At 46.2% G+C, this 58,001-nt stretch overlaps 2 protein-coding genes across 2 annotated transcripts; one reads left to right on the forward strand and one right to left on the reverse strand.

The window, feature by feature from the left end:
- Positions 1-14,817: 14,817 nt before the first annotated feature.
- LOC119388752 (diamine acetyltransferase 1) lies at positions 14,818-15,724 on the forward strand. Its single transcript, XM_037656168.2, has one exon. It carries the CDS (start codon positions 14,881-14,883, stop codon positions 15,391-15,393), a length of 513 nt encoding a protein of 170 aa, XP_037512096.1. The 5' UTR covers positions 14,818-14,880; the 3' UTR covers positions 15,394-15,724.
- Positions 15,725-44,173: 28,449 nt separating this feature from the next.
- On the reverse strand, positions 44,174-51,531 carry LOC119388753 (uncharacterized). Its single transcript, XM_037656169.2, has 3 exons — positions 50,936-51,531; positions 46,604-46,876; positions 44,174-44,865 (listed from the first exon to the last, which is right to left on the reverse strand). The coding sequence occupies exons 1-3, from the start codon at positions 51,409-51,411 to the stop codon at positions 44,400-44,402; spliced, it is 1,215 nt and encodes a 404-aa protein (XP_037512097.2). The 5' UTR covers positions 51,412-51,531; the 3' UTR covers positions 44,174-44,399.
- Between the last annotated feature and the right edge of the window lie 6,470 nt (positions 51,532-58,001).

Raw genomic sequence — 58,001 nt, forward strand, 5'->3', positions numbered from 1 at the left:
GGATGCAATTACTTTTGCGAGATTTCGCGAGACTAGTAGTGATGATGTGTGGCGTTTACGAATGAGTATGCTTAGCACCTTGCCGATCATGCTGTCGCCCGGATATATTGCGGGAAATCTCCGGGAAGTGACTGTTATTCTCGAAAGTGATTGACAAATAAGACCTCACCAGTGCACGTTGAAAGTGCATTTTTCAGGACCTTCCGAGTGGGATTCAAAAGGTGTGGGTTCGACTCCGACAGGCATCTAGTGGTCCTTCTATCGCTTCAATTTCTCTTTTTCCTGTTGTTTTGACAAGTCAGTGAAAACCGCAGTTAATTTCAGCTGTGCTTTCCTAATCTTGTGTTGTGCACCTAAACCAAAAAAAAATTAGTGCGCCTTGGTTCTAGCAACACGTTTCATGTGCCATGTAAGGAAGACATCACTCTGTCTTGCTTAATTTTGAGATAGAAAGATGAGATTAGGTTCTTAGCTCAGCGTTTCTGGCCTGTTTCGCTCAATGACGCTCACACCCGCTCTGCAAGGACACACTCACAACAAAAAGTGTGGTGCAGTCCTCACTATGTTGTCTAGTCAGCCAAGAGAGATGTGACATTCTCTCGGTTTATGTGTATGTCGCTGATTTCATAGTGTTGAACATCTTATTAGAAAATGTGAAGTGAACGCACTCCTTGCAGCAACTGAGCTCAAGAAATGTGGGTGGGCCAGACCGTGAGCAACACTGAGCTAAAACTGTCCATTGCCAAGTTCTTGTCTTAAGTATGATACCTGCCAATCATGATCTCTTATTTTTCATTGCACTGTGTGGATATAGGTGCATCGCTTTCCAAGCATTAGCAGCTCATTGCAAAATTTCATTTGGTAGCCATGTGTTCCTATGCATTATTGTGAGTTGCTGTGGGAATGTTGCTGATGAGTGTTTCAGGCTAATGCTGAAAAGAGTTGTTAGTTGACTGGTTGGCAATGTGCTTCCTGCAGTGGTTACGAGAGTCATGGCAAATATTTTATCAAGGTTGATGTGAATGAAAATTTGTGTAAAACTTATATTAACCATGGAATTAAAAAAAAACTTAATTTACGAGCAGTTCGAAACTAGCCCATAAGACCCTAAAATTGTATATCTTGTTCACATATATTCTCGTGAAGTGTGGAAGTTTATGCTTCTATGTAACCAGGCTGTGGAAGTTTGGCACTGAATGTAAAGATAGATTTATGGCAAAAAGGAGGCTTTGGAAAATTGGGAGGGCATATACTGCTAACTGCATCTGTTCATTAGGATTTTCATTATAACAAAAAAATCACAGCTGCTAAAACATGGGCTAGCTACGTCAGAATCTTTGGTTTTACTTAGTAGAAATACATGATAGATTAGAAAGGCATGCTTAATCACAAGGATGATAGCATGCAAAACTTCACACACAAATGTAGCATACACACTGTGTACAATGCAATGTGCAGCTTAATGCAGCCAGCAAGAACATGACCGTCCCTACTAAACTGGCAGAAGTGTTTGGTACATGTGAAGGGCAGTGTACTGACCATAGAGTGTATGCAAGAACAATCGTTTCAATGTTTGGGAGTCCATATTGCCCTCCTCCCCCTCTGCCTTCTCAATGTTGTCGTTACATATCACTTATATTTTCAACTGCTGATCATGAATGAATCGTATCAGGTATATTGTTCTGTAATTTCAGCGAAGTCTAATGCCATATCTCTACAGTTTACGCGAGATGAAGGAATCAAAAAAAGCAATTCTCGATATCAAATGTCGTGACACTGTTACTGAACGTTCATCTTTTTCTTTTTGGTGTGTGAAGGTAGCTGTTATGAAGCTGGAATTTACCACTCTGTTAGGAAATATGCTGTAAACTTCACCACTTACAAAATGCTACTCCAATGTTGGTGCATTAGTGTTGCCTTCGCACATCAGGTTTCATGGCACTGGAAGCTTCCACATCCTTCTGATTGTCATGAACCGCATTACTCAGATTACGGCTTCTTATTGTCACGAGCTGTTTGACCTTGGCGACTTGAAAGTGTGACAACCTGTACGCAGCCTGCGTATGCACAATCTTTCCCAGAGGCTGTTGTCTATCCCGCATACTCTTGTGACACAGTGTATAGATTTGGTGTGGTATACGTGTTACAGCTGCTTTGTGATGCAGCCGATTTGCCCAGTTGAGGTTATTTATTCGATGACTTACAACTTACTCTACTCTGGACACGTCCTTATCGTAACTGCAAGCCTTGTGCGCGACAATCATTTTTTGTGTGTTGAGGCGTGTGTCATGTTGCATTTACGCCGTAGCAACAAAGCCACCCAACCTTGTTGGTGGTAATACCTATGTAACATGTTGGTTACGGTGAGTGAAGCATTGTTATTGCTACGGGTAGAAAGTTGAAATTGGTGTCTGTGCATGTTGTCTGTTGTCGTGCATGGCATAGTGGACACGGTGTACTACCAGTTTGCAGTGTCTCCCTGTCAACGAAGTTGAGCTGTACTGAGACTGCTTTACACAAAACAGGAACGAAAGCAGTAGGCTCATAGAACATTCCTGTATTTCGTCCATGTTTGCTGTAAGGTCAGCTATTGCATTTCATTACTTGACAATGGGAACTGTTAGAAATGTCAGATTTCTTTAATGAGAGATTTCTTTGAAGCCCGTACAGTACAAGGCAGCAGTTTATGAGCGTACAACTCGTTGAGCATTGTGCGTTTGAGGGGACACAAGTGAAGCCTCACCTTTGCTTGGTCTGGTCATTCACCAAGCTCACACGGGAAGCTTGGGAGTTCAGATTTACTTGAGTTTCAGGTATTTTTTCAAAGTATAAGATCATAGCTAGTTAAGGTGCTTACAATAACCTAGAGCTATCCTGCCAAGAGCATTGGCAATTGGATGAATCTTCAGAAAGGTGAGAGGAAGGTTGTTAGTGTCCCGCAAGATGCATTGGTTGGACACGATAGGTTGCGTTGTCTAATGCAACAATTTTTTTTCACATCCGCCTAGTAGTTAATTGTGGTGCATTTTATTAGCGCTAAACGTGCAACATGTCAAAGTTCTCCCGCATACAGTTTGTCAATTTGTGTCGCAGCTTAGACATTATGGAATGATACAAGCTTGAAATCCCAGACTACTGAGTGATCTTAGCCATTACTGAAAGGCATTGCTTGTCATTTTTGTCCGTCATTACCTAGTGGCATTGTAGTAGCATTGTGACATGCAATTGTCGTGACACTCACGAAGTCATAGGACATGATATTGCTTATCACAGCTGTGTGTGTCATTACCATATCTTATCTTATCATGTGCATGCCAGTCCCTGGCGCACTTTCACTGCTGGACAGTGTAACTTAATACCGGGGAACAGAAAGTAAATTAAGAGTATTGCTACTCATAATCGAGTAGTTTTGTACAGTGTATGTGAATCTTGCATCAAGGCATAGTGTCAGGCTGCTCTGTGTATTCAAGCAAGAAATGAGATTTATAGTTGTTGAGCGCGTTTATGTAACATGTATCTTGTTAAGCGGACATTTTTTCTTGCTTCCAGTTTGAGGGTTCGTTACTTGAGTGTAGCGAAGGAAAACGCAACTGCTATGAAATGGTTGTTGCTCGACCATAGTACTTCCATCCACCTTAATGATTTTCAATGGAGCAGGAGGCGAAGCCATTACCTTGAACTTTGAACCGCCTTTGCATCTAGTAGCTGTTTCTTGTACGGTTGTATGATATGTCACTTTGAAAGGGGCACTAAAACAGACTGATAAGTTGTGCTTTATTAGAAATAATGCTTCTTAAATGTCGGGAGAGGCCGCTCTTACATAAACACCACATCCATCAGAAGCGCCTTGCTGCTTTTGTCTAGTACCACCAACCCTTGATGTGTGCCACTGTCCAGTTATGACAGTGGGAAAGATCACTGTGCAATTATATATATATATATATATATATATATATATATATATATATATCTATATATATATATATATATATATATATATATATATATATATAGATATATATATATATGCAGCAGTTATGCGATAACTGATAAGGATTTGCTAAGTTTTCTTGCAACATTAAAGAAAACAAGTGTGGCATTCATTTTCTTCACAACCCACCAACTTTTTGCCTCAAATGAACGTAAATTTTTAAAGAGTACCTTGTCAGTTTGAAACTGATTTAGTGTAGCTAGATTTTTAGTGCCCCTTTAATGTGTACGCATTGCTGAGTTAACGCAGCAGAAGGTGCAACGAAGGGTTTGTGGATGGGCGCATTTCCGGTCTGCATTTTGTAGTCACTTGGTGCATTTACTAGGGTCGAACACGGAACCATTTACTTCCCATTTTATTGTAAATAAGAAAGAAAGAAAAAGGCTGGGCAGCTTTATGAACTGGAAAAATGCCAAGTGGCAACATAGGCTGTTGGATGCCACCTGGAGGCATCATTCTAGGGTTATTCTCAAACTTGCAATTGAAAGCTTGGCACACTTGTTAGAATGCATTGTGTGTGTTGCATTCAGCAAAACACTACAGTATTTATAATTTTTGGCAATGTCAGCGTGCTCTCTTTGGTTCGGTGTTGTATAGGACCAGACATCGTGTTGCATGAACGCAAACGAATCGTTTTCAAGCAGTTCAGAAGACAAAAGCTACTGCAAGGAACAGGGATGATTGAGCTTAGTAGTTAGCTGCACTTACGGCGATGGAACCACCAGGCCTTGGACTATGTCGATTGCGTTTGTTCTGGTGGCTATGGTATATTGTATAGTAGTGGTGGTGCTTGCAGCGTTTTATCAGCCATGCTCCCTGTTTCGGTATGATCGTGAATGGGAAGCTGTCTTGTGCAACATTTTAGGACAACGGCGATTAAGAAAGCCACCTTTGACTTTGCACTGTCTAACATACGTTTAGAAAGAAGAACAGCCATTTTAACCACGCTGCACTTAACTAGCCACGATGTTGTAATGTTGTCTGCCCAAAATAGAACGTACTCTTACCGTAGTCAGACATGTAGAGTACAGCTGGTTACAAGCTTCAATCAAAGTAGACACTAACCGAAGTGTTGTCGTGCGTAGCGTAACAATGTGTGTTGTGTTGCTAGAGAGACTTGTGACAGCCAGGCATTTTCCGAGTGCCCTCGCTCGTGCGCATGCCCAACATTTTACACTAGGAGTGTGGAACTAGACTGGATGTTATGCAGAAGTAGGTGCTCCTGCTGTTGATGTTACAACGCCAATGGTAGTACAAAATAAATACGCGAGGGCCTGTGTTTTAGCGCTTGTTGTTGTGTTGCACGCATATCTAGAGATGCGAGAGAAGCTGCCCACAACCTTGCTTCCACATATCTTCCACTGTTTGCTCATCTCACATGGCGCATGGAAATTGGACCTCTAGATTGGGCACTTTTTTTTTTGGGGGGGGGGGGACACTTGCTGAAGGCCTTAACTAGTATTTGAGAAAAACACCTATTTTCATTATTAATTTTTGGTAAAACACCCCCGCCCCTCCGTCATAATTTTAGGGGGGAGGGGGAGGGGGGCAGGCTTTTGAACGTTAAAGCTTGTCCCCAAATTGTCAATCTGGTGGAGGCTTGGCATGTGGGCATGTTTCTCCCGCGTATGTCGGTGTACATGCATGTTGTACTAAGAAGGTTGTGCTGGGCATTCATATTAACTCCACCATGTGCGTTGCACACACGCAGTGCTTGCCACCCAGGCGAAAAAAAATGTGCTTAGTTTGCAGGCAGTTCCATTGCTTTTGCTTGTGGGTGCTTGTTTTGTACTGACGTAACTTATTTATTCAGGCTTCATACTGAGGCTTGGAACTTTGCTTGTCATATTTATAGCGCAGACGGAGGGAAAAAATAGAAGGCACGAACTGACAGCATCAAACGAAACGTCGTCGCAGTTGAAACCAGCAGTATTGTTCTTGCCTAAGAAGCTGTTATCTGAGAATAAGAAAGTGTTATCCAGAAAAAGTAAGAAGCACCTCACTTAGGTACTGTCCTTTCTTTAGGGATGCCCGAGAAGTGTGCTTGTGAAAACAAAGCATGTCATTCTTCCTTTTGTGGGGATTATAAAGTACTAATTAAAGAACAAAACCAGACTGGTCAGAATTAAGAGTTTGGTATAAACTTGTTAGTGCACATATGCAACTGCAGGTCATACAAAACAGCACATAGTAATTGCTAAATGTGCATTAGATTTTCAAGCTGTGTAGTTGATTGGCTCTAGTCTGTGTAAGTTGGGTGCTCTACACAAGAATGTATGTTTCATAAAAAAGAATTTGTGCAAAAATGTTCACTGTTTTGACATCGATCACGGAGCTTAATTCTAAACTAGCTCATGTCAAAGCAGCCACTTTGGCGGGCCTCGAAAATTTTCAGCGGTTAATTTAACTTGCTGTGCTGCTTGTAGACTGCGACGAGTTTGAGAAGGCGAAGTGTGTTACAAGGTACTAGCTAAGCTTGACTTTAATCAGGTATTTGCTCTCACTGAGCAGTTCTGTATCCTCATTCATTGTAGTACTGATTCCATGTACTCAGTGTTTGTCAAACAAAGAAACTGATACAAATACAGCGTAATGCATCTGATCTATCAGTTGCATAGCAAATGCTTACCCCCTCCCCCATTTTCAAAGCAGCATTTTGTGAAAATGTTTACCCCCCTCCCACCTTGACGTTTAAAATCAGAATTTTATGAACACAGTGGTCTGCATATTTCTTAGCAGAGCCGTCACTGTATCCACACTTTGCCAAAAAAAAAAAAAACGGCTTCCTCCAATTTCATCACGTGTATATTTACTAATGTGGTCTCCCTCTGAACATATCTGTATATGGTACCTGGTTGAAAACGTGTCACTCTTATCCACTTCTTTGTAACATTTACAAAAGGGGATGAAATAAATTGCAGCGAAGTGCCTCCTCGGTGAAAAACTGGCATTCTTTTGTCTAGCTTACAGGAAATGTTGCGTGCCGGGGTGGCGTCATGAGGCCGGTCTGCATGCACTCTAGACCGTTCGTGGACGTGCCAGGGAGAGCCTCTGATATACCCGGCATGCATGCTTGTGAGCTTTCGCTCTTGAGTGCGGTTACTGCGAGTGGAAGGGTGCGTGGCTTTGTGTTTGTACATTTCAGCTGTCTGTGCGCCATGTAATCATTTCACAATTTGCAGCACGATCGCTACAGAGTGACCGACATGTCACGGTTGTTTGTTGCCAGTGCCCTAAAGCTGGTGAGGGGTCCTTTGCCGAGCCTGGGCTGCACTCAAATTGGCTATTTGCAGCGTAATTTGCCAAAGATTCCCATCACGGTACAGCTGCTTCTGCTTTTCTTACGGGCATAGGCGTGCGCAGGGTTCCCCTTTAGAGGGGGCAAAGGTTCGTCGCAGCGCCCCCCCCCCCTCCCTATTATGTCAATGAGCGGGGCTGACATTGTGCCCCTGTTAGGTGAAGGGGGGGGGGGGCGCCCCCGCTGCCCCCCCCCCCCCCGTGCTTACGGGGACAATTAAGCTGCGCTCACAAATCAGCTCACATCGTACATTTTGCATTTGGACACACAGGATGGCAAATCGCGAGTCTGAGACTGACCTGACCCATTAGACTGAGAGAGAAAGAGATCTAACTTTCTTTCCCTGACCAGGCTGTTTACTTCTGGAGGTGGGCGGCTAGCTCAGTCCGAGACGGATTTTCCGCCACGCGGAACGCCTTCCTGCTTCATGGAAAGCCGTACATTGTCGAAACACAACGCATAAGTTCCCTAAAGTCCCTAAATTTTTTAAGAACAGAGAAAAATCTAGGGACTTTAGTTTCCTGCTCCTTCCCTCGTCCCAGTAAAAAAATCCTGGGGCCCTTGTGTCCTTGTCTTTTGCAAGTAGTGCAAGCGGTTGCACTAATTGTGCAACAGATTTCTTTCAGATCGGTCCAGCAGTGGCTGCACTAGCATAAATATCCGGCCGCAAGGTAAAATGGCGGCCAACGCGTCGGCGGTGATTTTTACAGGCGCGATCGCAAACAGCGCTGCTCGACAAAACTAACGGCCTCAACAAGGACGCTCTCCTCAAGCGTTGCGGAGAAGACTAGAATTAGCAGAAGCAGGCCCGTAGCCAGGAATTTTTTTTTCGGGGGGGGGGCACTTGCTGAAAGCCTTGACCATTTGAGAAAAACGCCTATTTTCATGGTTTATTTTCGATAAAACACCATGTGTCATCATGTGCCCCCCCCCCCCCTACCCCCCCTAGCTACGCCAGAGCAGAAAAGTGCAGCAGCAGCGAGTCGTTGTCACAGCGTGCCGCAATATGTCTCGCTTTTGCGCATTTGGGCGAATCCGCCGCCGCCGCTGCCGGCGTATCATATCTTCTGCTGGTGTATCACAAAAAACAGCTTGAAAAGGTGAAAACTATTTAAACATAGCTTGCACCTGACGTCACAACCGTCCCCCCATCAGCTGTTGCCACTGGTTAATTTGCTTCGCTTTGTGCAGCTCTGTTCATACATTCGTTGACTCGAAGTGTTCTTTTTTTTTTTTTTAGTTTTTGCGACATTCTGGGCGCTATATGCCGCACAACCCCGGTGGAGAGCCGCTTGGCGCGGCATCATATTACGCTAAGTTAAACGGGGCAACGCGCACACGATATGGGGGAAATGTGCGACGGTTTCGACCCGATGCACACTGCGGACGCCGACACGTCGACGTCAGTGCTCTGCCTGAATTGATGCACGGCGACACCGTCAACTACCCCGTCTACCCTTGAGATCGTGCCCTTGTAGGATATAAAAGCGTTCAAGACCCATGAAGCTACAAACCAGGCTCATTTGATATCGGGCAACTTTCGTCTTCTGGCGGGGACTGGTCTTCCGTTTGCTCGCCATGCCGATAGACTCCGCGACTGCCGCGACTGCCGCTCCTCAGCTTTCTGCAGGCGGTCTTTTTCACTCGCGTCGTGTAGCGTGCACGGTCTTCATGACGCGCTCTGTACCCGAGCAGAAGCGTCGCTGCCCAGCAATCGGGATTCGTCTCCTCGATCGCACAGCTTAGATGACCTGTTCTTTCGTCTTGACTCAGCATTTCAATCGCCGGAAAAAGGTTTCCGAGCTGATACTGTGACGCCGCATACCCGGACATGAGAACGGTTGCCATGGTGTCGAGATCGGCGTGCCTGATACGTGCCAGCCACAAACTGCACCGCTTCGCGGGCACGCGGAAGAGATTTGTGCCGACTACCGTATCTTCTTTCTGCTGCGGTTCGAGCACCCAAACTCAACGTACAGCACCTTGTCTACAGCGACCACACTCGCAGACACGCTTCCGCCGTCTTATGCCGGAATTCCTAGCGGACGTGACGTACGTGAGTGCAAGGCATGTATTTTCCGTGTTTTGCATGCATAACTTTTATTCGGTACGAAACAAAAAGCTCAGGAAACGGTGGAATTGGCGAAGGCGGCAGCGGCATGAATGTAGCAGCGGCAGAACAAATGTGAACGCGTTCGACACGCGCGAACACGGTTTTCCGCCCGCCCTGGCGTTTTCGCTCTCTTTCCGCTTCTCAAGTGTGAATGCGCCTGAACCACTGTCGCGCTCAGCTCCCACTGCTCGCAACATATGTGTGACGTGTACGACTTAACAGTCGCCGCAGACCGAAAATTTCTGGTTATAAATGTTTCACGGCGCTTTCCGCGTCACCATTCCGTGATTAGACACTCTGACCAGTAAGCTTTCCGTTACACTTACGAAAACAGCTGCCATAAAAATTGGTTGCCGGTACCTTAAAGTGGTCATGCAACACTTTTTGAACACGGTCAGAAAACGCTGCCGACCTGTAGTCAAGGCTCCTGTAAACATGTGTATCAAACGTTATAGTGCGCTGCGCGTGGCACGCGGTAGGAGATTTACGATTAAGTTTTAAAATCAACTAGAAATTGCTCGCTCTTCTCTCGACAAATTATGCCATAGTCTGGTCCGACTCATAAGCTGGCCGCCACGGGGCGAGGTTTGGGTGCATGTTAAAAGAACCAAATATGGTCAAAATTAATTCGGATCCCTCCATTACGACGTGCCTCATACTCATACGGTGTTCTTGGCACGTAAAACCCCCGAACATAATGAAAACGTACGGGATGGGGTTGTGTTAGAAATGCGACAAATGCTGCCAAATAGAATCAGCGGTGTACGTGTTGCCGCTTTTTCTGTTCCTCGTTTAATTGGACCCGCCGGATAAGTCGACCAGTTACGTTGGTTTTTAACAGCGTCAAATTAACGCAAGTCCAAGCTGTTGGCCAAGCTGTCTGCCCACTTCGCTCGACGAGAAATCGATGTGCAGACAGAAAAAAAAAGAGGAGCAGGGATAAAGAGTTGCAGCCAAATAAAGGTTCGCTTTACAATGTCTCCATCTAATTACGTTAATAGTTCGGAAATAGCTTTGCCTGTTCAACGCAACTTCTCTACCAAATGATTATGCTGCAGCTTGCTGCTCCTAGGAGCACTGCTGATTATTGTGAGTGTCGGAAGCTGTACGTGCTTCTGAATGAAAATTGGCAGTGGGCTAATAAGGATGACTCATTCTCTGCTCGCAGATTTCGGATGTAGACACGTTGGATTTCGTTAGCGTTTCATTCCCTAGCGTTCACGGTGCTCACGTACGTGTTTTCAACTGCGAACGAAGTAACCTATGCGCTATATGTAATTGTTAGCTCTTTATGTGACAAATACTGACAGTTCTATACAGGCTGCTTTTTTTTTACACAATACAGATTTTTAAAATAAAAAATGCTATGACAGGCTGCTGTCGTCTTCGCAAACGAACTCTACGTTGAGGCGGAAAAACTTTGCCTCACCTAAAGTTACATTAAAAGGAGTAATTAGCAAAAAATCTTTAGCTTTTTAATTATTAGCTTGAGGGCCGTTGTATATAGGTCGCGACAATTTATGACATGCCTATTTTAAGAGCGGAGCTCTTAATCGTTGCGCCGGGTAGTGCGAACAGAAGCTATCATCATCATGGATCGGCACGCGCTCTTTTCGTCCTTTTCTTCCTCTCAGTCTCCTTCTGTCCCAAAACAAGCGCGCCGATTTCTCTGTCACGGAATGGAATAACTGGTAGGTGAGATAACGGGTACAGAGGGAGAGAGAGAATGAAACAGAAAGAAACAGAGAGAAATTCTTGACGAGGCGGGATTCGAACCCGCGTACCCACGATCCGAAGGCGCGCGCCCTAACCACTCGCCTATCCAGGCACGCTAGCTGAGCATTGCATAGCCTTGTATAGTATAGCATAGCAGGGTGGCGGGAAAGGGAAGTGTGGGCGAGGAGGAGAGAAGAGAGTAAAGCGCAGCGTAGAAAGAAAGAGAGGAATAAAGGGAACCAAAGAAAGAAGCATATCATAGTAAGAGAGAGAGAGAAGTCAAGAGAGAAAGAAAGGGAAGAAAGAAATAGACAGTAGGAGAGAGAAAGAGATAGAAAGAAAGAGGAAGCAATAAATAGAGAAATGAGTAGAAATAAACAGACAAAAAAGACCGAGAGATGAGAGAAAAAGAAGGAAACAGAGGAAGAAAGAAAGAGAAAAATTAAGAGAGCTCCGCACTTCCTTCAGGCTTGGCACCCGTACTGCGAAGCTGCCTTCATTTCCACTTTTCTTTCGCTGTACAGCTTAAATCTAGGGGGCAGCCACTGAGGCACTGCTTCTCGCAGACAAGTGAACGAGTTCCTTGTACTTCTTTCGAGTTAAACAAACAAACAAACGTATAATTAAGCACTACACACCAAAGTCTAATTGCAAGGGCGTAGGAGAAACTTTTTTCGGTGGGGTGGGCGGGGGGGGGGGGGGAACCTACTTGATATGATGCTGGGTCTGGGCAATCAGATGTGGTCGAGTGTCATTGTGTGCTCTGTATGCCATGGAAAAAAAATGGAGGGGGGGGGGGAGGTCGGCACGGGTTCGGTGTGCCACTTCCTGGCTACGCCACTGTCCAATTGGGTATTTGAGACGGCTTGCTGTTTTTCCTGACCATATTCTGCTGCGACGCGCCTTTTTTTCAAACATTGTCACGTGAGCTTCCGGTCTGACGCAACAGGGCTGGCGGATTTTTTAAAGACGATAGTCTTTCTTAGGGAACTTAAACGCAGAAATTTCGGTCTGTCTTTCTGTTTGTCGGCACGTCCCTCGATTCAGCCACTCGGCCAAAGTTGAACCACTTGCCCAAGGGCCAGCCGTCTTGAACAGGTACGGCTGTTCATACTTGTGAACGTTGTCGATCAAAAAGTAAATATCATACATATCTGAGGTGCAACATCACTAGGTAAGTATTAGGTGGCGTGTTCCTTTAATAGAAAATGCATACATACGTAATTTTAAGGACCCTAGTTTCTTAAGCTGCGCTGAAAATGCATAAGAATGGAAGCTTGAGCGAGTTGGTATGCGTTCATCTTTGTTGAAACAGCGCTCACTAGACGACGATGAAGTAAAAGAAGGCACAGGACAGGCGCTGCCTGTCCTGTGCCTTCTTTTTACTTCGTCGTCGTCTAGTGAGCGCTGTTTCAACAAAGCTGAAAATGCGACTGCGCTGAAATTTGCCTTCCTCCGTGCCCTTCGCACGAGCACATTGTTGTGTTTCGGTTTCGGTTATGTATCGCACTGTACTAATGCCATGGGGTGGTGTTGAAAAACTTTAGTTTTGAGAAGGCCAAGAAGGTGAAAAAAATATTTAAAAAATGAAAAAGCAGCGTTGTGGGCGGCCTTCAGACTGCCGGTTGTGGGTGCCGCTCTGGCGTTCCTGTTTTACCCAGGCGACGTGTAAATAAAAGAGTGTGTGGAGAGTACTCGTTGAGTGCGGACGTTTCTCTGCTTCAGCGCTTCGCGCCAAACCGCGTTTTCGGGCTGGCTGGCGTCCCCGCCGGTCGTGTTGGTCACCGCCGGTCTTCGCCTGCTGCTGCGCCGGGACTACCAGCACGCAACACAGCACTCATGTTTCCCGACGTATTGCCAGATGGCGTCCATATCTCACACAGCGCCTCTTCTATCGTCTTTACACGACATTTGCAGCGAAGCACGCAGATACGCGGCCAATTTTTCTGCGCGCCCGGTGCGCTCATTATTGGTTTAGCCTAGATGGACGCCTCGAATTTCGATGATTATTATCTCAAATTACGTGCGTTTTTTTCGCGATTTTTACAAAATGGGCATTTTCATAAATTGTTACGTCCGACAACTCTTCCGTATATACAACGGCCCTGAAGCTAATAATTAAAACGTTAATTAACAATTGTTGTTAATTACTCATATGAATGTAACTTTAGGTGCGGCAATGTTTTTCCGCCTCGGCGTAGAGTTCGTATGCGAAGACGACGGGGGCCTGACTGTCATAGCATTTTTGATTAAAAAATCTGTATTGTCTAAAAACACAACTCTACGCGGGCATTTGTAGTAGCGGGCACTCTCTTTAATAGCGAAGCTGTTTAAGCTGGCCGTTATTTGTGCGGCCTATCAGAAAACTATGTTAGAAATTGGGCAAATATCCCACTACTCCCCGCTGGTACACTAAGAGTGAGAGGGAGAGAAAACTATAGAAAGAAAGGCAACGGCGGCTGCGAGAACTGCCCAAAGCGTTGGAAGCCCCTATACGCCAGCGGCGACATGCCCGCAGATCTGTGAGAGGTGCGAATGCTCAGTTCTGGAGTTTGGACATCCGTGTCGTGACTAACTTCGCTAAAGCCTAGCAACAACCTAGAAGCAACCAGATTAGTCTTCAGAATCTTCCGGTTTCGCTGTTTCAAGTATTGCGCAACTTAGTGCAAGCTTCGCCATGTTTTTTTTTTCCGTTTCAGTACAATCTTTGCCATATTAGCATATGAAACATGATGATTTAATCATGACATTTATAAGTTGCCCCGCTGCCCGAACTTCATATGTAGAGTAGTTGTTAGTGATAGCACATATTTCATTAACACTTAATTGCATATATGAAATCCTTTCCTCTGACATTTATTGATTCACATTTATTCAACTCGATATTTAAAGACCACCCCCCCCCTTTCTTCGCAAGTCCTTATTAAATTCAACATCTTCTTTCACAGTCTTTTACTTGAATGGGCGTAGCTTTTGTTGACGCCTACTCACTCTGAGAGAGAGCGAGAAGAAAAAAAATTCTTTGACTCTTTTTTGCGAATTCTGACTTGCCACATATAAAACTCTCTTTAAAGAGACACGTGAACTCTCTTTTGAGATATTATACTCTTCGAACTTTATTTTGGAGACACGCGCGTGCCAGGACTCTCCGAAGAGAGTGTAACGATCTCCAACGAGAGTTCGCGTGTCCCTTCAAAGAGAGTCATATGTCGCAAGTCCGGACTCGCATAAGAGAATTAAAGTACTCTTTTTTTCTTCTTCTTTGAACGTACGTCATATGTCTAAACGTTCTACGAGAGGGCGAGTCACTCGGGCCCCCTGCGCACAGATAGCTCCCGCTGTGACAGATAAGCGACTTCACCTTTATCTATTTTCGCAATCACTTGAAAAGCTTCGCCGGCTTTACCACTCTAGCCCGTTTTGTCGAGACGTTCGCTTTCTCTTTCCGAAATTCCGCGTGGCCGTAGAGAACCTGTGACTACAAGACAGAGTTCCCCAAAAGCGTACTCCACAGGCGCCGGAAGCTTCGTCAACGCTTTTCACAGAGCTCCACAACATCTCTGGCCGTCTGCCACATAGAGTTTCTCTGCCATACGAGAGGCGAGGACGCGTCAGTACAAGAAAGCGGCGGCGCTGCATACCGACGTCTGTCGACGCTTCCGCATACAACATACATCTATAACAAAGGCAGGCATCTCGCTTGCCGTCGCCGACTCCGTAGGGCGGAAACGCGAGGAAGGGCTATCGACGTCGTCGGCGAAGATGTCGCTCAAGGTGAGACCGGCCGTACGCGAGGACTGCGCCTTCATAATGGGCCTGATTCGCGAGTTGGCCGACTACGAGCGAATGCTGGATCAAGTCGAGGCGACCGCTGACGACCTCAAAGACCACCTCTTCTCCGACGACAAACTACGCTGGGCTTGCGCGAACGTGGCGACTACGACGGCGGGCGACGGCGAGTGTGACGGCGAGCGTGTGATCGGTTTCGTTCTCTACTTCTTCCTCTTCGACCCTCTGACTCTGGAGCGCGTGGCGTACATGGAAGACCTGTACGTGCAGCCCGCATACAGAGGTCGCGGCGTCGGCCTGGCCCTGTGGCGCTCGGTTGCGCAACACGGTATGGGGAGCTCGTGCGACGTGCTGAACTTCGAGGTGCTCGACTGGAACGTGCCGTCGCTGGAGTTCTACGCCAAGCGGGGTGCTACCAACATCACGCGCTCGCGAGGTTACCAGCACTTCAGGTTCTCCGCACGGCCCTGCGGTTCTTTTCTTTGAGGGTTGGTTATGATATAGTGCGCTTCGTGAAAGGATTCATTGCCGAACTTTTCTTCGTCGCTGTTTTAAATTGTGCTCTTAAGAGCACAATTGAGACTTCGAGCTTTATGCACCAGTGGCTTGCTGTGAATACTCGAGACATTGGTCTAACGGCCTCGTAGAATTCGAAGATGCGCAATTTCTTGATGCCCAATGCTCACATGTGACCAGGTGTCATTACACGTGTATCGTAATGCGAGAGGAAAACAAACAAAAGCATAAACCTGACACAATGCACGGTAAAGAAATATGCACTTGTCGCAGTAAACATGGACAACCAATCGCAGGTTTCTTACATAATAAGTTGCATTTATGTGGACGTCTAGAGATATATGTATATGTATATGCGCGCAACGTGTGTGTAATCGAACACACCCCAAGCAACATTTTATCCTAGGCAAAATGTCGGCCTGATGTCGCTGGCTAACTGCACTGTCGTTGGCCCAACCTTGGCAACCAATGTAGGGCCGGTCTTGGGGATTGACATTGGCCTCATGTGGGCCTGCGTCGGCACCCGATGTAGGCCCGTCCACCGTGGCCGACGATGCCGAGTGCATGCCGCTCGCGGGTTGACCAAGGCCTGACATCACATAAGCGTCGATTTACCGACGGCCGTGGGTCGGTTGCGGACGTTCCTCGCTAGTATTTCTCTGCTTTTTTTTTTCTTATTTTTTGTGCGTGTTCTAACAAAACGCATCATTGTTTTTCTGGTGTGTTGATGCGTGTCGTATTTAATGTGAACGGGCAGTTTATAGAGGCGTTTAACTCTATCTGAATTAATTACGGGCAGAGTGCACATGTAAGACGGAATTAAACGCCTCTAACGGTCTGCACTAACGTGTTAATACGTAACACACAGTAACAGAAAGACGTGAATATAAGTTTTCTCTCTTTATATGTTTATTTCGAAATTGTATAGATGTACTAATTTTACATATGCAACATTGTTCGCACGGAGCGTTTGCATCAGCCCTTGTGCAACGCAACCGTACAGTCCATGTGATCGCTGCATGATAGCGCTGACATATATATAAAACGGACGGCATTCTTGTTGGATCGGCTCCCTTCTTTCGGCCAGTTCTCGTGCTCTTGGCCCTGAACACGTACGCAGATGCGACGTTTTACCGTCGAGATGTGAGAGGGTAAATCGCCACCCTCATCAAGATGTGAGACTTGCATTGTTCTTCTGTCGGAAAAGACTGAAAGAAAGAACAATGAATAATACTCCGAGAAAGGTAGACTATTTACTTGACCAGTTGCACAGTCATGTCGCGTCTAGAAACTCTATTCACACAACTAAACAAAATTATTTTGTCACTGCACAAATAAGAAAAACACTGCACTTACAATAAATGCGAGTGTGCTGAAATTCTGAGAAGTGCTTCAAGCTCCACAGTGCACAAACTTGATATGTGGAGACAGGATGGATTGAGGTTTTCCTTGTTGGCTCGTAATGTCACTGCAAAACAAATGGTACAATAAATAGATTAATGAGGACACAATCTTACCTTCAAAGCGGCCGTGGGCCAGTCACATATTGTGTAGTCGGCATTTACAACACACTTGCGACCAAATTCAACGTGAAAAGCGATTGCGTGAAACTTTCGTAACCAAGCATGCGTCTTACCAGAATTCTTTTCAGTTGGCGAGACCAGCGCAGCACGCTATCCACACCAGTCCTTGTTGCAGTGTTCCTTGGAGAAAACGGCAAAATAGGTTACGGTCTTAAAATAAGATGCCACAAATAAAAAACAAGAAAATCTTACATATTTGCCCGTCAACGATGTCTTGGGTCCACGGACAAATATAACCACCGTTCGCCTGAACATTTCTGATCTGCCCGCTAGAAGAGACGACCAGATTGACGCATCAATTGCGCAAATAAAATTTGATTTTGTCGCTAGACAAAAGTCACCATACGATACACCGAGGAAATAGAATGTCACTTACGAGTTCGCGTCAAATCCTCGGCAGCGGGAGACGGCCGCGCGCCTCCAGGATCAAGGCAAACGAAATGCAGCACGTCCTCGCTCGAAAGAGCTACGATTTCGCGGGAAGGGAACTCCCGCACGCCTCGGAGCTCGCTTCCCTCCCCAGCGCGGTGACAAAGAAAAAAAAAACCGCGAGAGGTCCGAGGTTCGGCGCTCCGCTTGCACGCCCCGCCGCCCTCGGCACATTCCGTTCCTCCTTTCAGGACTTGTCATTCTTTCTAGGAGAGGGATGTGATGCATGCTGCGTGCGCTCTCTCTCCAAAGTAAGACCGCAAGACCCCATCTTACCACTTTTTTTTTTCGGGGGAACGCACGTGTGTCGGGTGAGAAAAAAAAAGGCGCGCGAAATTTCCACTCTAGGGCAGCGCTAATGCGTCCAAGAAGCGAATCGAATTTGAATTGAACCGTTTTCGTTGTTAACACAAAATATCGTTGGCACCCTAACATTAAAACAAATTAACATGAAAACCATAAACTGAGCGTCAAGTACAAATATTAAAACTCTTCAGAGTGTGCGGACTATCAAATTCTGGCTCTGCAAGCGACTTTTACGCTAATTTTGTGTTTATTTGGACATAGATGATATTTTGAAATATTCGTATTAACGCATATGGGCTATTCCCGAAGACCGAATCAAGTATGACGATATTCGATTCTATATTCCAAATGTTTTCATTATATCTGATGTCCTCCCTCTGTCATGCGGCTCGATCAGATCAATCATGTATTTATATTCACGACCGTGCTAAAGCGGTGGACAGTTCGGTGGACAGTTCAAAGTCATCGATATTTTAATAGAGCCTAGCGCGCTATAGTATCAGGATCACAATTAAATTTCTGCTCGGTATTCGCATTTATTCCCATTTATTGATGTTGCTCAACCAAATGCTTTGCGTCTAATGCATGCAAAGGCGGACATTTTCTTGACTTCGAGCAGAAACCGTAAACGCTCGGTACACTTGAAAAGCACTGATGTCGTACCACTGTACATTGAGCATATAAGTGCTTCATCATAACAGGTCATCACAAGGCTTGAAAGGTGCTCATGACAATGTGGCGGAGGATTCTCGGCGGCCCGATCGCTAAAGGTTCTGAAGTTTCTTGCGAAACAGGTGAAAAATTTCGACATTTAAATTCCGCATTCTAACCAACTCCGCAATTGTACCTTTTCTTATTCACATACTTAATGTGCACATCAGAAATATTCGGCTGGATTCGGGAAAACTGAGGCACAGCAAACATATAACTTTAGTGCTGGGGTTATTGATTGGAGCAGAACTGCAAATGCGACGTCATTCTTAGACAAATGGACGTGTAATAAGCTACAAGAACGCCAGATTTTAAGATCACTTCGCAATTCAGCTTTTCATGTAATCAGTTAGATCTTTCGCGCCCCTGAAACACGTATCTGAAATGTTCTATTAAAGTTGTGCAGTCCGCGAGAACTCTATTTCGCACAATTCGTGTGACGAAATTAATATTTTTTTTGGTCTCGCTATAAAGCAGCCAAAACCTTTCCGATGGGAGAAAGAATGATTTAATTCATTTTCAATAAAGTTTATTATTAATAGATGGTGTAATGTATATGGTCGGTTACAATCAACGTGCCATTTGCGAACTATTTCAGTCAATTCTATACCGCGGCACAATGGACCATTGTAAAGCCACATTAAACATAAATTCGCGTGATTGCACTTTCTTATCCGTTATGTACTTCCTGGTGGCAAATACATTGATCTCCAGAGTGTTCAAGTCTTGCGATTTCTCAAGGTTATAAAAATATTTTAACGATATTCTCCGATCGAATAATTCTTCACAACGCCGAAGAACTCCAACTTCCATATTGATGTCAATGCATGCGCTCATCATTATGGCCATCGCATGTCTAGTCAGCATCCGATTAATAGCTTAACTTCAGTCAGTTCAGAGCAAAACTCGATGTTATCCCTTAGCCGGAAGTTTCCCTTACGTCTGTGGTTGACGGTCATTACTGTTTTCCTTGTTTGACCAAAGGCCGTCATCGCGTTTGTAGCTACACTACATGACTTATTCTTCAACATACTGCCCAACGCGCTCGCGCTTGTTAGCTCGAAACCTAAATGTTGAACTTCAAAGTAAAATTGACCAGTGTTCAACTTGTCACTCGATCAGAGACGAATACTTTTCACCACGTCGCGTTATTTTGCTCTGCTTTCGATAACAACGGCGTTAGATTGATGAGCTCTGCTGACAAATCCTCATCACTCTATGCAGCCGATGTAAGGCTGGACAAATATATAAATCAATCTAACGGTGTCGAGCAGTGCACCTGGTCCCATGTGGTGCGTCAGCAAGGGACTTGATAATTAAGTTCTCATATGTGTAGAAACGTGCGGTACGCTTACGTTGCGCAGCCTCTATACAGTCAGCCACACATATCGTCAACGGCACGTGAAGCGTCTACTATTAGCAATGTAATTTTATTACTTGTTTTTCGTTTTGCATGCGAGGCACCGACGACGGCAGATTACCGCGAGGCACTAGCTATGCATTTGTCTAACGCGTCTTGAAATATAAAGCTACAGCGTCCATAGAATCATAGAAATATAAAGCTACAGCGTCCAGTTTTAAGCACGTGTTGCTCCCATTGATAATTATCATTATGTGAAATAACGGAACTAGTAAACATTTTATTAACATTCCAACAGAACAGCAGTGCGCGTTGCGCGTTACCCGCCGCAAATGCTCCGTTATGCGATTCTTTTATACGTATGAGTCAGAAGATCAGACAAATCCGCGGAATGTTTCTCATGCATTTCCATGCATCATATTCGCTTGCTTATCTTTTTGTTTAGTATTTTCAAGACGTATAAAATGATCACCATGCGATTTCTGACTGGCATTATTGCGTATCTTGAGGCAGTGCATCGTTGGGATTATTTTAACTTCTTTATAATGTAGGTTACGGTGTACCTGCTTTGTCTTTTATTAAAAACAGGGGTTCACATTTTCATTTGAAATGCTGTGCTAAAATGATGAATGTCACGAACATATGCAAGGCGACCTCTGACAAAGTGATGGGATAACAGAAACTTTTGAAATAGGCATATCGAGGAATATGAGCTTATTATCTGTAAGAGATAAAGGTGTAACTACATTGCACATTAAAGAAAAAGATAAATTCGCGTTAACTTAATTCAAACTTGTTACTACCTAGACGTACACGCGTAAATTTTGACAAACGCAAGTCTTTAGTGGTGCTGTTTCGGACATGTGTCCCATTTTCTTGGCGGCTTTGCGTGCCTGCAGATGTGCGGCTTCTTCGAAAGAGGAGGCGGCTCCACCATTCTGCCCTTGCGGCGCTAGAAAACGCTGTGAAAGAAAACCGGAGAACAGCGGAAAAAAAGAAGTTTCCCTCTCCCCACCGGGAGCTTCCGGGGCGCGGGCCGCAGTAGCGCATGTTATTTTGCTTCTTTTTTTAAGTGTGTTTTTCACTCCACGCTCCCTAGCTATACTGTAGACCTGCGCGCGGTTCCTCTTGGCTCTTTCCCGCACTTTTCCACCTTCTGCGTTTTATTTTCCACAGCACGAGTCTTCAGTGGATTGCCACTGCTGTGTGTTCGTTCTAACAATCTTGAAAGAATATTTCTTGTTTATATATTATTCGTGTATTGGTACTAAAATCTTACATTGCGGCCACGCCTTTTGATGAATTTTTTTCACATAGCATATATGGTATTTCCGTTTGCCTGACTTATCCGTCAGCGAAAGATGAGAACGTTTACTCATTCCATTGCGCAAATTACATAATAAAGGACTAGCTGTTAGAACAAAACATTGCGTCTCTCTATCCACAGGCTGTTTGGGTGCAGCGCTGCTCGGGCAGCACGCAAAAATTTTCATGCTTCATGTTGTCTGTATACAGACGATGCTTCTTTTAAGTTATACAGAATGGTTTTTAATGGCCGTTTTAGTTCAGAAATGACATAAATGTATTATGTGAGCTCGGTTTAATGCAAGCGGGTGACATTACTTGCATGAAAAAGCAAAATAAATAATCGCCTATCTAAATAAAGTTCATTTATGACCTTCAAATTACACTGCCTTACCTACTGCAACTGACTAACTGTAGCCACTGAGTTTGCAATAATTGGAATGAAATCTTACGATTTAATATTTATGCCATCAAATTTGAGGTAGAAATTCACTGTTTGCTTCGGTCACGTTTTTTTTTTTTTTTGTAAGAATCCGTTTTAAGCATCGAACAACGACAAAAGCCTAGTTTAACGCCCATGTATATAAATACTGTCGCACACTTGGCGAATGATGGTCTCGAAAAAACCTAGATACGCACGCTTGGAGAAACCATGCACGAATGTAATGGCTCGCTATTATTTTTGTTATTTAGTCAATAATGTATTTGGATTGTTCGCATAAATAATCTCTATCACTTGGTGTAATCAGCTCAAGGACCACAAGTATGTTGTGTGTCACAGGTGATTTTTGTAATGTTTAAAAAAATCACACTGTAGGAGTTGTTTACACTTCCTGCAGTGTATTTTATGCTGCCCTAAAATAATACACGCTGTTCGAATTCTCTGCCGGCAACCAAGGCCGGCACGACGTGTTGCCGACTTGTCGCCCAGACAAGCGTTTGGCGCGCTCGGCGTTCACTCGGCCACCAACGGTGGTGCGAATCGTGCAGCCGACCTAGTGCCGACAAGCGTTTGGCGCGCTCGGCGTTCACTTGGCCACCGACGGTGGCGCGAATCGTGCAGCAGATCTAGTGCCGACGTAGCTGGCAGCGCACCTCCGGCCGACCCTTTTCGCATGCCTGGTGGCCAGTGAAGTCGGCTGCCGGCTATTTGCCAGTGATCAGCCAAACGTCGGCAGTCGGCCAGCGTTGCTTGGGACATGATAAACATATGTAAGCAAAAATAGAAACTCCACTTCGAATGTTTATATACCAATATGAAAGCTGATCGCTAAGGTGAGTAATTTTCAGAAAACTGCAGCTATGCCTGCCTTGCTTCGTGAGCGATGGAGGCCGCGGTCTTATGCTGGCGTCCGATCAAGTTACGCAACAGTGACTGGATCCCTTCTGTAGCTTGCTTAAGGAAGCCAATCACGTTCGTGAAATTCGATCTGGATCAGGCTCGATCGCGATCGAAAATGACCGTGTAACATCGGTATCACAAAATTATCGCGAACTATTGGTTCTTAGTTCGACGATTATGTAATGGGTTCTCAACGTCTGTCAAATTTTTATAGTACACCGCTTTGTTGCGGCGTCGTCGTCTTCAGTTCCTCCAGACGCCGCTACGCCACTTTGATTATGCTCCTCCACTACGCCCACACCTGTGGGCACATACCGTTCCACGGAATACTGCACACTATTCCATGTTTGTCTTCCCTGATTGGTCAATTCTGCCTGTCAGTCAACTAAGCCAGTGCCCCGGTACTACGGCACTACGAGCACTTTTCATGGGCCATATCGAAATACGTCAGTGCCCCCCTTATCATAGGTCGGCAAACTCACTCATGAGTCGACTCACTCAGACTCATATCGAGACGTGAGTCTGAGTGAGTCCGGGTGAGTAAAGTTTTTGTGAGTCTGAGTCCGAGTGAGTTCGGTAGGGAAACATTTTGGTGAGTCTGAGTCCGAGTGAGTCCGGTTGAGGAAAATTTTGGTCAGTCTGAGTCCGAGTGAGCCCTAAGGGCAAAATATATTGCATGAGTGAGTCTGAGTGAGCTCCAGATTTTTTGCAGACCTATGGCCCTATCTACTCAACTTCAGCATTACTATCAGCCTTATGTCGACTCACGTTTATACTCACGTGTACTCCCACATACTTCAACGCGCTACCGTTCATACGTCAGCTCAATATTTATTGATCAGAGGCGTGAGTTGAGGAGGAAGAGGGGGAGGAGGTGCCTTGACCCCCCCCCCCCCCCCCGAAAACTTTTTCACGGGAAGTTACTGATAAAAATATCTCGTGTGAGTAATCTCTTTCAATAAAAAGGTTCTTATTGAACTGCAAACTCGGATAACTCGTATTTGAAGGTACGAGATCAAAAGGTGTTAAGTAGCGCACCGATTATGCGAGATATTGGTGTTAAAGAGCATTGACATTATGGTAGAAAAAGGCTAATTATAAGCTAACGGACTCATGAGTAGACTCACTCAGACTCACTCAGACTCAGATCGAGCCGCGAGTCTGAGTCATTCAGTTCGAGTGAATTATATTCTGGTGAGTCTGAGTGCGAGTGAGCCCTAAGGGTAAGATATGTTTCGTGAGTGAGTCTGAGTGAGCTCCACATTTTTTGCCGACCTATGCCCCTTATGGACGGCGCCCAGCGTGACGACACGGAGCAAAAGGAATGGTATTCCGTATTACGTAGCACGGTACAGGCCCTCTGCATCATTTTCGAATGTCACATAGCAACATTTGTCCTGTTTGGATATTTTTAACAGATATATGCGAATTAATGATCTTATATCCCCCCTTCTTTTTCCCCCCTCGCGCTGAGTTACGGCTTTGTGGAATTCGTGCTTCGAATCCAATTTATACGGTTGAACTTTCGAGGTTTCGGGAGCTATAGCAATATGGAGTGTATACACTCTATAAATCTAATTTATGATTCTTGTAGAGCCACTATTGAAGCTAACCTTCCCTCAAATGCAACGTAGTCTAATTCAGATCGGTCCAACCGTTTTGTCATGAAAGCGTTTCTTAGAGTTGGCTCCGAGATAAATTGACTATCTGAAGCGGAGGGGTCTCAAACGCACCTCAGCTGGCTGGCGGCAGTCACGAAATTTAGTCCCGCAAGGGCTGGGACAGTGGCGAAGAAGGTTAGAGGGGAGAGGGGGGGGGGGACCGAGCAAAATATCAGCTAACGTTGCCATTTCAAAGAAAGCCTTTACTATATCTCATATAACGGTGATTTCTGAAAAGGATATGGGGTCAGGTTTCGAGAACCGTGTTGATTCATCGCAACAGGCGAAAAAATTGTGCGAGTACCACCTGGCAAAGTCACAAAACTGGTGCTTTGCATGTTCGTGCGCGCATGCGGCTTACGCGTATCGCTACCGTTCGAATTCGGTGGAGAGAGAGAGCGACCCCGGTAGCGCGAAAATGCAAAGCAGCGATGCGCGTCGCATTTACCAGCAAAGTTTGCAGGCGACTCCGAGTCTCTCGCTCGCACGTATAGGATAAGTCTGTCGCGATGTCAGCGTCTCGCAACAGCCAGCCGCGCGAGAAATGCGACAGCTGCAGGACGGACGAGAAAGAGAAGCAATGGGCATCGAATGGAAGGACGGAGCCCGAGCCTGCTTCATCCGGTGGTGTCACTCAATAGGATGGGAATACGCTTCGCTGCCGTCTTTTCGGAAGCTGCACAGCTGCGACGTGAGGCGCACGTTTATTGATACAGCTCTGTATTCCAGCGCCGTGCGCCCGGATTTGAATCCTCTCGCGTATTTAGAACTTTTCTTGGAAAGCAAGTGCTCCTGTATCCCTTGAAATGCCCGCCGTGCAGAGAAATCGCAATGGTGCCTTGCTTTTGTTAGCAGTGGCTTTTCTGTACGGTAAATACGGGTATTGGAAGAACAAGTTTCGTTCTACACACACACACACACACACACACACACACACACACACACACACACACACACACACACACCACACACACACACACACACACACACACACACACACACATATATATATATATATATATATATATATATATATATATATATATATATATATATATATATATATATATATATATATATATATATATATATATATATATATATTGTAAAGGACGAGATAGAGACAACACCCGTTCCTGGGCCAAGCTGTTCTATTCTCTGCCCTCTTTTTCCTCTGCCTCGATCAGCTCTCCGCGCGCAAGAGCCTCGGTTCCGCTCTTCGTCATCACACTCGGACATGACTGCGAGCGCGCGGAACAGTCGACAATGTCTCTGGTGGGCGGTGTTGGCTGCATCGCGGTGGTCGGTCCCGACCACGCTGCAAGTTGGTTAGGAGACCTGCCAGAAGCGCCTCTGGTGGGCGACACTGGCTGCATGGCGGTGGTCGGTTCAGGGCACGCGACGACTTGGCTTGCTCTAGAGCGTGCTCTAGCGGGCGACTCTGGTTGATATAATGTGGTTGTATGTAGCCCGCACGTTCATGCCGTCGCAGTTGGGAGAACAGGGAAGTAAGTGGTGGGTTCTGTAACGCCACTTGCTGCACCGAACGATGCCATCTGCGCTTTTTGCAATGGTTCGAGGGGCCTCTAGGCATCTTACTAGACGTCTGTGGCAACGGGAAGCTGTGTTCCCGCGCTGATCTTCGACGCTGACCTTTTCTTGAAGCGACGCTGCGAGCAGCCGAGACATCCTCCTCAGAAGCCTCTCCAACAGCCGGAGACTTGTGCTGCACGGGCAGGTGTTCGATAGAAACGATCTCAGCCGTGTCAGACACCTTGGCGGCTTTTGGATAGACTTCTCGCAGCAAGTTGCAAACGTTCTCACGTTCTGTCATTGCATGCTGTGAGGTACGCTGATCCGCTTTCGTCTGTGCAGAGGGGGTCTTGCTGGAATCCACGGACAGGTACGGCGCGTTGCATGGTGGAGCGTCCAGTACTGCAAGTGCCGGTGCCTCCAAGTGCTCAAGCGACGAGCATGGGGGCAGCGTTTCCGACAGATGTGGACGGAAAACGATCTCGGCCACCGGCAGGTATGTTCTGGCGTCGGATGCTGACGCCGAGTCCGCGACCTGAGGTGGTATGCCTGGTCTCAGTTGTGTGTTTGTCCCAGGGCAGGTTGAGACACTGTCTGCAGGTGAGCTGCAGCGCGCAGTTGCAGCCTCGAGGTGGTGCCCCTTCGGAGCTCCATCCCCGGTAGCAGTGAGGTTGGACTGAGTGGTGGCAGCGAGGTGGTGGTCAATCGGTCCAAAGGCCGCTGTGAGCCTGGTGCTCCACTCGGCCCAGGATTGCTGCCTCACGCCGTCGTACCTGTGCCACGCTGCGGCACCTTCCCGAAGGCGGTCTACCGCCATGGACCATTTCTGCGCCTCCGTCCAGGCTTCGCGATCTCCCAGGGCGTTGACGGTCGCCACCCATTTTTCGGCGTCGTCCTGGAAGCCGCGGAATTCCGGTAGTACAAAGGTAGCCTGGGATGGTGATACGGCAGGATCGAAACGGCAGAGTGTGTGCGCGAAGTCACCAAGCTGGATAGAGACCTGGCTGAGGGTAGACCGGAGCTGTCTACGTTGCTCAGGTGAGCTGGCCTCGAGGTCTAGCGAGGTGGCCACATCCAACATGGCGTTGATGGCTGTCAGTGCCGGAATGATGGGAGGAAACTGCACAGAACTCGACGCTGTCAAGGCGTTGGCCGTGACGCGAAGTCGCGCAATGGTACGCCGCAGGTGCGCGGCGCTCTCCGATGGTTCGCGTGCGGAGCTAGTTATGTCGGACCAGTAGGTGGTGGTTGGGCCCATGACGGCGGGCTGCTGGTCCGAAGGAGCTTGTACCGCATCCGAAAGCGCCTCAGATGCCGGTGGAGCCCTGAATGAGAGGGTGTCGCCACGGGAAGCGTGAGCGGCATTCCCGGGCAACGGTAGGCCGTGCACTGTCTTGGCGGCGCCGGGGTAAGCGTGCCCTTGAGCCAGCGAGGAGGCCTGGACGCCGTCCTGGGATGGTTTGATGGGTAGCTGTAGCAGCGGTCGGGCCATGGTGTCCATGATCGAGGAAGCGTGGACGGCGTTCCTAGGATGGAGAGACCCGCGCGGCCGACGACGCGCAATGACAGGTGGCATCAGCTGCAAGGTTGTGCTTGCGTTGTAGACTGCGCCATTGTAAAGGACGAGATAGAGACAACACCCGTTCCTGGGCCAAGCTGTTCTATTCTCTGCCCTCTTTTTCCTCTGCCTCGATCAGCTCTCCGCGCGCAAGAGCCTCGGTGCCGCTCTTCGTCATCACAATATATATATATATATATATATATATATATATATATATATATATATATATATATAAACTTTCCATTCCACGCTGTGGAAGTGGCGAACGAAGCTGTTGTATAACTTGTACGATAGACAAGTCTGACGTAGCCTTGAACGATTGAAGAATGTGCTGTCGTGAAATGATCGACAGCGAGGCATTTAGATGCACCGTAGCGAAACTGAATTAAAAAGGAAAAAGAAACGATATTGATAACTGCTTTGCGGTCGCTGTGGAAAGTACTGAGGTTGCTACTTTGGAGGGATTGTTAGTTAAAGTTAAGCATACGTTAGTTAATTATACACACGGCCTGTGGGCAGTGGTCGGCTGACTTGGATTGCGGAAAGTACGTGAGACCAAACTGTTCAATCACGAGCAGGGCGAATAATTTTTTTCTCTTTGGAAAGCGTACGCACGCGACGAAAGCTGTGCCTCGAATTATTTCAAACTCGTCTTACCGCGCCTTATTTGGAGAGAGGCTAATCTATTTCATTACAATTTGGTTGAGAGGGAGCCTTTAATGCGGTGCTTCGCTGCCGTTTTCGACTCTTTTGACTTGTCGCGACGATGGCACGGGAAATGTAAAATTTCCAGTTACTACTTAAAGTGGCGCATGTCATAATTGCGCATAAAGGTAGCGTAACGCGTTTAAGCACGCGAGAATTAAGTAAATAATTATTGCTTAGCCCGTAATTTACTTGACGCGGTAGAAGCGTTGCCGGGAACACCGCCCCGTAAGCTTATATTCATTCAGTTGTTTCAGCATACGGTCGGGGCGAACGTTCTACGTTGTTCACAACACACGTTCTGATGAAAACCTTCATGCGCTGTTAGAGTTTATATATGCTTCAATTGTCTTCATTTGAAGATTTCACCCCATTAGGAAACCGCGCAATGAGGCATATTTTGGGCACCGAACATGCCGGCGCAGCTGCTCGAACTGCACACGAAGACGGCGTACAAGAATCCATACCGTTATCAAGAACGGATGCCGCAATGAAAATTCGAGAGATTGCCATTGAAGACATAAAATCCTTGTGGAACACACCAGGTTTACAGCTCACACGACTGCATAGACTGGACCCGCGTCATCGACTTCGGCCTCCGCCCGGACGCTCTCCACAACGGTGCTTTGCCGACTGCGGCTTGGTGTTGCCTTCGCCAAATCTTTTGCCTTCTGAATCGGCATGGAAGACAGTGCTGCTTGCAGCCAGTGCGGCAGCCAGAAACGATAGACCACGTTCTTTGTCGCTGCCCTCGCTACAGCTCGCACAATACTGCCGCTAGCTGCTGTGTTGGCCCGCCTTGACGACAGACCCCTGTCGGAACAGTCAGTGCTGGAATGCCGACCCGCACTGTCTTCACACCGAGCCTTACTGAACTTCTTGCGTGCCAGTGGCCTATTGAATAGGCTTTAGTACTCCCGCTCTATAGCTTCCTTTTGCATATATTTATTTTATCGCGCGCCTGCTCTTCTCTGCGCTTTCCTTTCCATCTTTCTTTCCCCCTTCCCTCAGTGTAGGGTAGCAAACCGGACGCTACAATCCTGGTTGACCTCCCTGCCTTTCTCTCGTTTTATTATCTCTCTCCTTCTCTCTCAGGCTATCCTAATCCGGCTTCGTACATCAAGGAACAAACCTTTGAGCTAATTGTCAAACTTTTCTTTTTCTGGTTTCATACATGGAGAAACTTGCAGCGCACTAAGAAAGACACGGACGGCCCGCCACGGTGGTCTAGTTGTTATGACGCTCGACTGCTGACCCGAAGGTGGCGGGATCGAATCCCGGCCGCGGCGGCTGCATTTTCGATGGAGGCGAAAATATTTGAGGCCCGTGTACTTAGATTTAGGTGCATGTTAAAGAATCCCAGCTGGCCGAAATTTCCGGATCCCTCCACTACGGCGTCCCTCATAATCGTATCGTGGTTTTGGGACGTTAAACCCCAGATATTATTACTATTATTATTATTAAGAAAGACACGGACAGAGAAAGTGAAGGCAGGGCTAATTCGTCCGTGTCCTTAGTGCGCGGCAAGTTTTGTCGTGCATCACCACCCATTCACCGCCCATTATTACATCCTTTCTGGTTTCATCCTTATTGTTCGATATTGTTCGACAGTATGTTTGATATCATTCGACGAACTTTCTCTCTACCGCACCTGTACCATGTCAACATCGCTGTCTTCACGTTTAAAATCCACTTTTTCTTTTTACATTCTTTTTCTCCTGAAATTTGTGACGTCATCATGCTCCGTACGACGAAAGAACGACTCATTGGGGGGACAGACTCGTGCTGTTTGCTGCTGGCGTTGTTGCCGTTTCGCGCTCAACAAACAAGCAAACAAACAAACAAACAAACAAACAGACAAACAAACATTTACGTTCCTACAAAAATTCTACGCTCTATAAATATTCTACTAAAGAAACACAAACGAACAAACAAAACAAGCAAGCAAGCAAGTCAACAAACACAAGCACGCAAAAGAAGCACACAAACAAACATACAAACAAACATTTTACGTTGCTACAAATATTCTACTAAACAAAAACAAGTAAGCAAGCAAGCCTACAAGCAGACAAGCAAAACAAACGAGCAAATAAACATACATTCAAAGATTCTACGTTTCTACAAAGGTTCTACAGTCTACAAATACCCTACTAAACAAACTCAAGCAAGCAAGCAAGCAAGCAAACAAACAAACAAAAACAAACAAACCAACAAACAAACAAACAAACAAACAAACAAACAAACAAACAAACGGAAACCAGCAAACACGTAAGCAGGCACAAGCAAGCGAACAAGAAAACAACGAAACATAAGAACAAGTCAACAAGCAGACAGACAGGCCAGCCAACCAGCAAACAAACGTTATTTACGCCTTTCAACAGAGACGTCTCAAGAAAGAGTCGCATGCCAGTGGCAATAAAGACGGGGAACGCCAGCGGCCTGCATAGAGAGACGAATTAAAGTGATATATAGAAACATTCGGGTAAATGGCCGTTCACCGTGGGCGGCAATACGTTTCGCGCCTCTTTTGCATCAGGTGCGAATGAAGTGCTGCCGGCCGGCCGGAGGAAGGGCGGAATAATTTATCGCCACTTTCGCATAACGGGCCACGTGGCAGCTCGCGAGCGGCCGACAGCTGCGCCGCGCGGTTCGGGTGCAGGCGCTACAGTATAGCGTGTCGAGTCAGTTCTTAGCGAGTCGAAGAGCCGAGCGGCCCTCGTTTATAATAACTCGGCGCCTACTTACTTGCGTCTTCGCTTGCCACTTGCAAAGGTGACTGGTGGGTGTGAGCCAGAGTGAGCCCGGCTTAATGAAATTTTGTTGGGACTGAGTGTACCTCGCTGATTACGACGTTGGTTTGCGTGAGTCTGAGTGAGCCAGGCTGAATAAAATTATGGTCAGTTTGATGGGTAGATTCAGCCCACCATAATAAAATTATAGGAAGCCTGAGTAGATTCGGCCCAGCTTAATAAAATTTTGGTGAGTCTGGGTGTGCCCGGCTGAGCACGACGTTGGTGGGCTTGAGTCTGAGTGAGCGAGGCTGAATAAAATTATGGTAAGTCTCAGTAGATTCAGCCCAGCTTAATAATATTTTGGTGAGTCTGGGTGTGCCCAGCGGAGCCCGACGTTGGTGGGCTTGAGTCTGAGTGAGCCAGGCTGAATAAAATTATGGCGAGTCTGAATTAGATTCAGCGTGGCTGAGTAAAGAGTTTGACGAATCTGAGTGATCCCGGCTGAATTAAATTTAGTGAGTCTGAGTACGAGTGAGCCCAGCTGAGTAAAATTAGGTAAGCCTGAGTCAGGGCGCAGCTGGATAAAATTCGATGGCTCTTTGTATGAGTGAGACCGGTTGAGTAGGATTTTGGTGAGTCTGATTACGAGTGAGCCCGACTGAGTAGAATTTTGCTGAATCAGGGCCGAGTGTAAGTATAAAATTCTGGTGAGTTAAAGTCCGTGAGAGAGTCCTTAGCCGAATGATATTTTATGAGCGAGTCTGAGTCGGTTCACTTTATTTTGCCAATCCGCGGTCACTCGTACAGCTCTGTGGCTGTTACGTGAGTGTCTGGTTTTCCGTGTATTTATATACACATGCAGTGCACCTCAGTTGTATTTATTTATTTATTTATTTATTTATTTATTTATTTATTTTTTTATTTATTTATTTATTTATTTAGGAGATTGGGTGTGTGTGCACACTTCGTACGTTTGAGAGTGTTGTGTGCGCGAGCGCATCTGAGGGCACGTGTTTTGCCAAAATGCATATCCCATGTTCATCGCGCTAAAGATGAACCAAAACGTGAGAATCAGACAACCTCCCTTCTCCCCGTCCTCCGACCCGCTGCCTTCCCAAGCAAGTTGATCTTGCACAATTTGTGTACGACGTGATGAATGACAATATACGTATACGACGTGTTTGCTTCTTTCTTTATTTGCATGTGTGTGAGCGTTTACGCTTGCTTGCTTGCTTGTTACCTTTAAAAGCTACCGTAGTCACATCCCTCGTAGTTTGCACAGTCGAGCGTGTAACTGGAGAGGGGGAAAAAAAGAAAGAACGATCTATCTTGTTACGTTTCGTCTTGAACGTTTATTTTTAGCTCTCTCGCTTGATTTTTTTTTTCCGTGTTGAGGCGTGCATACTTGTGAAGAGGCAAAGGGATGCGGTGACGTGTTCAATACTAGAAACGATGCGTTCTTGTGGATTCCTGATGCGAAAATGCGGCTCGCGCATCACCGTCGAAGTATCAGAATCAGAAAAAAAAAAAAAAAAAACAGAACGAAACCTATAGGAAGGATAGATAACTACGTATTTCTGGTACTTCTCTGTTCCTTCTTTTTTTTTTTTAAAGTTCCCGCGGGCCTCGGGAATTCTGATCCTGCGAGTGCGCAACCGAATGAGCGTAATCATAAATCTCGATCGCTCCCTGATTGCGATACCCTAACTTTTCTATCGTTCTCTCTTCCGCCCTGCCGACGAGCAGCGACTCTTCACCGACTGAAGAAATGGTATGTAAATAGCTCGCAGCACCGCGCGCGTAATACAACCCGAGGTGCGGAGCACGTTTTGCTTTGCGGTGGTATACGCGGGCCCCGAAGGCGCAATATAAACGATGCACGAGTTGCTGCGCGGCGCTGGAAAGATGACGCCGCGTACGCCCGCTAGGGTGAGCGGGCGCCGAGTTATAAATGTTTCTGGAGAATAAGACGGATGACGACGGACGGGCCCGCTGTTACTTAACCGCCCCGCGGTCTGGTTCTTACTTTTTTTGTTTTGGTTTTTTGCTTCTGGCAACAACTTTAAAAGCCGATGTGCAATCGTTCCTGACTGGCTGGCGTCGGATTAGAAGCACCCATGCGCTTGCTCGGGAACGCTTAGATTTGTTTTAACAGACCCTTTCCATAATCCACAAGTGCGCTTCCCTGCGCTGCACATATTACCTAACTAATGGCGGCACCTGTCGCACGTGCTTCAAGTGGATACGAGGTCCTACTTGCGCGTGCTGGGGCCCGTGTATTATGCGCGTTTCTATCGAGAGAGCCGAGTTCTACATTTTCTGTGTCATAGCGCAAGCAAACTGCGCTTGAACACGCTGTTTGCAGTAAGTGACTAGCAGCCTTTAGTTGGGCTAACTGCATTGCAGGAAAGCTAGCTTAACAATTGTGAAAATGGTATATTGTTGGTGTTTTTACGTCCCAAAACCACGATACGATTATGAGGCATGCCGTAATGGAGGGCTCCAGAAATTTCGACCACCTGGGGTTCTTTAACGTGCGCCTAAATCCATAGGTCGGCAAACTCACGCATGAGTCGACTCACTCAGACTCAGATCGGGCCGTGAGTCTGAATCCCAGTGAGTCTGGTCGAGGAAAAAGTTGGTGAGTCTGGGTCCGTGTGCTCCCTGAGCACAGTATATATTTCTTGAGCGAGTGTGAGTGAGCTCAACCTTTTATTGCCCACCTATGGTCCTGTCTACTCTTCTTCAGCATTCCTACCAGCCTTATACTGGCTTACGTTTATACTAAATTCTATTCGCACATATCTCGACGCACTAGCGTTCATGCAGCACCATCAGAGGCCCGCCCCTCGCGAACTCTTTCACGAGAGTTTCCTGATAAGAATGTCTCGTGTGAGTCGCGTATTTCACAAAAATGTGCTTACAGGATTGAAACCACTGATACCTCATAATTGAAGGTACAAGATCAAATGACGTATTGTAGAAGCCCGATCATATGAAATATTGGCGTTGAAGAGCACTGACACCTTGATCGAAAAAGCTAATTTTACGTTAACGGACTCATGAGTCGACTCACTCAGACTCAGGTCAAGCCGTGAGTCTGAGTGAGTCCAGCTGAGTAATATGTTGGTGAGTTTGTGTCCGAGTGAGCCCGGTTGAGAAAAAGTTTAGTGAGGCTGAGTTCGAGTGAGTCCAGTTGAGGAAAATTTTAGTGAGTCTGAGTGAGCCCTCAGAGGAAAATACGTTTCTTGAGTGAGCTCCAATTTCCTTTGCCGACCTATGCCTAAATCTTAGCATACGGTCTTCTAGCATTTTGCCTCCATCGAAATGCGGCCGCCGCGACAGGGATTCGATCCCACGACCTTCGAGTCAGCAGCCAAGCACGATAACCACTAGACCACTGCGGCGGGTGTTAAAACTAGTTCATAACGTCATTCGAGGAGGGGGTAAATGGCGCGAAACGTGCAAGCAGGCTTATTAAAAAAGAAACAAACACCCGACCATACACTCAAACGACTAATGAGCAAATTCCCAAGTTTTCATAAGGAACGCGGAGACAGAAATGAGATGGGAATGCAGGGAAACAGGGCTTCTGACATGTTTCAGCGTCCTCACGACGGCCATTGCATACAGAGCATGGACAAGAAAAAGAAACGACGACACAGGCGATGTCTCGTCCGTGTTCTGTTTGCACTGGCCGTCATGACTATTTTCAAACTGGCCCAATTTTCTACCCTATTACATGCTCCATCATGTGTTATGCAAGTACTGGGTTACGTATAAATGAAACTAACTGAGACTCACTCACGGATTATATATATGTCTTTTTTTTGGCCTCAGTCTCACCTGAATTCAGATTCACGAAAATTATACCTAGCGTGGTTATTCGGACTCGAGTTCGCCAAAACTCTACCCAGCCGGGATCCCTCAGATTCAGACTCGGGCCGGTCTGAGTCTGAGTGAAGCTGAGAGAGTCGACTCGTCAATATTAGTGAGTTTGCCGACTATGTATAGTTACAACGACCCAATCAGGGTACAACTTTCTGATGCGCGGTTGAAATTTGAGGTTTGTTGGTGCAGTATCGTCGACTAGCGCCGGTGTCGTGTGCCCTTGTTCAGCCAGGGCTATTCGACGGTTTCTGACGCGTCGTCCTTCGAATCGCACAGTTCCGACGCAAATGTCTTCAGCACGACGAAACCTCTGGTGTCCATTCCTCTTGACAGCGAAGCTTTCTTGCTTGCTTGATCCTTCCTTCTTGGCTCAAGCTGTCTTAGTCTACCCTGTGTCGTCGTCGTCGTCGTCGTCGTCGTCGTCGTCGTCGTCGTAGTAGTAGTAGTAGTAGTAGTAGTAGTAGTCGTAGTAGTAGTAGTAGTAGTAGTAGTAGTAGTAGTAGTAGTAGTAGTAGTAGTAGTAGTTGTCACGTGTGCCACGTGACCAGAGGGGGAAATAAATTAAGAAATAAATAAAATAAAATGACGGTGATAATGCTTTTCTTCAAAAAGATAAGACGAAATGGTGCTGATGGCTCCTTTGTACCGAAAGTCGCCATCATCATCGCCACTGCAGCGACTGTTTTCGCGGCGTGAAACTGGCTGACATTTTTTTCTCTCATTTAGTCTATTCTTCTTTCACATTAATTCCTTGTTTTCACCTTTCTTTCTTTTTTCTTTCCTCTCTTCCCTCCATTTTTCTTCGTAATTTACTCATTATTTTACTTCCCTTTCGTTCGTTCATCCCTCTTTCACGTTCGCTTCTCTGTTTAATCCTTTCCCTTTATTCCCTCCAATTTTTGTCGTTTCTGTCTTTTTTATTATTATTTTCATTCCTCTTTACCCCAACTTCTTTCTATTCTTTCTTTTACTTATTCTTTCGCACTCTTTTTCAGACTTCAATTTTATCCCTACGCCTTCTTCGCTTCTATTTGCCTCTCCCCCTCTCACCACAGCAAGCCACAGTCGGCAGATACAGACGCGTGTTCCGTGAGGCGTGAATCAATTTTGATCCTGCACAATTGCTAAAAAGTGTAAGAAGCGGGATTGCGACAGGAGTGCGACGTACGGGCGCTTAGTGGCGCGAACGGTGCCGTAAAATAAAACAAAACAAATACAGTCGACAGCGCCGCGCAGTTGATCGGAAAGTGCAGCCATCACTCGGCAAATAGCACTTACCCGACGACTCTTTTATTAACACTGGCACCGGGTGTTCTCATCACGCTATTTTTCTTCTTTCATTCGATGACTGAATCGTATTTTGAACTTCTTACGCTTGCATTTAGTTTTTATTTCTTCCTAATTATTGTGCTCTAAGCTAAAGGTTTTTTGAGGCAATAAGCAGGAGCTAGGAAGGGAGATAAAACAAAACAAAACAAAACAAGACAAAATAGTGGTGTTGCCTTCAAGAGAAAGATTAGCAGGTAAGTACTCAAACTGTGCGGAGTACAATAAGTACACTGAACGCAAAAGTTATCGAAGTCTATGGATTTAGAAGACGGTCAAATCTACAAAAACTGATGAAGAGTAGCAAAAAAAAAAAAAAAAACCTGTAGTAATATAGCAGGTTTTCTCGCTGCTCTTCATGAGCTTTTGTAGATTTGATCCGTCATCTTTTTGATGTATTGAATGCATAAATACAGGAAATATGTAGGTTATCTCTAATATGACGTTGACCAACCTATCTATCTACGTTAGTATAAGATAAAGAAGTTATAACGATCGCTACCGAATATTCTTGACGTCTGTGTCGAACTGTCTTGTCATGCTTATATTAAAATACACTTTTCGAATTCATCCCGGACATAATTAGAATATATTTTCTTCACATTTTAACGTCTATCACTTCATCACTTTTCATTACCATTCGTGTTGACGCGCACGTGTCTTTATTTTTCTTTTTCCTTTTTTTCTTTTTTTGACGTGCCGCGAAGCCAAGTTTTGATGACCTGCGCTACTGAGCTAAAGATCGCGAGTTGGATCCCGATTTCATGTCGATGGAGTTCTTATGCGAAGACGACATATGCAGTTAGATTCAGGTGCAGGTTAAAGAACCATAAGGACTATTCGTGAATATTCTTAAAACCGGAAGTGCGTGCTCGACCGGATGTGCGTGGAAGAGAATCAAGCGCGTCACTCGGTGCTCGTGCTGCTAGAAAGACACAACACTGTCTATACAGGAACGTAGCGTGTATTAGCGCGGTACATAAAAGAAAGGAACACGACACAGACGTCGAGATAGGTAGGCGCCATGGATGATGGATGAATCATGGATCCATGAATCAAATCACGAAATTTGATTTAGGGTGCGTAGTGGCTGTATCATTTCTTGAAAAGCGGCAAGTCATCTCACTTTCGTGAGCGGATCGCCTTACCAGTGCGTGTATAGTGTTTGGTCCTTACCAGTTTCTATAGAGCTGTGCTCAAGAAAAGCGCGATATAAACGTTTTATTTGTCTGTAAAGCATAAAACTCAGGTGCAGCCGATGCGGCGCGTCTTTTAGCAGACATGCGAAATAGTTTTCGCGCCTGTTTGCAGTTTATGAAAGAAACAGATAAACATCACTGATTGCACCCAAGGAATGAGCTGCCTACTTGTGTGTTTCAGAACGATTGCCGATTTTCCTGACTGGGTTCTGCTTTGGCGCGCCTTGATTCAAATTTCGTCACTTCCTTGTAACGTGCTGTTCCGGTCTTAAGTAACCGAAAGGTCACATTCCCTGCGCGCCGGGAGCCTTCAGTTTCGGTATTGCCCTTAAAATTCGGTGATGAGTATCTCGGGGTACGTGCAACTTTTTTTGATTTCTAAGAAATGGGTATGCCATAAATTGGCACGCACCACAACTTTCTCATATAAACGACCGCCCTCAAGTCAGTAATTACAAAGTTAATTAACGAGTTTTTGTTAATTACTCGCAACAGTGTCATTTAAGCTGGTGCAGAGTATTTCCGCCTCGACGTAGAGTTCGTGTGGGAAAACGATAGGAGCCTTACTGTCATAGGATTTTTATTAAAAATCTGTATTTTCTACGTCGGGACAGAGAGGCCTTGCCCCTCCGCCGCGTCGCGTGGGCCCGATGGACGTGGGAGCGATGGACGTGGGCCCGATGGACGTGGGAGCGGCCCGCTGCGCGCTAATCGCGCGTACCGAAGGACTAAAATAAAGTTGTTCATCCATCCATCCATCTGTATTTTCTAAAAAAAAGACACCCTGTAGAACTAAGGGAGGGAGGTAAATTAAGCAGGGCGAGACAAGCCAGGTTGACTGATCTGACGACGAAAACATGTTAGCAGCCTTGAGCAACATGAAATAGAAGCTACAGAAAGATGGCTTTTAGGCAAATAGTACTAATCGTGCCAAATGGATTCGAGTATTACACCTTACGTAACAAGCAGCTTTCCCGTTGCAACGGTTCGTCTAGCAGCAAGCTTTTAGCCGGTGCGCGTGTACTTAGGTGTTACGGTCTCTTCGATTAAATATGGTCGTCATCCTCTATAGTGCCCGAGATGGTGTAATATTATGAGGACCATTCCATTCGCACGCAGCGTTCAATTTCATCCTGTCATTTTTGTTCGTTCCTCAAGAAGCGGTTATATATTGCGACTGTCGAGCGTGGCTGTGGTGTTTTTTAATTTGCGCGCTCTTAACTATGCTGTATGAAAATTCGAAATTCATGCACCCGTGGTGTCTTGTTCGTTCTTTCCGCGTGTCCTCACTTTGTGCTATTTTAACCTCATTCATGAATCATAATTCGAGCCCCCGTCAAACATCTGAGGGGAGCGTATTAACAACGAAGAAAGTTGGCACAGTTAATGGGCTAGTTGGAGCTTATCATCGGCTTTCAGTGGCCTTAATTTCAGAGCCGGAAATTAGATTTCCGGCCCTCTCTCTCCCTATGTATGCATACTATGGCACCCGGTATAGAGGAACCTAAAGAAAAAAAAAAGCGAGAGTGAGTGAAAGAACTTTATTTCAAGCGAAATGATCAGTTTCCACTGATTGCTTATCATGGCTGGAAAAAGAGAGATAACAGGAAGGAAGTGACGTCTTCCTTTACTTTACATCCGGCGCATAATTATCATTCTTGTTTCCTTTAGGAATAGAGGGAGCTGCTGTCATCATAACAGTCACTCCCAAGTGCGTACGATAAACTGGCAAGTACAGTGGACGCGCTCTGCTTCATAAATTTTTATTCGGATCCTGATTGATCCGAGAAGCGCCATCCCCAACATAGAAGCCAAAGAACAAACTTTCTCGCTAAAACATCCGCGAACTCCCGGAGATTGTAACATATGCGAATAAGAGTAACATAGGCGATTTCTTTTCTGTATGCTTTATTTATTTATTTATTTTATTTGGTCGCGCCATCCAGACGGCAGACTCGATCTCGTTTTTTTTCTCCAATTTCTACAAGCTCCTTATTTCGACGAGTTACTGGATGAGGACCGACCGCGCCGAATGATATCATGCAGTATTCACGAAGGTTTGCAGCTTTATTACACGCTGTTCACAGCTCTTGGGCAGTCCGATACACTTGGCACAATTCAGGAAGCTGTAGAAGCGACCACAAGTATGCGTTGACTCATACTAGCTATCCTCTTCTCAATTTTTTTCTTCGTCTCTGGATGAGAAACTTGAGTGAGTAGGGGGCGAGCAATCATAGATCGAAGAGGTATATTTGTTCGATTTGTGTGCAAAGGCATTTCGGTGCCAGCCGGCCAATCGCACACGCCCTCGCTGCTCTGACGACGATAGCGAAGAGGCAGATATAGAAAGTTAAGAAATTATGATAGATAGATAGATAGATAGATAGATAGATAGATAGATAGATAGATAGGTAGATAGATAGATAGATAGATAGATAGTAGATAGATAGATAGGTAGATAGATAGATAGTAGATAGATAGATAGATAGATAGATAGATAGATAGATAGATAGATAGATAGATAGATAGATAGATAGATAGGTAGATAGATAGATAGGTAGATAGATAGATAGATAGGTAGATAGATAGATAGATAGATAGATAGATAGATAGATAGATAGGTAGATAGATAGATAGTAGATAGATAGATAGTAGATAGATAGATAGATAGATAGATAGATAGATAGATAGATAGGTAGATAGATAGATAGATAGATAGATAGATAGATAGATAGATAGGTAGATAGATAGATAGATAGATAGATAGATAGATAGATAGATAGGTAGATAGATAGATAGATAGATAGATAGATAGATAGATAGGTAGATAGATAGATAGATAGATAGATAGATAGATAGATAGATAGATAGATAGGTAGATAGATAGATAGATAGGTAGATAGATAGATAGATAGATAGGTAGATAGATAGATAGATAGATAGGTAGATAGATAGATAGATAGATAGTAGATAGATAGATAGGTAGATAGGGATAGATAGATGTAGATAGGTAGATAGATAGATAGATAGATAGATAGATAGGTAGATAGATAGATAGATAGATAGGTAGATAGATAGATAGATAGATAGGTAGATAGATAGATAGATAGGTAGATAGATAGATAGATAGATAGGTAGATAGATAGATAGATAGATAGGTAGATAGATAGATAGATAGATAGGTAGATAGATAGATAGATAGATAGGTAGATAGATAGATAGATAGATAGATAGATAGGTAGATAGATAGATAGATAGATAGATAGGTAGATAGATAAATAGATAGGTAGATAGATAGATAGATAGATAGATAGATAGGTAGATAGATAGATAGATAGATAGATAGATAGATAGGTAGATAGATAGATAGATAGATAGGTAGATAGATAGATAGATAGGTAGATAGATAGATAGATTAGATAGGTAGATAGATAGATAGATAGATAGATAGGTAGATAGATAGATAGATAGATAGATAGATAGATAGATAGATAGATAGATAGATAGATAGATAGATAGATGATAGATAGATAGATAGATAGATAGATAGAACTGCTGATACCATCCATTCATCCGTCCTTACATACATACATACATACATACATACATACATACATACATACATACATACATACATACATACATACATACATGCGTGCATACATACATATTTTGATTTCCTCAACGGCACACTCGCGCAACGCGTGTTCTTATTTCCTTACGCGTCAGTGATTTAGTATGATATATGTTAAGCCATACGCTGTACCTAAACGTCAGCTTAACACTGCCTCCTCTAGATAGAGGAGGCACTGTTAAGCTGACGTTTAGGTCTTACGTATGTGAGACGGTTGGCCAACAAGATACTTAACCAACAAGCGCGAGTGTTTCGCGGTGATTTAACGATAGGTAATGCAATTTCACCTTCCTCCTCTTCTGCCTCCGTCGCTTCCCCCAAATCTCTTCCCCAGGATAGAGTTACATCACTCACTAAAAACCTCCGCGCACCTCTGTCATTAAAAGTTCACTTCTCTGTTTCTTGGGCAGCTGGAGTGCGTAGGCGGAATTCTCGCTCTGACGACAAACGCATAAAAGGTGAGACCGCCGGAAAGTTCGTGGTTAAGCCTGTAAATGCAGCCTTCTCTTGACAAGTTGTCCAGCCTGATGACGCGGGTGAGCTAACCAGCGAGCAAGTGAATGGTTTGGTTAGTCGAACAGTGATTGCGGCATATACAGTTTAACAGTAACGATTTAGCAATCACGTCGCTACACGTAACCTAAGCATACCCAAACTTAACCATTTCAGGAAGCAATTATCAGCCTTAACCCGAAGAGTCTGAAGCATTGCAACCAGGATCGCTCGCGGGCAGGTTTATACGCGAGGCGTGCATGCGTCGGGGCGAAGCCGAACTCTCGGCAGGGTTGTGCGTCAAGTACCTTAATTTGCGAGAGCGATAAAGCTTGTATGTATTAAAGCGACGAACTGCAGGGAGTGTTAAGCGCCACGAATGAACGCACGAAACTTCTTGCAATTTTTCAGACACGTGAATAACTCGGCAGCCAGTGCCTGCGTGTGCGCAGAAAATGAAGTAAAGGAAAGAGAGAGAGGAAAGTTAATTATCCACAAAGTGCTCGTAAATACCGGACCTTGTTTGCAGGGGCGCAAGTTTGGTGCCCCAGGGCGCTATGTGGACCCAAAACAGTTTACACTCGGCCAAGTTGCAATTAAGCGAATGCTGAACACGTTTCGCGGCAAACATGTTGAGCGCTGATTACGTTCTAGCGACCCAGAAAAATGCACACACGCGTACACAAACATGACGAAGTTGTTGCTAATTCGTAACGTTTGATTACTTTGCTACTTGTCTTTCCTGCGCCCGCTGCACTTTTCCAGCATTGTTTTATTTTGGACGGCCCTCAGCAATCAACCAATAGGAACAGCAAGGATTATTCTCTGTATTTTAACGTTTATCGGGACTCTGGTTGCCACGGATACGGGGTATTGTTTACGTAACTCGGAGCAACAAGTACAGGCTACAATATTTAAACAATTTTGTCTTCGATTCGACGTTCAAAGGCGCTTAAATCGGTGTAAAATTTTGCTGACTACTTTGAGGGTCCGCAAGAGAAATTTGAGCGTCAAATGTAAATTTGTACGATACAGCGCGATCAATTAAGAGAAGTTTATTCACACTTAAAAAAAAAAATCTGGCAGATCCCACTCATTGCGGGGATCAATTTCACGCGAAGCAGTTAGCAACTAGCAACGTATGCCGGCTTTTATGCTTTCAGCCAAGCGTTACGAAGTGTATCGACGTCTTCACGTAAATTCAGTAGTTGTGCGGATATCGTGGGCACACCAGGCACACCGAGCATGGTAGCTAAAAGGTAGCTCATGGTCTGGCGTAGCGTCGGCCCTCACGTTAGAGCACGCACGCAAGTACACACACATGCACTCACTCACTCACTCACTCACTCACTCACTCACTCACTCACTCACTCACTCACTCACTCACTCACTCACTCACTCACTCACTCACTCACTCACTCACTCACTCACTCACTCACTCACTCACTCACTCACTCACTCACTCACTCACTCACTCACTCACTCACTCACTCACTCACTCACTCACTCACTCACTCACTCACTCGCTCGCTCGCTCGCTCGCTCACTCACTCACTCACTCACTCACTCACTCACTCACTCACTCACTCACTCACTCACTCACTCACTCACTCACTCGCTCGCTCGCTCGCTGCATGCACTTAGTCAAATAGACAGAGAGAGAAAAAAAGCAGATAGCTACACATTACATAAAAGTGGCAGAAAGTTCACTTGATGATGATAATGACCTCCTTGCTTTCCAAGAATTCGTTAACTTCTTTTCTTCGTCTCGAGCATCTCCTGCCAATTATAAGGAGGTTCATTTGTTTGTCTTTTACTGCGATGCTTCTGATGTAGATGATGGACATGCTGGAAAAACTTAAGGGCTTTCTCACTCTTTTAAATCAATTACTAAATGCGCATCACTCGGTGATCTGGTTGCACGAAATTAGGATTTTCAATTTACGTAATGTACTTTTTTTTTTCTCTGTAGTGCTTTGCGGTCAGAGGCCTCGCTCAAGTTGTATTTGATATCAGTGAACTGGTTGCTTGATCCCTTGTTTCGAAGGATGCTGGATATGCTTAAACGCTTTAAGCTTCAACGATACCATAGACGCATTTCTTTTTTTTTTTTCGTGTTTTTTAAAGCTCGACGAAGCAAGAGAGTCAGGCCTGGCCTGACAGTGTGGCCGGCTGCGGTGCGTAATTGATAATGAAGCAAGCACAGACGATTTCTAGCTTGCAGCGTTTGCATGTATTATTTATTAGCGGTCTTCGTACGCGCCAGAATGAGGATGAGACACCGCATGGTAATATTGATGAGGGCACCAAAGTGCTCTTTTCACGCCATTGCATAACGCTCTGCTGCAACTGCGGCTGATACCAAGTTAGCTTGCCACAACTTATCGGGAAGTTTCTTGCGTAATGAACGGAGAGTTACCCCAGACTCCGCTTTGAAAGGATCCAGTTGCTTGCAGTAAAAACTCTAAATTAAAAAGAAAAAAAAAGCAAGAAATCACTCGCGATGTTCCGCTTCAATTCCGTCAAAGACATTTTTTGTTGTTAAATTAGCGCTGTTGTTTGACCGCAGCGCTCTCCGTAACACGTTCTTCGCAACTACACTAGAGAACGAGCATCGTAAGCAATAAACGTTTCTGCACCCTTATTGGTGTATATAAATTCTTCATACTTTTTCACACCCTATTAACGTTTCCGTGCCCTTATGGGTGCATAAAAGAATTAGGGGAGCTGCGAACTAGTGGTGCGAAGACTGAGGAAACAGCGGTGATGTAGCCTCCTCCTCCTCGTTTTCTTCCTCCTCACCCCCACTTCCCTTTCCCACACCCTTGCTATAGTATACGACACAAGGTAAGGCTATTCTTCCCTCTCTCCTCTCCCCTTTTCCATCTTCACCTTCAAGCGTCCTCTACGTAGGCGTATTGTGCGTGTGACTCTTTTCATCTTTCACTGAGCACGTTTCCCTCTAGATGGAGGGCGGGCTGATTTGTGTTTTCAAGTTTAGTTTGCTTTCACGCCGCACACGCGTTTCATATTTTGCAGGCACGATCAGCAGGGACCTATTGACGCGTGGTGTTCGGTCGTTTGCAGCGCCCAAACCTAACGAGGGGGCACTTTACACATACAGCTTCCACAGACGCGGCCCAGGTCGCGTCACTACATCGTATTTAATTTTCAAGACGGTACGGCGCGCGCACGTGCAATATATGTCAGCGTTTGATGATTAACGGGACGTTTTCCGGCAACGCTTCTGTGCGGCGTAGGAGCGTGCCGATGTCCGAGAAGCGCGCCAATCTGGCAGTCAGATGGGCAAGGCAATCGGTCTCGGCGTACGCCACTGCGATGCCCAGCAGAACACCCACGATGGGCCCGAAGACGTAGCCTCCCGAACGACTCGACACGTTGAGTACCGCTAGTTCTAACAGCATGCCGGTCCAGAAGGGTATGTGGATGGCTACCGAGGTCATGCTGTACACGCAGCGGGGATGCCTCACGTGGTGGATCACTTTTAACGCCATGAGGGTGGCGACGGGAGTGCAGGTGCACAGGCTGGAGTGTGGCACGGGCGTCGGCAAGTTCTCGCCCAGCGCCAGCAGATGGCACCAGATGGTTCCGGACAAAAAGCCCAGGAGTCCGTTGACGGCCAGCAGCAACGTCCCGGCTAGGCACAGAAAGCTGCAAGGACGACGATGCGAGATGTGTAGAGTTTTGTGACGCTCATCACGCGGTGGCGTTGAACTGAGCACACTGCGCCTTCTCATTGGAAGAGTACAGACGAAAGCATCCACGACAGGAAAACGAGCTCTCAGGTACTCATGCGTACTACTTGCATTGTTAGTTCAAATGGACGTTTATTCACGCCCTGTCCGGTTCATGCTCGCCTGCAACATAAATGAAATTACCTTACAGAACTTTGAGAGTTCAACCTCAGCGCCACTTTCGGAAAGTGCTTAAAGGGACCGACAACTGTCCAGAATATGAAATGAGTTGACTCCATGCACTCATGTAAAGATTGTCCGTTGCACTGACTCAAACCAACCTTGTTTTTTTCGTGAGAGATGGATTTATATTTTTATTTCTTAATTGAAAGTCGCGAAAAATGACCTGTGGCGAATCTGGCGGCAAAAACATGAATGATCCGATGAAGACGGCCACGTGACCGTTGATCGCTGTACGTGGGCGACGATTTTTTTGTTAGTATTGAAATATTGTTCGTTTCTTTATATTAAAAGGTATTACTCCATAATAATGTACATACAGGTCTGCGTTAGTAGTATGCATTAAAGTGGCGCTGCCTTCGTGTGACGTAGTGATCCCATGCTCGTCAGCGCGTCTTGAGCAACTTTTCAGCGTGCTCATGCAAACGTGCACGCAGTTTCCTGGTCGCTAAGATTTTGGAGCGACATAGTTTTGCTACCTACACTTCGTCTCAGAAATGACGCGCGCTGCTACTCGGTGCGGCCGTGCATATGCACAGTTACGTTTTCGATTACTTGGCTTGGCTCGTGTATCGAGAGAGTAACGACGCCGAGACAAGCCATCCTTGACACAGGCGCAGGCAACCTTGGGCGCAGGCGCACACAACGCTGTACAAATAGCAGGAAGGTGTATAAAGCCACCACACATCTAATTTCAACAGCTTGCTATTTTCAAAAATGGTTGGAAAGCTCAAAATAAAGGTGGTTAAGCATAGTTACAGTAACTCCTGTGAAAGCAGAACAACGACAGCTTTCACAAGGGCTAGCGGCATCGCTATCACTTCTCAGCGTTGCTGGAGCAAGCCTCCATACGTGTTTGGAGCCTTTCAGATCGAAAAATACTGCTTATAAAATAACTACTTGCTTTTCGGATAAACCACTGCAGCTACAAAAGCTACGAAAGGTGAGCTTCCTGTCGCGCTGTAAAAACTGGGTCGAGAAAAATCAATTGTCGGTCCCTTTAAGGTTCCCAAATGTTGAGTGCTTGGATGCCTCGTTTACACATCACCGCTTACACAGTGGGTATTTTGTAGTGCCTATACGTTGCCAACGGTGAGGAATAGAATAATAATTGTTGGGGTTTAACGTCCCAAAACCACGACCTGATTATGAGAGACGCCGTAGTGAAGGGTTCCGGAAATTTCGACTACCTGGGGGTTTTTAACGTGCACCTTAATCTTTTCAACGTGCACCGCACGGGCCTCAAGCATTTCCGCCTTCATCGAAAATGCGGCCACCGCGGCTGGGATTCGATCCCGCGACCTGCGGGTCAGCAGTTCAGCAACCACAAGGCCACCGTGGCGGGTCAACGGTGAGGAATGATGACGCGTATGTACGGATGAGGAAAGGTGAATTGGAATTGGGCGCTCGCATATGATACAGTAGCAATTGTTATGCCGAACGAGCAGCACGAAAGTTAATAAACCGGAACTAACCCGATATGTCCAAAGTCTTGCTCCAACTCTTTCCCGACGTCCAGCAGAGACAAGACGACGTAGGCCAGCATGCAGATGTTGGGCTGGTAGAGCAGCGGCAGGATGAGTGGTCGCCACAGGGGATGGGGAAACGACAATCCAGTATCGGCCAGGGTGACAGCGTCGGGAAACGGTCCGTACAAAAAGGCGGCGATGATGAAAGCGGCGAACATATACGTAATCGGTGCGTAAGGAACAACGCACAAGTGCAAGTAACGCCGGGGTCTCCGGGTCCTGCAACAACGCAGAGAGCCAAGACCCAAGATTTAGCACACTACAGCCGCGTAGAGGCTCACGCCAGTGGCTGTCGCACTGTTCTAAAGGCTGCCCTTAGGCGTAACGTAATTCACAAATCGCAAGACACAAGAAGCACCTCCCACATATACAAACGAGCATAAATTTCAGCAACGAGCAGTGCATTACTACACATCAGTACATTAGTAGACAACAAAAAGTACTTTTTTTTTTGCGAGGATAGCGGCAAAAAAAAAAAAAAATGCCGCGTATGTACAGCCTAAATAGCCCCCCCCCCCCCCGCCCTGTGGTACAAAAACAGCAACATGCATTGAATCACTAAGCCGTGTCTTCCAAGAATTGGCTGTTGTGCGCGACAGAATTCACGCGAGACTAACTCTTCAGCGCAATACGGTATCAAGTGATGTCTGAAATTCGTAGGAAGTGGTATTTCATGGATTTCCTTCATACAAGACGACAAATGGCTCACGCCTCGTAGATTGCAGCCACGTCACCAATTATTAGAGAAAACATATATGTTAGCGTATCCCACTGTCATTCACACGATTATTGAAGGGTGGCCTAACATACCGTGTTTACTGTCATACTGGGAGTACACTGCTACATTTATCCAGACGCTACCAGCACTCTCTAACGATGGCTGATGTTGGCCAGTGTTGCCTTGCCATTGGAAATGTCACCCAGTGGTAGCATGTGTTAGCTGAATGATTGGTAGTGTTAGTTATATGGAGTATAATGGTGTGGGCTAATGTACGAAATCTGCTGTTGTAACAGCAGCGCTGTCTTCAGTCAACTTCAGTACAATGATCCTCTGGCATATACATTATAGAGAACGACTTGGTTCTGCCCGAACTGTTATTTAACAGCGAGACTGTTTAAGGCAGCCGTAATTTGTGCGGCCTGTCCTACGTGGCCTATCCTATGTGACCTATCAGGTATGTGCCACAGAAGTTGGGTAAATCCCACTACTCACCACTGGTCCACTGAAAAAGTCACAGTTTCGCCGCAAGGGCGAAGCAATGAATGCGATAGCAAGAAAACGAAATGTCACAAGAAGAAGCAGAAGCAGCTCGATACTTGCAGCGTGCCGCCGAAGCACAAAGAAGGACGCCCTAAATGAACGCACAGACATGCACAGGGCAAGCGTGAACTGTCACAGTTGTTATGCCTATGTGCTTGAGCAACACGCTGCAAGTGTCGACAATGGAGAATCAGACGCTTGCTCGCCTGCTTGCTTGCTTGACCCTTAATTCTTGGCTCTTACCCACTACGGGGGATCGGCCATGAAACCGGCGGTTAATATAGGTGGGGAAATTTAGAATTTAGACGCTCTTAGATATTTCTTCTTCTTTTAATTTGCGGCGCGTGGAGTGACCCTCTGCGTCTCCTACCACATGGGAGTCTGATACAAGGTGTGCCCGGTGTTTTGTCTTTTTTTTCCCTTCCACATCCCGAGTGGGTACAGAAAATGGCCACTTTGTCGTGCGCATCTCAAGGGCAGTATTCGAAATGAAAGAAAATTAGGAGCGCTGCGTCTGTAAGTGTCGACAATGGAGAATCAGACGCTCTTAGATATCTTTCTTTTAAACTGTGGCGCATGGAGTTACCCCCTGCGTCTCCAGCCACACGGGGGCGTCTGATGCAAGGTGTTCCCGGTGTTTCTTTTTTTTTTCCCCTTCCACATCACGAGTGGGTACAGAAAAGGGCCACTTTGTCGTGCGCGACTCAAGGGCAGTTTTCAGATTGAAAGAAAATTAGGAGCGTTGCGTGATAGAAAACACGCTTACGCTCCTCCGAGATTTGCTTACCACCAACGGTACGTGGTGTATATAGCCCCTTCAGGCGCGTATTATGATGCACTGTCTGCAAATGTCTCAAATTCGCACAACGTAATTCTAAGGCACTCAATATTACATTCCAAGAAAGAAAATAAAGTAGTATGTTGTTTTGTGCGACTTTTGCTAATTAATCTTAATTAGATGATAATTGAATATTTAATTACTCTGCAGTCAGTCATGTTCCATTTTTATATAAGAAAAAAGGAAATTGTTGGCTTAAAATGCATGCGCAATTTGTTTTTGGTTGTGTTCATTTCGTGCGGAGAAAAATGATACTTATGACGCTGGTCCTGGAATGCGGCACGTCGAACAACCCGTCGAACATCGTAGTGCCTTCACCAAAGTGATCGGTTGTGGTCATACTTCGCACATTGAGGTGAAGTCAAGACACGTTGACTATGCAGAATGTTCAATTGATGCTATGCACTATGTATATTGCCCTTTCTTTCCGACTAGTTCAAAAAAGTCACAGTTTCGCCGCAACGGCGAAGCAATGATTGCGATAGATTGTAATGTAACGCGAAGAACGGAAAGCAGCTCGAAATTGCCAGCGCATCGCTCGAGCCCAAAGAACGCACGAAAAGAACGCACACAGGACGAGCGCGAACTAATGCGTCACAGCTCGACACATGAAGCGCACTGCTCAAACATAAAGCAGGACGCACGAAACAAACGAACAGGTACACACAAGACGAGCGCGAACTAATTCTCACAGTTGTTACTTATTTCTGTTTGAACAGCGCGCTCCTTTCGCAAACGAGGCCGCTGCAGCGAGCGAAGCGAAGCACCCACCGGCCGCCCCTTCTTTCCTTGAGATAAGCGCACGAAAGCGACGACGCCCTGTAGAGCGAACAGCAACGGCGTTCGCAGGGGCGGGGCGACGATCTTTAAAGCGCGCAACACGCGCGCACGTCGCGCCATCTATGTGACCACTAAGAAAGCATGCTGAATTACATGGTGTATATAAACAGCTCGCCGTTAGCAGGCTAAGAGACGGTGCTGTCGTGGCCTAACGTCTAACGCGGCGGGCTGCAAAGCGAGAGGTCGCCCGTTCGATTCCGCGCGTCGGAAAGAATTTCTTAATTACTTTTCTTTGTGGCCTTTCTATATATATACATACTTATACATATACGGTGAATGACGGCGACGGGGACGGACATTTTCCAGCCGAGACTGTCCATATAATTGCTATCGCAATAAAAACTGGCAAAAACAAGTTGCGTCCACATATGTGGACGTTGCGCCTGAAGGGGATAAATAGCTCGCCGTTATTTCGCCGGCGCATACATGGCGTGTGACTGAGTTGTCTAACGCAGCGCGCTGGGGAGCGAGGGGTTGCTGGTTCGAATCCGCGGTCGGGTAGTTCAGAATTTTTTTCTTCTGCTTTATTTTTCTTTGTGCCTTTTTTATATACATACATACATATACATATCCGGGACATGACGGAGACGGCAAAAATCAGCCGAGAGTGTCCGTTTAATTGCTATCGCAATAAAATGGAGGCAACAGTTAGCCCAACAAGCGGGTATGTGCCACGGAAATTTGGTTAATCCCACTGCTCACCACTGGTCCACTAAAAAGGAAGAAGGCAACAGTTAGCCCAACACTAGGGAAGCGGTATGTGCCACAAATATTTGTGCGGCATATTAGAAAACTATTATCATCATAAACTGGCATGTGTCACAGAAATTCGGTTAAATCCACTACTCACCATTGGTCCACTAAAAAAGGAAGAAGGCAAGTTAGCCCAACACTAGGGAACGGGAAAGGCAACGGCGACTGCAACAAGAACCTGAAGCGATGTAAGGCTACGCCAACGACGACCTGCCCGCAGATCTATGAGAGGTGCGAACGCTTGGTTTCAGCGCGAGTTTCTGTCTCTGGAGTTTGGACATCCGTGTCGTGTCTGTGTCTGTCTGTGGTTTAACTCAAACCTCTCTGCGCTGAGGGTCAACGTAGAAACAACCTAACATCACCTAGCTAAAGCCTAGCAACCGCCTAGAAGCAACCTAGAAACAACCCCAATCACTCACCTAGCTAAGGCCTGTAGAAACAACCTAGAAGCAACCAAATTAGTCTTCCGAATCGTCCAGTTTCGCTGTTTCAAGCCTCGCGCGGCTTAGTGCAAGCTTCGCCAATTCTTTTTTTTTGTTACTGTGTCAACTCACGTAGACTGGTTCGTGGACGACCAAAAGCTCACCTGGTAATAAAGTTTCCCGGAGAAGTCCTCGCGAGGAACCGGCCCACCAAGAAGCCACTGCACATCACGATATAGTTATTGTGCTTCGTGCATGCCAGAAACGTGACCATCTCGAGTATGCCGAACGGCATGCTCGGGAACTGGAACTTCCGATTGCCGTAGCGGATTCTCGCCCGGCCAAAGTGATATATCGTAAGCACTTGGAGCGCCACGATGACGCCGGCAAAAGTGTGCAAGCACGTAGTGAACAACCAGGAGAGCCTGGTGTACTCGTAGGCCAACATCAGGGCGAATGTGTTCGCAGCTCCCACCAGGGCTGCGACAGTGGCGAATAGAACGGCAAAGTGTACCGTTCCCAGACCGGCTTCCAGGAGGACACCCGTGGCGAAGAAGCAGAGCGAGTTGAGCGCCAGGTTGTTGACGTCAACGTGATGGAAGGCGGCAAAGAGAAGCCTTTCGCACCGGTTCTCGATCATGATCGTGCTGACGCTGGCGCATCGCTCGGGATAATCCTTGTGTAGGTGGTTCCAGTGGGCGTGCAGTTGCAGACAGATCACTGCAAGTGTTGCCCAAGGGAAGCGAGGGGTGCTGCTAGAAGCGACTCGCCGAAGCCTGGGTGAGCTCAGAGCCGTGCCAATCTGCGGGCTCGAGACCTCGGAGGTAGATACGCTTAGCGATAACGACGACGCGTCTCTGATGACTTCGGGTGTTCCGCGCCTCACGTCGATCCTCTTGGGCGTCTCGCTCCAAAGTACCAATAACCGGGGACTTCCCGGATCACGCGGTTCTTGGGAGGCGTTCATGTCTACGTCCTCACTCACTCGAGTTCTAGACTGCGCCGCAGCAAGCGCGTTGAGGTCAGCGGACCGCGTGGACTCTTTGTAGAGGTCCTCTTTCGCTTTCTGTAGAACGGGTTTCCTTAACGGTAAATGTTCGTCGGACTGACTCGCACGGGTGACTGGCTGCACTGTCGCACCAGTATTGGCATCAGGGGACGCGACGTCGTCCCATAGCATGCTGAAGTTCTCCGACCTCTGAGGTGGAGTCCCCGGGGGCCTGGGGCTCAAGGGGCTGTGCTGCGCGTCAGGCCAATCGTGCTCCGCTGTGACGGAAGGGAAATTCAACGTTGGGTTTGAACTTCGGGGATCCCGATGCGTTCTCTCCGGTGGAAACTGGTGAACTAAGGGCCTGTAACCCATGTTGGCCGGTTCCGGAGTCTGGGATCTCGCCGGTACGGACGGTTCCGAGAACACTGCTTCCGGCTCCAATCGCTTTCCGTCTGACGAAGATGCTCCCGATTTGCGAACGAACGATCCGAGGGATACACCTGACTCTTCACCGTCCGTATGTCGAGGGCTACGTTGCTCCGACTCCGCCGTGACACTTGAACTGAGCTGAGCGGTCGTGGCTGCTGACGGTTGTCCCACATCTTGGCCCTCGTCCGAAGCAGTCACGTTGTCCGACGAATGCTCCCAGTCTCGCCTCTCCCTATGCCGCTGCTGCGATTCGGCTTGCTCGGCGCTCGTCTTCTCCGACATGATTGTGTTGCGAGCTTGCGACGAGGCAAAGCCAGCGAGGCGCGGTTACCTGAGTGAAGCGAACGCTGAGGGGTTGGACTCCGGGTTACACTGCCTGGCGAATCCCCATGCCTGCTTTTGTCGCGCGTAATTTGTCAGTACGTTTGTCGCAACGATTACTTGCCAATTCATAACGAGGGACTAGCAGCGTTCATGACCTGCCTCGTCTCGGGGCTGTATTCTTCTTCTACTTCTTCACTTTCTTACGATGATGATAGCGATTATTCATTCGGAAGGGCACAACCTCACTGATGATGATAATGATGACGATGATGATGATGATGATGATTTCATTCTCCTATGGCTCGTACTCACACTGGGGGATTAACCAAGAATTGTTCACATGAAATTTTATAGAATATTTGGAATATTAGCTAATGATTAACCAAAAAAGAAGAGAAAAGCAAACATAAATAAAGGAGAGAGTACAATAATGATTTACTTGTACATTCAGACTGGACAGCTAAACGTTTATCTCGAAGAAAAATTAGAAGAATGGCATTAAAGTGTAACCCCGCCTTTTTAAATGCGAAGCATTTATTAGCGAACCTCTGGCACTTTGAGCGTTTCTATCTACGTATCTATCTATCTAGCCGCCTACGTCTGGGTGCTCTCATGATCGCCCCCTTAACTTGGTGTAGACCAAAATTTGCATGAGAGGGTAAGAGGATTTGAAGAATATGATTGCCGGGTCATGACATGAATAACGTTAAAAGCCTGTCGCGTACGTCGTCAAACCCTTTCCACTAGACACGTGTGGCACATACCCGTTTACCCCGGGCCGCGGTGTACGGGTATGCGACACAGGTGATCGACAGTTTATATCTGCCCAAGAACGGCAAGAACAGACATTGGTAACTTGAATGCTAGAGCGTTAAAGAAAACCAACATCGGCACATTTGACTCAACGACTCGAAAGAATGAAAATTAGGATCCCAGCAGGAATCGAACCCAAGCATTCTGCGTGGCAATCAGGTATTCTACCACTGAGCCACGCCGGGTCTATAAACTGGTTTTGAAAAATAGCCTACGCAGGCGTAATACCGGTTCAACGTCAATTGTGGTTGTGGTGCTGGCTATCTAATTTTACAAGAAAGCATTAAACACTAAATGGTACTCATACGATACAGGCATCATATCAGATTAACGTCTGTAGTTCCAGTGTTGGCTCCGCTTTTATAGCAGTCTCATAAACATTACGTTAGCATTCTATGATTCAGCAAGCTATATTGAAGCATTGCTCGACCCCGGAGGTATACATTAACGAAAGTTACATATGATATCCACATCACCGCACCGTAAAGTGCACTTCGTCCACCAGAACGACGCAGGGTCCTCTTCATTATGATGCTGGGCGATGGCCTCATGCTGACCGAGGATGATGCCAGATTGATTGACAGCCGCTTTGCAGACTAGGCTACGTAGGCCATATACGCCCAGGTAGTCTACGAATACGACAAACACCATCCACTGATGTTGGTCTACGTAGCACTATCCAGGCCTACCAGCCTCGACGGCCTATACCTTACCAACGCGAAGGGTGGCTTCGGGTTGCGACATGTCACCGGCTCCGTCAACCGACAATTTGTCGACGAAATGACCGAGGCATCCACGAATTCCAACAGCTCTACTATACCACACACTTCACTACACATGGACCCCTCGTCACCGCGATCACGACCGGATCCTATAAGAAGTCATGACCAGCTGCTGGTGCTCACTGATCACGGTGATGATGCCCTTGTTCAAGAACTGTCAAGAACTTCTTGCACGCATGCACACGGCTTCATGAAACGTGCGTGCGTTCTCGGGACACGTGTAAGCACTACATATCAGCTTACCGCTTCTGGTGTTGGTAATACCCACGTTGCCATTGGCAGCGTTACCTGACCGTAAACAACTGGTTATATAATATATATGCGGCTCTTCAACATATATATGTGTGCGTATTAAATTTATACAAATCTCTAGCGTCATTTTGTAACGTTGCGCTCAGTAAAATGTTACGCCACAGTCACCTTCCTGCGGCATGCTTCGCATAACATTGACTCCCACGGTACGTGGGATCTGCCGAATTTTTTTGTAACTATTTATTCAATACTACTATAAGAAAACTTGTACAAGTAGGAATATGAAATCGTATCCTTTTTGTTTCTTGAAGGAAACCGCAAACAGAATCAAAGACATTCCTGTGACCGTAGGCCAAAGCCAAAGCACCGAGGGTATGTACAGTGTGTGTTGTTAAGTTTATCCCCAGATTGGCAAAAATGAATGTGAAGAAGTCTTTTTCTTTGTAATATATAGTGGTGACATGAGAAAAAAACATGGCTGATCCCTCTGTCATAGGAATCGGTATAACACGAAAGTAAAACGTGTCTTCACAGACCTAGTTGAGCGTTTGTCGTGCATTGTTTCGCTCCGAGGGCGAAGGAATGAATGTTATAGCAACAAATTGTAATGTCACGCGAAGAACGGCAGGCAGCTCGAAACTTGCCACGCGCTGCTCAAGCAGAAAGGACGCACGGAACGAACATACACAGGATGCGCGCGAACTAACAACTGTCACAGCTCGACAGTTAAAGCGCGCTGGTCAAATACAAAGGAGGACGCACGAAACGAACGCGCAAGTATACACAGGATGAGCGCGAACTGTCACAGTTGTAACTTATTTGTTTGTGAGCAGCGCGCTCCTTTCGCAAAAGCGGCCGCTGCAGTGAGCGAAGTGACCTTCGCGCTCTCTGTAACTTCAACGCAAACTTGTGGTGAGAGCGCAAGGCGTACAAGGTAAGTGTGCACGAAGGAGCGACCACGCCTTGTAGAGGTGCACGCTCATCTCAACGCTTGGGGCGACGACCTTTAAAGCGCGCCGTTCGAGCCCTTCGCGCCATCTGGCTAGTGATAACGAAAACACGCTGATGCACCGCGATCTCTGAGTACCGCCACCGGCAAATAGTGTATATAAATAGCACGCCGTTAGTATGACGAAGAACGTGCTGTCTGTGGCGGAGTCGTTTGGCGCTGGGGATCGAGGGGTCGTAAGTTCGATTCCCGGTGACAGAACTTTTTCTTCTAGTTTTTTCTTTGCCATATGTTAGTCCTTATATTTTATAACGTCATATCCGTGACGGAAATGCGTCAGTGGAGCCGTGGTGGACCCCGGCATAAAAACACTTTCGCGTTAAAAAGAAGCTCTATTGACTCTATTTCTAAACGGAATTCGCCTAGGTGAAATATCTTTGTGTACGCGTGCCTCTTTTTCTTTCAGGTTGATGATGATAACGGTGATTCTTCATTACTGCTGGTATGAACCCGCAATGGTGGATTGTCCACGAGCCGGCTAATATCTTGACCATGCAATATAGTCCAATTATGAGTAAAGAAAGTAAATATTCGCACAAAAATATCAAACGAGGCCTTACTAAATCAAAGGATATGTGCGCAGTACACACCAATGCTTTCCCTCTTTCACACACCTCTTTCAGCTCAAGTGGTCATGCGAAAAAACTGAAATCTTTAAGTATCTCAAAATGAATGCATAGAATGGATGAGCTGTAACGAAATTCAGCACGTCATGGGGAAACACGAGGTGTTGTACCTGAGCATCTGCTGACCTTGCAGCATTTTTGTTGTTGCTGCCTCAATATCTGAATCTTGCCCTCGTGGGCAATTGGTCACAACTGTTGCCAATTACGAGTTTACACAGGAGCCCTCCTGCAGTTCTTGAAGGCAGCAGAATTGAGCGATGGCCTGCGATACACTGCACTGTGTGTTTTTGTGTGTTCTGAAATGTGTGCACTGATGGTTCTCTCTTTCTCTCTCTCTCTCTTACCCCTTTATTCCCCTCCCCACGCGTAGGGTAGCGAACTGGACGTTGTCTAGTTAACCCCCCTGCCTTTCGCATGCTCCCCCCTACCCTCTTTCTCTCTACCTTTCATTGTAATTCATTTTTATAGGACTTTATAGGACTGCCTTTAAAAGATCTACGCCACATATTTGTACGATTGCAAATACTCGCGTATTAGCTTCACGTTCGTTTCGTTAACCTTGTTTCGCTACGCTTGTACGAAATATTTCTGTTTGTAATATTACTTGTTGTTTGAATCATAACTGCTTGTGCGTACTATTTTGCAATGCGTTAGTTTGTTTTATTTGCCCTCTGTAAAGCTGTCCTGTGTATGAGATGGCCAGGTTCACTTCAGGGTAACAGTTGCAGCTTTTATTGCCTGGTCATCCTCGCGACCCAGTTGCAAACTAATTCAATTCAATTCACTATATAGGCGCTATTCCAGGACATCGCGTTTCCTGATGCGGTCATCAAATATTTCCCAAAGGAAGGAGGGGGGTGCATTGTGCTGAGTGCTCACTCTTCAGTTCGGGGAAAAAAAAATCACAGCATATCCACGGAGTGAATGATGATGAGTGGGCGAAGCTGCGGAGGTTCATCGGTAAACCGTGAATCTTCCGTGAATTCTGCCCACTACATCATCACCGACGTGAGATCAGGCGCGTTTATACTAAAGGTTCGATGAGTTATGACGACTTGCAGCTCACTTTAATTTTACATGTACGCTTTGAATTTTCATTGTTTAGAAAATCATTGCTTTAGAAAACATCTGGCGTCTTTCGTTAAGCAGCTGGCGTCTTTTCGTTTTGCTTTAGAAACATCTGGCGTTCTTTCGTTTTGCTTTTATAAAACATCTGGCGTCTTTCGTTGGTTTATTTCATCAGTCAACGGCGTTTTGAACAAAATTTTTATTGTTTAATCACGCACAGGAGAAATCTCACCAGGCACTACCTTGGAGGCACGGTGTAAGATATATACTGTTTAGGTGTGGACACTTCTCGGCTTGCATGCAGAGCGCGTTCGACCAGATAAAGTAACGGCGCGCGTCTGTTGGTCCGGTGACCGCAGCGGGTATCTAGCGGCGGGAAGACGCAACCTAAAGAGAGAAAATGCTTTCTGCACCGTTGCTATAGCAACCGACGCAGTCGGCGGCAACGCCGGCGTCCGCTGCATGTCTTGTTTTTCGCTCGTTAAAAACGCGGTAAGCGTTTCTAACTTGATTTGCGTTCTGGCGGTGCCGTAGCCGCGTTCCGGACTAGGAAATTCAGATTTCCCGCGAAGCGCCAGTTGCTACTGGGAACGCGTTTTTTGTTTGAAGTTGCATCATCCCCGCCGGTAGGTCCCGCTGCCGTCAGCGGTCCGACGGGCTCTCGGCGTTGTTACTTTATCTGGTCGATCGCGCCTCGCGAGTGTCCTCACCTAAGGAGTATATATCTTACACCGTGCTTGGAGGTAAACAATGGCTGCTAATGGGAACGAGAGACAGAAGAAGTCGGCTTTTAGCTAACACTACACTTCTACTTCTACTAACGTTTCCTACTGGAACATGCAATGGCTGCTAATGGGGAATGAGAGACAGAAGAATTCGGCTTTTAGTTAACGCGCACGCTGAGAATTTTTTATTGTTCAACAACGCACAGGAAAA

The sequence above is a fragment of the Rhipicephalus sanguineus genome, chromosome 4, assembly GCF_013339695.2.
Source record: "Rhipicephalus sanguineus isolate Rsan-2018 chromosome 4, BIME_Rsan_1.4, whole genome shotgun sequence".
Lineage (NCBI taxonomy): Eukaryota > Metazoa > Arthropoda > Arachnida > Ixodida > Ixodidae > Rhipicephalus > Rhipicephalus sanguineus.

Bases quoted from the DNA above. Each gene is read 5' to 3' on its own strand.
- LOC119388752 (XM_037656168.2), top strand. From the start codon at position 14,881: ATGTCGCTCAAGGTGAGACCGGCCGTACGCGAGGACTGCGCCTTCATA.
- LOC119388753 (XM_037656169.2), bottom strand. From the start codon at position 51,411: ATGATCGAGAACCGGTGCGAAAGGCTTCTCTTTGCCGCCTTCCATCAC. The intron at 46,877-50,935 runs GTGAGCTTTTGG...GCGTTGTTGCAG, and splicing joins CCGGGAAACTTTATTACCAG to GACCCGGAGACCCCGGCGTT. The intron at 44,866-46,603 runs GTTAGTTCCGGT...TCGTCCTTGCAG, and splicing joins CAAGACTTTGGACATATCGG to CTTTCTGTGCCTAGCCGGGA.